We start from the raw sequence: 72,089 nt of genomic DNA on the forward strand, positions 1-72,089 counted from the left end.
ATAGAGATAAAAATAAACCAGTGTTCAAAATGTAATATCATGAATTGGTCTTGCCCTGGTGAAAAATTATTTAGATTACAAGGAACAGAACTCACCTGTATTAGCCGTTGCAAAAAAAAAAAAAAAAAAAGGCAGGGGTGAGGAGATTTAATAGAAGGATTATTTCACAATGACTTGTGCAGTTAGGTATCATAGCTAACAAAAACAAGCTCAAGCTCCGAAAGTGAAAAGGTGTGGCATGGCCTCTCTTTGCTTAATTCTTGGTATCTGTCCCATTTTTCTCACTCCTTCTCTGCAGATTGACTTTTTTATGTCTACTATAGACATGGCTACTTCAGTACTATTCATGTCATTTTTTTTCAATTCCACAACTTAAGAAAATGGATTAGAACCTAATTCCTAACTCTCTGAAGAAAGCATCCGATTGGCTGAATTTGTTCCAGGTGTCCTTAGGTGTCCTGAGGTCCAATGAGCAATGGCCACTGCTTAAGAGGTGACCAGGAGTTGGGCTTTCTAGCTCTGCCAGGGGCATAATTGTAGGCCCCCTGAAAAGAAACATACACAGAATAGGCAATGTGGGCAATATGAATGATTCATCAAGAGAAGATGCCAGAAAGATGTAGTACGGATAAAGGGCAAGAGAAGATAGTGATTACACTGTATGAAACACCTAAGAAAGAGCAATAATAAAAATAGCAGTAATAAATAACAGAAGAGCATTGCTATCTTAAACTTAATTAACCTCTACCATAATAATTTATTTTAAATGAAAGTAAAAGCAATTTCTTCCTGTGTTAATTGACTCAGGCATTTATTATATCAAGCTAGTAAAGATATAATTGTGTTTATTTATTTTTCAGTCTGAGTTAGAATGTGGGATATGGGGTGAATGGTGGTACAGGGGTGTATATGGAAAAATACATAAAAGAGCCCTTGCTTGCAAAAAGCTTAGTGTCAGTGGGGAAACAAATGTTTCCACAGTGAAACAAGTGTAGAGAAACACAATTGTATATTATCTCTATATTATCTGTATTAGTTGATGTGAGCAGTAAGATCTATATGAAAATTAAAAAGACAACGAGCCTTCCACTTGCAGTAATGGAAAGCCAGATAATTCAGAGCAGCACTCACTCAGATGACATTTTAAAAAAATGAACACAAATTTAAAAAATTACATGTTAGTGTCATAAAGATATGAAAATATTGAAAAATCCCCAGGCCAAGATTTTGGAGAAGGTGGGAAAACAGAGACATAAGCATTTGGAACTGCTTCTCAGGGGCATCTGTTGATTCCTAAAGAGGCTGCTCAGTCAGCAGACTTATTTAGCTTGGAGTACAGAAAAAAAGCAGTGTCCCCAACAACTGGGGAATCTGGTACAATCCTGTATTTGTACCAGATACAAATCTGGTACAAGATTTTTTGGGTTGGGACCCCAAATGGCTTAATCATAGAAGTAAGAAGAACCAGAGATAAACTCTCCCCTATATGGACTATGGCCCAATGTCAAGTGATCAAGTTGGATAAATTCTGAAATTGGATTAAGGTAATACTAGGCAAGAGTTTACAGTGCCCACAGGTGCACAACAGAAGCCAACAAAAATAATTTTGATTGGAACATAATATTAGCTAAGCCTCAAGTTATTTATTCAAGGAATTTTTCAAATAAAGTGACTGGAACGCAATCAGTGATAACCAGGCAATGATAATGCAACCAGTGATAACACAGAGAGAGGAAAAAATGCATATGAACCAGCAGAAACAAGAGAGGGAGGAAGAGAGATAGATAATACAGTGAAAAGAGCAAACATGCATTTATTTCCTTTCTCAGATGTGGCAGAAGCCACAATACTTAAAAAGATAATGGCTGTGAATTTTCCAAAACTGTTCAAAGACATCATCCACAGATTTAAGAAGCCCAAGCATGAAAAATACAGACAAATCCACACCTATACATATCATGGTAAAATTTCAGACAGCCAAATATAAAGAGCAATCTTAAAAGCAGACAGAGGGAAATAGATACTATATTCAAATGAGTAATAATCAGTATAAGAGATGACTTCTCATAAAACAATATACAGTGATATTTTCAATGGACTGAAAGAAAAAGAATTGATTTCTATGCTATTGAAAATATCATCCAAATTTAAACTAAAGTGATATCCTCAGGCTAAAAAAAAAATAGATAATTTACCACCAGCAAAACTACCAAGGAAATAATAAAGAATAGTCTCCACATAGAAGGACACAGTCCTAGATAAGTCTTACAAATTTAGGATAAATGCAAAATAAAGAAAACTGTAACTAGGTGGATAAAATAAATGAAAATTAGCCACATAAACCTGTTATGATAATATCTTATGGAGTTTATTACACACACACACACACACACAACCTGTTCTGGAATGATCTATACATCAGAACCTGGCTCACTGGTTATCCTTACAAGCAATCTATTAAAGAGAGATGGCAGAAGTGGTTTATTTTGAAGCTTATGAAAGTTGTTGAGAAAATGCTTCCTTCCCTACCCTCCCTTTATCCACCCTTCCACAAGAAACAGAAGGAAGTTGTCCAAAGCAGTCAAAACTGTGACTGGCATATCTCACTATTCCAAATACACATATAAACCTAACATCGAGGGAAATGGGGCTTGGACTGCCAGCTTTTGTTTCCCTGGGCAGCAGGCAGTAAGCTACAGTGAGAGAGCAGCCGACGGCGAAAGGTGTGCAGGACCCTCTGAAACTACCCTGAATCATGCAGTGACTACCTAGGTTGGTGAGGACACATATTTCACACAAATAAGGTGTCTTAAAGCACCAGAAAAAATATATATAGCATTGCCTTTAACAACTAAAAATTGAAGTATAAATGATTATCTGGAAACATTTACCATTTTAGAAGAAGAAATATAAATATATACACTTAAATTTAGAAATTGTTTACATATCACCAAAACAATATTGTTTGTTAAATCATGTTTCATGTGGCTCAAGCAAAACATAAATTCTCAATGTTGTAATACGCTTATCATAAAACAGATATATAGTCCATTTGCAAAGGAACAATGGTTGTAACTGAGTTTATATTACTTTTTCCTCTCAGAAACTTCACTTTTCAAAATAAAACACTACAATAATTATAGGGGCACCTGAGTGGCTGAGTCCATTGAGTGTCTGACTCTTGATCTTGGCTCAGGTCATAATTTCAGTGTTCGTGGGATCAAGCCCCATGTTGGCTTGGAATTCTCTCTCTCCTCTTTCTCTGCCCCAATCCCACTCATGATCTCTCTCTCTCTCTCACTCTCTCTCCAAATAAATAAGTACACATTTCAAAAAACACCACAATAATTACAGTGAAAATTTAAATTAAAAATAAAAACACATACTTAAACCTAAAACTTGCTAACATCTTTCTGACTCATTCCTCCCTTTTAAAAATTGGGTTAATGCAATCAGTTTCAAAGGGACATGATGCTGAATACTAAAGAGTTTATAGATGCTGAATACTAAGTCACAGGTGATGGGATAAGCTTAACTTTTCAGAAATACTTCAATATAATTTTGGCTGAATTTATGCTTCCAGATGAATTAATTCAAATGTTTTCACATAAACAGACTAATAATATCAAATTTTACTGTATTTTTAAATTTGTTAAACACCTGTGTACAGACCCCATGTAGATAAATGTTGTTGAACTCTAGATAATAAGTAGAGAAAGTAACTGTTATTTAAGAAATATTGTTATATAAAAACTGAGAGGATAAACAGGTTAACAGTACATAAGATGCACTATTTCAGCAAATGCTACATTTTTATAAAGAATATTAGGGTTTAAAATAATGATAATTGGGTATCAATTAAGCCCCCAGGGAAATATTTACTGAAATAGTTAATATTTTCTGAAGAATAACACAAAAATGTGGTATTTGCTGAAGAGAACCAATAAAGACAATTTCATTCTTTAACTACTGAATTTTATACTTCTCTTGGTCATCCAAAGACTTCATAATCACTAAGAAAACTGGATTATATACTTCAGAACAGACAAAGACTTTCTTCTGCAGAGATATCAATGACAGGGACAATATTAGAGATTGCATAAAAACTCTCATCAACTACATCGTGTCTCAGTTTAAAATTCCAGCAATGACATATTGTAACCATGACAGCAAAGAAGCCCTTTCTCCAGTTGCACAATAAAGAGATAGCATGATATCCATCAAAAAGATTAAGTAATGAAACAGGACACATTTCTGTCACTTCTACATCCACCTGCTGTGCAAGTACATAAAGAGAGAAAGAAGCTGTCAGTTTGAACAGCATTTTCCAATCTGGAAGCTTTTAGGAAAATTACAGGGCACTGAAGAATTATAGTTCACATTAGAACTGATTGGTGTCATAGTCAAAAGGGGGATAGATTTCTTGTCCTTTTGCAGTAGGAATTTGTCTTCCACGAGCAAAGATAATCACTTCCCACAGTCACAAAACTGAAGTTATAGCTAATCAAAGAAATCGCCGCTTGAAGTAACGCCTTCATGGGCTCCTGATTTAGTACTAAATTGATTCTGATTTTCATAAATGAAAAGCAGCTTTGACTGTGTTGTCAGCATCTGTGCAGGTAATAATGTTTCTGGACCAAGATTACTCTAAGGTTCTGTCCTGGAAAAATATCTGGTTCCTGCTAATCTTAGTATATGGTCTGATTCCAAATAAATTAAAATCTTTCATTACCCAGAGTAGCACCATTAGGATGATCATATTAAAAAAGATTGACTTCTCATCTTTCCTAGTCAAGGAAGAAATGTTTGACATTAGCAGCCATTTCACCTGGAATCACTAATCACAATTCTTAGCACTGCTTTCTTCTGAATTTTAGCTCAGAGCTAAAAGAGAACAACAAACACATAGCTGTGTTATTCAGCAAAGAAAGGAGAAGAGAAAGCTGGCAATTTAATGGTTTAACAATATCTAAATCAATTGTGTACTGAGCACAAGAGGTTTTAGCAGCAGAAATTCATTTAAGAAAGGCTTCAGGAAATCTGACTAAGCTAGAGGTAGCATATTTATGCCTCATAAATAAAAATACTGGTGTACTTGTCAAGCTACCCAGCCTGAATTTTATGAAAGTGCTAAATGCTAAGTACATAAACCTACAGAGATTCCTGGACCAGAAATCTGACTTCTCTACTACACCTGGTAAAAGAAGAGAAAGAAATCATAGAAAAGTCAATGACACAATTAAAACAGGTCAAAGCTGTATGAAATATACTTGGATGATTAGGTTAAATTCCATTTAATATTTGATATACAGTTATCATTTTAAAGATATCCTCACAAAGAGTAAAGTAAAATGTCTAAAGCTAGTCTATACAAATTGCTTGATGGAAAATGGTCAAATGGTAGCAACTGAAAAGTCTGCTTTCAGATGTGTTACCTAATTTTATCTTGGTTGCTTTGACATTAGTAAGGTAAAACTGTTATATGCAATTAGAAATATTGCAGAAAGACCAGGGTAGATCTATCTTAGTGGGAAACAGAATTTTATTGAGATGGAGCAATTCAACAGACCTTAATAAAGAGACTATTTACAGAGGTGTGGGCAGTCAATAAAAACAATAAAGGATGTTAAAGTACCTGGAGATAGCAGAGCAGGAAGCTATTACCATCCAAAACTTGGAAATAAAGGACTAGATAATGTTATTGGAGCCCAATAAGAGCTGGAGTCATAGAAGAGAGGTTGCCCAACAGACAAAGCTATGGTCTTGGGCGCCAAAGCCACTGCCAGAACCCTGAAACAAAGCAAGGAAGAAATGGTAAAGAAATACTTATATCTTGTCTTCCTTTTTCATCCCAATGTTCTGTTGATGGCTTTCACTGGCTAAACTGAACAAGTTTATCTAGCTAACAAGGGAATCTGGGCAATGCTGGCCCTATGCCTCAGCCACGCAGGGCAACAAGTAGAGAATTGAAAGATAGAAAATGAGAGTGAAGGAAGCAAATGTAGAATAACAAGCACACAGTATATGTCTACTGGTTGTTATGGTTCACAATAGTAGTTACAAACTAATGAGTAAATATTTTTGCTCAGTTATAGTAATTTTAATTATTCCCATCTCCAATCACTTGTGGCTATAGGTTAACTCTTTCTCCATTGTTGGATTAATTTATTTCCAATATTTTTTACCATTCTAAACAAGATTACAATACACATTCATTACTGAGAGGTAACAGTTATATGAAAGATGTTTTTAAAATAAAATTTATTGAGGTATATACACATACAATAAAAATAATGTCAAAATTTAAGGGCACGGGCTGCTGACATTTGACAACTGTATACGAACTTGTAAACACCATACCAATCAAACTATAGAACATTTACTTCCCCCAGGGATGCCAGGGTGGCTCAGTAGGTTAAGCATCAGACTTTGGCTCAGGTCATGATCTCCTGGTTCCTGGGTTTGAGCCCTGGGTTGGATTCTGTGCTGACAGCTCAGAGCTTGGAGCCTGCTTCAGATTCTGTGTCTCTCTCTATCTCTGCCCCTTCCCTGCTCACACACACACTCTCTGTCTCTTAAAAATAAATAAACATTAAAAAAAACATTTTTTCAAGAACATTTACTTCCCCCAAACAATGATCTTCATATCCTTTTGTAGTCAATCTCTTACAACTATTACTTACTCCTGAAAAGAGTTGATGTGATTTTTATCAAGACTAGACTTGCCTATTCTATAAGTTCATAAAATGGCATGTTTGCCCAAATGTCTGTGAAATCCATTCTTGTTAGAATTCTGTTACTTCTGAGTCTTTGTCAGAAATCAGTGTGTGTGTGTGTGTGTACGTGTGTGTGTGTGTGTGTGTGTGTGTGCGTGCATGCAGCTCTATTTTTGTACTCCTATTCTGTTTCATTGACTTATATGTCCATTACAAGACACATAATTCTATACTCTGATAATCATAGCTTCATGGTAAATCTTAAAATAGTTAATATAATTCCTCCAACTTTCTTTTAAAATTACACTGGCTATTCTCAATCATTTGCATTTCTATATAATTTTTAGAATTAACTTGCCAATTTCCAAAACAAAACAAAACAAAATTCTGCTGAAATTTTTACTGGGATTGCTTTGTGTTTCTAGATAAATTTGGGAAGAATATATATTTTAACATAAATCATTCTTTCAATCCATGAATATAGTAGATCTTCCCAATGATTTACATAATCTTTAGTTTCTTTTAGCAACACTTTGTAGTTTTCAATGTACAGGTCCTTTACATAATTTGTTAAATGTATGTCTAGGTATTCTATGGTTATTTTTATATTATAATAAATTTTAGTGTTTAAAATTTTTATTTTCCATTTTTTGTTGCAAGTATATAGAAATATAATGTTAGAAATATAGAAATGTTCTATACTGAAATTTTGTATATGGTATATTCTAAAATCCATTTATTATTATTGCAAATTCAGTTATTGTTCTAACAGTTTCTTAGTGCCCTCGGGATTTTCTATTTAGCCATTTATGCTGTCTGTAAATAAATAGTTTTATTTCTTCTCTTCCAATTTGTATGTCTTTTATTTATTTATCTTGCCTACTCCGGTGGCTAGAATAGCTAGTAAAATATTAAATGAAAATAGTGAGAGAGGGCAAAGAGGGCATCCTCTCAATGTTCCTGATCTTAGGGAGAAAGAATTCAGAGCGTCACCATTAAGTATGAAATTTTTTGCAGGATTTTCACAAATGCCTTTTATCAACATGAGGCAGTTTTCTTTTATTCCTATTACTAAGAATTTTTACTACACACTGGTTTTAAATTTTGTCAAATGCTTTTTTTGAATCTGCTAAGATCATGTTTTTCCTTTCTTTTCTTTTAATTTTTTTTTAACATTTATTCATTTTTGAGAGAGAGAGAGAGAGACAGAGCATGAGTGGGGATGGGGCAGAGAGAGAGGGAGACATAGAATCAGAAGTAGGCTCTAGGCCCTGAGCTGTCAGCACGGAGCCTGATGTGGGGCTCAAACCCACGAACTGTGAGATCATGACCTGGGCCGAAGTCAGACGCTTAACTGACTGAGCCACCCAGGCGGCCCTCTTTTCTTTTTTTTTAAGTAGGCTCCACACCTGGCATGGAGTCCAATGCAGGGCTTGAACTCATGTCCCTGATATCAAGGCTGAGCTGAGATCAAGAGTCGGGCACTTAACCAACTAAGCCACCCAGTTGCCCCTCCTTTACTTTCCTAATGTAGTGAGTTACACTGAGTTTTGAACAATGAAGCAATCTTGAATATCTGGGATAAACCTGACTTAATCGTGTGGTATTACCCTCATTTATATATTGTTGGATTTTATTTACTAATATTGTTGAGAATTTGTTCTATGAGAGTTATTGGTCTGTAACATCATTTTTTTGGTATTGTCTTTGTGAGTTTTGTTGTCAGTGTTATTCTGGCCTCATAAAAGTAATGGAGAAATGTTCCCTCCTCCTCAATTTTTTGTAAAAATTTATGTACTATTGATATTTATTTTTTCTTGAATGTGTGTTAACATTATCAGTAAAACCATATAAGCTTGTAATCTTCTTTGTGGGAAGTTTTTTAATTAAAATTTTAATTTCCTTAATGGATAAGAAGTTATTCATATTTTGTATTTCTTCTTGAGTTCATTTTGGTAAATTTTGTTTTTCAAGGAATTTATCTATTTTATCAAAGTTGTTGTATTAATTGTCAGAAATGTGATTATCATACTCCCCTTTTAAGACTTATATTATCTGTAGTGATAATCCCTCTTACATTTTTTATTTTGGTAATTTGTATTCTCTTTATTATTGACTACTTTTGTTAGGGGGTTTATCCATTTTATTAATCTATTCAAGTAACTAGTGTTTGGATTTGTAAACTTTATTCATTGCCCATTGTCTATTTTAAGGATATCTGCCATCAAGGAATTTTCTCTGTTTTCATTTATCTGAAAATGTTTTTATTTTATCCTTGATTTTAAAGCTTATTATTACTTAACATAGGATTTTAGGTGAATAATTTATTTTTCTTTCAACATTTTAAGGATGTCCTTCTTATCCTGTTTTCCTTTAAATAATGTCTTTTTTGTATATGCTTTTTTTCTTTATCTTCAGTTTTTAGCAATTTGGCTATCGTGTGCACAGGTATGGTTTTCTTTAAAATATAGCTATTATAATTACATATATATATATTCTGTTTGGTGTTTGGTTGAGTTCCTTGGATCTGTAAATCAGGGTTTTGAGGGATTTTTTTTCATAAAATTTACAAAGTTTTCAGGCATCATATTCTGAATTTTGATTTTTTTTTTCCTGGCTCAATCTTACTCTCTTCTGATTCTAAGATTCCAATTGCACATATGTTAGTAATTTGGTACTGTTCTACACATTTTTTGAGTCCCTGTTTACTTTTTTTCATTTTTAAATTATTTTTGCATCTTTGGATTTGATAGTTCCTATATATCTGGTAGGTAAAATGACACCTTTACTACTGAATATTTTTATCCAAAAATACTATATTTCCCCTATTTGTTCATATATTTCTTGTACCCTTACATATTGTTAGGTTTTTTTTTTCTTGCAAAGACCTGGCTTCTTATTTGTGGCTATCTTCATTGATTCATAGTAACTACACATTTCCAAAAATTCACAGTATATTAATAATGCTTTTAATCACAATTATTTCTCAGATTGGTTACCCTGTACTATTTCTTGGTAAGTGGAAATTGACTATAATGGAAATTTTATGGCAAATAGTTTTATGGTAACAAAATCAAAATGCCAAAAGACAAATGACAAACTGAGAAAAATATTTGTAATATCTATCACAGAAAAAAAATCGATATTCGTAAAAATAAAGAGCCCTTAAAAACTGAAAAAAAAAGACAAACAATGGAAATGAATAAATATTGCCCAAAAAAAGAGACACAAATAAATAGCTTTTAACCATATGGAAAAATACCCAAATTTATTCATAATAAGAAAAACACAACTTAAAACTGCACTGTTACATTTTTTCCCACTTATCAGTTTGATAAAAATTCAAATTTGATGAACATTATTGGCAGCAACACTGTGAAGGAAAGGTGCTCTTGAATTGCTGATTGGGGTGGTAAATTAATACAACTATTACAGAGTAGAATTTAACAACATGTAGCAAAATTATATGTGCATTTACCTTCTTAGCAATACCAACTACTTCTATGAATCTATCCTAACAATGCATGACAAAAAAAGATGTATACAAAAACAATACAATAATACATAAGGCTATCTATTCTTTGAAATAGTGTTTATAACAAAATAAGACCAAAAGTAACCCAACTATCAATCCAATGGAGCTGGCTAAATGAAGTACAGTACATGCATTGAGTAGAGTGCTATGGAGCTGTAAAAGGAATAGAGAGTATGTCTGTGCATGTCCTTGTAGTCATTTCCAGAAAGTATGGCTAAGTAAAAAAGCAAAACGGGGAAAAATACATAGTAGTGTATTACACTACTGTTTATGAAAGAAAGAGAGAAGAACACATGCATTTGCTTTTATATACATTTTAAATTGAAAAGGTAATGAAAAATCATTCTAAGAAGAGGGATGAAATATAGTAGAGAGGACAGGACAGAAGCTACATTTCTCTAGGTGTTCTTACTCCAACTAAGCATGGAATCACCCACCTAACACTTGGTATTTATGAAAGAAGGATGTATTTGAGACTCAATTTTTTTTTAACTCTTTCAAAGGATTTATTTGCTACAGAATTGCTTGAGCCCACCAATAAAATGAACTCGGGATTTCTTTGTTTAAAAGGATTTTGCTCACAGATTTATTTTTACAAGTGCTTCAACATTCAAAAAGTAAGTATTTTTGCCAGCATTTGGCATGTATCTAGAAGAGGTTAGAAAAAATTGGAATCTATAGAATTAGATGTCTAAAAATAGAAGGAAAAAAATGAACATTTTAAAATTCCTCATTTGGACAGGTCCTGAGTTTAAATCACATTCATCTGCAAAGAACTGTTTTAGGTCAGAAATGCTGTGTTTTGTAATTCCAGATCTTGATCTTGGATTTGACTGGTGAGGACTCCAGGCACTGCATGAATGACAGGAGTGACGTCATTCAGTTGGCCAATTCTGGCATATGTCCTACCTGGCTTGTAAAGTTTTATAAATATCTTTTAAACCTGATGCTGGTTGTATTAATCTGATTCTCAATACTTTTTCTGAATAAACAAAACTTTTCCCTGCATGATCACACATTTAAGTATTTGTTGCTTGCAGATAGATACAGAGAAACCAAGCATGGATGTGTATCAGACTATTCCACAGTGGAGCTGTGCATCTCTGGGTGGCTGTGTAAGCTGCAAGAAAAGTCCCTCCCTGGGCACTGGCTGTGCACCAGAGGTGGCCATCCGGGCAAGGTCAATCTGAAGAGGATGTGAACACCAGCAGCTGCTCGATGGGTTTAAACCACCACTCATCTGCCTCCAGCTCTTCTACCAAACCAGCTAATTTTTTCATCTGAGCAACTTGCTGATCATCTTTCACCTGTTTAAGCACAGATGTCACTTGGTAACTGAAAACAGATTTTGCAGAGGAATCTCTCAGAGCCATCTTCTAACATCTCTCCAGCTCCCTTGGGGTAGGTGAAAAGGGCTTTCCGTGGTGGGGCAAGGTCTGAGACACTGACACCAGATCCAGTGACAGAACTTCCAACGACCCCAGCAGCTGAGGAGGATGATGAAGAGGCAGCCATTTCCTCTCTAGCAGAATTCTCACTTCGCTCAAAGGATGCGGCACTTTCCCCTACAGCCCTGCCCCCCAGGGGCAGCCAGAGCTGCAGCGCAGGCAGCGTTTAAGAGGAGGACTGGAGACTCAATTCTTTCATTTTGTTATGTTTTGTTTTAATTTTTTTTAATATCAAATTTATTGTCAAATTGGTTTCCATACAAAACCCAGTGCTCATCCCAAAAGGTGCCCTCCTCAATACCCATCACCCACCCTCCTCTCCCTCCCACCCCCCATCTACCCTCAGTTTGTTCTCAGTTTTTAAGTGGAGACTCAATTCTTAAAGAAAGCACCATAGCATAGGAGAAAGGTTATGTGCTTTTGAGTCAGTGACATCAGGGTTAGGATGCTGACTTTTCCTCCACTGGCCAGTGGGACTTTGGGCAAGTTACTTAACTTCTCTGAGCTTCAGGTTTCTCATGTATAAAATGGAGATAAAATTAGTAACTACCACATAAGATCATGCAAAGGATTAAATCAAACAAAGTGACTTCACAAAGCAACATTTCTCATTGGGAATATTAGTGACCATAGTCACAATCAGTTTGGAGATGTGGCTAGAAATAGCTTACACTATGAAAATATGTGAATGATTTAATGAATAAAAATTTTTTAGAATACTTAAGATTTTCCCTATAAAGAATGTCACTATTATAGTCAATTGTTCTTTCTTGGGAAGGGAAAGCAGTGCAGTTACAGCGCATTGGAAATATGAGCCCACAGCCAGGAGTGGGTCAGGTATATGCATACTCATATGCATACTTGTGTTCATTCCAGAGAAAAATTAGGAGAACAGGTGTTTTACAGGCTAGAACTCAGCAGTAAATAATATATGAATGCTGGACCCTGGATAGCAATCACAATGGGTCTGTGATTACCTCAGTATTTTACCCTGATCATGACAGTCTCCAAAGAAAAAGGAAATGCAGTGAAGAAGGAGGGAGAAACAGGATTTAAGGGTTGTCATAAAAACAATTAAACCATATGAGCAACTGTCATGTAATTAGCAACTTGCCTTTCTGTGTGACCTAGGGGAATGTCTCTAGTTTTTCTCTGTCCTGTTCTTCATTCCCTCAAAAACATGAAAACAAGGGAGTTGGATTGGAGGTTTCATAACATCTCTCTCAGTTCTGCATCTCCTGAGCTGATGACATAACAACCCCAAACTTTAAAATTCCCATCTAGCACAGTCTTAGAATGACAGGGGAGCAGGTAATACTTAAAGATGAAGTCATTTCCTTAGCATGTGGAAGTGAGGCTGTGCGATTTGCCATCTGGAGGGAGGTCCTATGGGTTCAACTTTTACCTAAATCTTTCCTGTGAATAATTGCCATTTATGTTTCTGACATGTGTAATTACTTTTTCTTGGCCTTCAAATTTGAGATCACGGCGGGGGCGGTGGGGGGCAGTGCCTGAATGGCTCAGTCAGTTAAGGCTCCAACTCTTGACTTTGGCTCAGGTCATGATCTCATGGTTTGTGGGACTGAGCCCCATGTTGCCTTCTGCACTGACAGTATGGAAGCCTACTTGGGATTCTCTCTCCCTCTTTCTCTGCTCCTCCCCTGCTTGCTCTCTCTCTCTCTCAAAATAAATAAACATTTAAATATAAAGAAATATAAAGAAAGAAAGAAAGAAAGAAAGAAAGAAAGAAAGAAAGAAAGAAAGAAAGAAAGCTTGAGATCATTGGGTTTTTGTAGTGCTTTTATCTAAACAAGAGTCAACCAGTCATCTTTTCACAGACTTACACACAGATAAGTAGGAATATTTACTCTAAGCACCTTAATGGTCCTTCCAAAAAAGAAGTATTCAAAAGAAACACAATTTCTCAGTTGTGACACTACATGTCCCCAATTATCAATTTTGTTTTAGGATAAAAGGATGGAGGATATTAAAGAATTTTGGTGCTAGTTTTATTCAAAAATTTTATAATTATATCAGTCACTCAAATTCCACTCTACTTAATACTGGTTCAGATACATATATATAAATATGGTATTGGATCTTCTTACACAGTGAATGGCAAAGACATTTTCTCTCTAAAATCTAAAATAGTACTTTAAAGAAATATAGGCCAGGGTCGCTTGGGTGGCTCAGGAGGTTAAGCGCCCAACTTCGGCTCAGGTCATGATCTCATGGGTTGTGAGTTCAAGCCCTGTGGCAGGCTCTGTGCTGACAGCTCAGAGCCTGGAGGCTACTTCAGATTCTGTGTCTCCCTCTCTCTCTGCCCCTCCCCTGCTCGGACTGTTTTTCTCTCTCTCTTTCAAAAATAAAAATAATTTAAAAAAATTTAAAAAGAGAGAAATAAAGAAATATAGGCCAAAGAGCTCCAGTGAAATCAGCTCTGTGATATTCCATATAGCTAAGTCTCTTTTAAAGATTGGGTTTAAGGGGCGCCTGGGTGGCTTGGTCAGTTAAGCGTCCAACTTCGGCTCAGGTCATGATCTCACGGTCCGTGAGTTCGAGCCCCGCGTCGGGCTCTGTGCTGACAGCTCAGAGCCTGGAGCCTGTTTCAGATTCTGTGTCTCCCTATCTCTCTGCCCCTCCCCTGTTCATGCTCTCTCTCTGTCTCAAAAATAAATAAACGTTAAAAAATAAAAATAAAAAATAAAAATAAAGATTGGGTTCAAATGTCTCTACATGGATTTTCAAATGACTAGGATATCTAGGATATTCTGTCCACTATAGAGGAAGCAGCAATCTGGTTACATAGGAGTTGGCTAAAACATACTCCACATTTACCCAGGTGCAGGCAAGTGCCTCAGGGAACTAGGACACAGGCTGAAGGAGTTTATGATAGGTTCTCTCCACTGCTGGGGGGTCATTACCCATGCCAGTCACCTCAAACACAATGGCTCCTCACATCTCTGATATGTGTCTACTCATCCTAGAGATCTACTTTCCAAGTAAGTCCCTGGAAAGGCAATTGTGTTATAACTTCTTCTACATCATTCTCCTTGGAATACCTCCTGCAATTTTACAGAGCAAACCTAACCATGATCCACATTACCTCTTTTTTACGAGTTAACATTGCTAAGAAGGCACAGTTCAGGGATTAAGCATATTAAATGTAATTACAGGTTTCCTCTGATAAAGCAAATAGTTTATTTATGCAATCCATCAAGCACCTCTCTATTCTAGTTTAAGATATTATTTCATTAGTGCTTAAAATATGCAGGTTTTGTGGCAAATTATTCTGCTTTCACTGACAATATCTCTATAATCGATTCAATCGGTTGTCCACACTGGAAGGGCTTTGTTTTTTGTTTTGTTTTTCTACATATGCAACACATTTCTTGGGCTTGTAAAAGTGATACATATGTACAATAGAACATTTTAAAACTACAGAAAAGGGAAAGTAATAAAAAGTGCTTATAATCCCTTTGTCCAGAGATAATAAATTTTGACATTTTGGTATACTTCTTACTTTAATTGCCTATCATTTTACAAGGTTTCATCTACATTCTTTAGAGCAATCATGGTTTCCGAAAACTCTCTTCTCAGCTCTCAAATTTATATCAGGAGACTAATACATTTTCTTTGGCTGAAGTGGACTAAGGAGTTGAAGCATCACAAGTGAGAGGAAAGAGAAAATAGAGCTCAGAATCCTTGTTTCAGTTATGAACTTATTACAGCAAAGAATTAAATGGCCCCCTTCAAAGTCATTCCCAGAAGCCTCTCCTCTCATGACTTCATTAGTATCTGATTCTTATCTTAGAGAAGAGAAGATTTATGAGAGTTAACTACTAATACTATTGTCAAAGTCAGCACAACTCTTTTTTATCTTGCATTTGGATAAAATGCCACCTCTCATTTTATTTTGTGGTACCAGGCTATCCCCTCATTACTTTCCCTGACTCTGAGCCCTCTGGGTATCCTCTCTTTGCCACTCAAATCTCCTCCTACACTAGTGACTACTTACATCAGCCTTGGGCAGCCCAGGAGACATGAAATAATATGGATTGATACTTGTCAAAAGAATAACTGAATATAAAATATTCTCAAGAGGGAGACTAATCTGAACTATGGAAAAATCCACAGATTTTTAAAGTGTAACTCTAACACAGCTATATACACAATAAAATATCATGTCCGAGATCCTACCAAAATCATGTGAATAAACAGAACAATGTGTGTTTGGTATAATAATAGTTATAAGTGAATAAAAGGTGTATCAATGGAACCCATGCTTTCAAGAGGCATTAAAAAACAGTCTGTATAAGAAATATCATGGTAAATTTTACTGTATTAAGCAAACTTACCTGGTTTTAAACTTGATGAGTCACCCAGTGATTTGTTGGTGATGAGCTTCCCGTCGTTTTAAAAATTGGAGCACTGGATGAATTTTCAACTGCCAAAGGGCATAGGCATCAACAATTGCCAACTGGATCATGACAAACATTCAACAGTCTGCCAAAAAAATAAGAAATATGGACCAACATTTTGTATATATTTACAGCACTTTGTATTTTTGAGTAAGTATTTTTTAATAAAAGTTTGGCATAAAAATGTCTTGTTTTAAGAACTCAATTTCATAGTAATAGATGATAGTGATTATTTGATGTTTTTATCTTATAATATGAATAAATCAAAAGTTGTCAGTCATGTGTCAGTCTCTCATTTCTATTTCTTTTTTTTTCTTTCTTTTTTTTTTTTTCAGAAAATTAACTGCTCTATAAATCCCAAGGTCTGGGAACCATTAGACTGTCTGACTTCTATAATTTCTCTAAATTCTCACAGTATACCATTGCATATTTCTAGATATTAAAGGTAATAAGGATATATATATAACTTTAATTTTTCTGTAAAACCCAACACTATTAGTCTTAACATTCCTTAAAGTTGTTTGCTTAAATGACCAACAGGGGGTATATGAAAGGTGCTCAACATCACTAATCATCAGGGAAATGCAAATTAAAACCACAACAAGGTATGAGTCCTATCTATAAGGATGACTGTCATCAACATAAGAGATAAGTGCTGACAAGGATATGGAGGAAAGAAAACCTGTGTACTGTCAGTGGGAATGTAAACTGGTGCAGCCATTATGGAAAACAGTATGGAGTTTCCTTCCTCAAGAAATTAAAAAATAGAGCTACCATATGACCCATAAATCCCACTTAAGGGTTAAATACCTAAAAGAAATGCACTTATTATCTTGAAGAGATATCTGTACTCCCATGTCCATTCCAGCAACATTCTCAATAGCCAAGATACAAAAACAACCTAGTTGTACTTCACTAGATGAATGGATAAAGAAGATGCAATATTTGTGTGCATGTGCGCACATACACACACACAGAATATTTTTCAGCTGGGAAGAAGAAGGAAATCCTGACATTTGCAACAATGTGGATGAAACTGAAGGACATTATGCTAAGTGAAGTAAGTCAGACAGGGAAAGATACATATGATATGATCTCACTTATATGTGGAATCTAAAAGTTAAAAAAAGTCAAGCTCACAGAAACGGAGAATAGAATGGTAATTACCAGGGCCTGGGGTGTGGGGGAAATATGCTGGTCAAAGGGTACAATCTTTAGTTACGATATGACTAAGTTCTGGGGATCTAATGTACAGCTTGGTAACTATAGTTAATGACAATTGTGTTGTATAATTGAAATTTGCTAAGAGTAAATCTTAAGCATTCTCACCACACATACACAAAAGGTAACTATATGAGGTGATGGATACATTAATTAACCTTATTATGGTAATCATTTTACAAATTATATATATATATATATATATGTATGTGTGTGTATATATATATTCATATATATATATATATATATATATATATATATATATCAAATCATCACACTGTATACTTTAAATATACATGACAATTTTGTCAATTATTCCTCAATAAAGCTGGAAAAATAAAGCTGTTTGCTTTCATAGTTGGTCAAAATTTTTATCCTGCAATCTGCTTTATCCCAATAATTTGTTTAAGAGACTAACTGGATTAAAATTGGCTTTTTAACTGGTTTGTTAACTTTTTTTAAGTTCAGAAACCACGTCTCTGAAAAGTAACACACCCACTGATATAGCAGACTACAAAGCACATTAATTTAATCTCATGCTATGAGTTGAGCATTATTACATTTTAGAAGACAGACTTTGAAAAACTAAATAATTTCTGAGGTTCACTATGGCCTCCCCCAGATGATTCTCATGCTTCCATCACACATGTATAAGCTTCTATTAATTTAAACATTTTTTATCCATCCCATTGTGCTTAATTTTTACATAATGGATTCAAGTTATAATACAGAGGAATTATTTCAGTGTTCCATAAAACACTCATTAAAATTGTCTTTTGTTTCTATTGATATATTGTTTTCATTTGTTTTTGAGTACTCTTCGAATTAAAAATTGGGCCTTCCTTTGTGGCTCATTTATCCACAATATATGTTCAATGAAATGTATTTCAGGACAATTAAAGTTATTATAATGCAATGCATCTTCTGATTCATAAGCAATATAAACTGAAAGAACTTACTCCCTTTTTAATAGCTTTCAAATACCAAAATATTACAAGTAACTACAATTGGGGCTTGCATACATTTTATCCCATTAACTTTGGTGTATTTTCATAGTCTAATAATTGAAATTAAGCTCTTTTCAAGTTGGTGAAAGACAGTTTTTCTTTGCTCTATGAAATGATCCATTCTTCCTATTGCATAATCACCCCTTCCATGAAGACTGCCAGGCCTTCTCTCCCATTCTTCCCCACCCTTGATGCTTTTTCCCACTGCTCCAACATCCATTCCTGCTACTCTACATCCAAAACACATCCCGGATCTATCCTGTCCTTTCCATCCCCAGAGCTACCACACTGACTTAAGGAATGTCATCACTTGCTTGCCTTAATGTTCAGGCTTCCAAACTGGTCTCCTCCATTTCCAGGCAATTCTCCACACTGAACCTGGACTAATCTTATTGTGATATATGTATTGTGATTCTATCCTTCATCTGTTTAAACACGTACAGTGGTTTCCCACTGTGTTCTTCACTAAATGTAATGCCCTTCAATGGCCTCAAGTCTCCATGCTACAGCCCCTCCTACCACTTCCACCTCTTCTGTTCACCTCCTCTCTTTTCCCTCTATGCTCAAACCCACTAATCCCCTGAGCTTTTGGCTCCTCCACTCCACCAAGCTAATTCCTCAGCACCTTTGCCCACGCTGTTCCCTAGGTCTGGAAAGTTCTTCCTTTGGATCTTTTTATTGGACTGGCTTTTTCTCATCATTCAGAGCTCAACTTCCTCCAAAAGGCCTATTTTAGAAACATTCCCACCCTGTCTCTCTGTAAAACAATCGTGTTTAATTTTCTTACAGCCTTTCCTTTATCACTGTCCGCAATCATTTTGCTTCTTGATTTGTTTATGGACTTCCTAATGGTTTCTCCCCCTAAGAGAATGAAAGTTCCATGAAAGCAGAGCCTTATCTGTCTTACTCACCATTTTACCTTTCCCTAGTGCCTAAAATAGAACCTCATTATGACCTTCATGGGTCAGAGGCGCTTTTGCCTTCCTGGGCTTTTTTCTCCATAAAAAAATATTAAAAATTGAAAGTAAAAGACCTATACTCTAAAAATGATAAAACACTGACGAAAGAAATTGAAGACACACAAACAAATGGAAAGATATTCCATGCTCATGGACTGGAAGAACCAACAGGGTTAAAATAGTCCACACTATCCAAAGCAATCTGTAAATTCAATGCAATCCCTATTAACCTACCAACAACATATTTCATAAAATTAGAACAAATAATTCTAAAATTTGTATGGAACCATTAAAGACCCCAAATAGCCAAAGCAGTCTTTAAAAAGAACAAAGTTGAGGGGTGCCTGGTTAGCTTAATGGTTGAACATCCCAGTATTGATTTCAGTTCAGGTCATGATCTCACTGTTCGCCATATCAAGCCTGCATCAGGCTCTGTGTTCACAGCACGGAGGCTGATTTGGATTCTCTCTCTCCCTTTCTCTCTGTCCCTCTCTCTCTCACAATCCCAGATTTTAAGATATACTACAAAGCCGTAGTAATCAAAACTGTATTGTAATGACATAAAAATAGACACACAGATCAAGGGAACAGGAGATTCCACAAACTCACAGTTACATGGTCAATTAATCTATGACAAAGATGCAATAATATACAATGGGGAAAAGACAGTCTCTTTAACAAATGGTGATGGCAAAACTGGACAGCTACATGCAAAAGAATGAAAATGGACCACTTTCTTACACCATACACAAAAATAAACTCAAAAGGATCAAAGATTTAAATGTGAGAACTGTAAACATAAAATTCCAAGAAGAAAACATAGCTAGTCATTTGTTTCACATCAGATACACAAACATTTTTCTAGATAATGTCTTCCCAGGCAAGGAAAATAAAAACAAAATTAAACTATTGATTACACCAAAATAAAAAGCTTTTGCACAGCAAAGGAAACCATAAAGAAAACAAAGAGGCAACCTACTGATTGGGAGAAGATATTTGCAAATGATATAAGTGATAAGGAGTTACTATTCAAAATATATAAAGAACTTATACAATTCAGCACCAAATAAAACCCCCCAAAGAATTAAAAATAGGCAGACAACATAAATAGACATTTTTACAAGTAAGACAGACAAGTGGTCAACAGAAACATGAAAATATGCTTAACATCACTAATCATCAGAGAAATGCAAATTAAAACCATATGAAATATCACCTTATACCTGTCAGAATGGCTAGTATCAAAAAGACAAAACATAACAAGTGTTGGAGAGGATGTGGAGAGAAAGAAACCCTTGTATCCTGTTGGTAGAAATGCAAATTGGTGCAGCCACAGTGGAAAACAATATTGATGTTCCTCAAAAAGTAAAAGTGGAAATACCATATGGTATAGTAATTCCATTACTGAGTATTTACCTAAAGAAAATGAAAACAGTAATTCAAAAAATATATGTACCCCTATGTTTACTGCAGTATTAAATACCATAACCTTGCAAGATATAGAAGCAACCCAAATGTTCACTGATAAAAGAATGGATAAAGAAGATGTGGTATGTATGTGTGTGCGCGCACACACACACACACACACACACACACACACAGAAAATGGAATATTACTCTGCTCTAAAAAAAGAATGAAATCTTGCCATTTGCAACAACATGTATGATCCTAGAGGGCATAATGCTAAGTGAAATAAGTCAGTCAGAGAAAGACAAACACCATATGCTTTCACTCATATATGCAATTTAAGAAACAAAGCAAATGAACAAAGAAAAAAGAGACAAAGAAACAAAGAGTCTTAAAAACAGGAAACAAACTGATGGTTGCCAGAGGGGAGGTGTATGGGAGCATGGGTAAAAAAGATAAAGGGAATTAAGACTACACCTATCTTGATGAGCAATGAGAAATGTATAGAATTGTGGAATCATTATAGTATCACCTGAAACTAACATTACAATGTATGTTAATTATACTTGAATAAAAAAAATAAAATTTTGAAACAAAGAATTAAATTGGCATGAGACAGATTAACATGAGACAATCAGATTTAATGATGTACGTGTAAGGAATCCACATAGAGAGATTCCAAAGATAATCAGGCAAAAAAAGTTATGTATGTCATCCTAAGCTAAGCAGAAGAGGGTAGAGGTCTTCAAAGGGAAGGAAAGCAATTCACAAAAGATGAAAAAGTGTAAATGTTTGGTAAACAAATATCTGATGGGCCTTGCAAAAACAATGGGACATATAGAGGACTTCAATCCAATAGATCTTGCTAAGCTCCTCCCTGTCTACCATACCTAGTTCATATTACATAATCGTTACCTATGGTGATGACTCCCTTCCTGGAACAAGCCCTCTATCTAAATTCTTTTAGGCAATTAGTGGGAAAGAAAAAAAGAAAAATTTCTTGAGCCTTCTGCTTCTTAAAAATAATCAGCCTAAAATAATCCACATGCCAAAGAGATATATTTCGGGGGGCAAATAAAAATATTAAAAATTGTGTTTTATGATTATACTGGTATAAAGACAAATATATTAATATATTAAAACTTTTCTTGGACCTAAATTTTAGTGTTTTTATCCTTCTGATGGAAAAGAAATTAAAATTTCTTTGTGAGTCTTGGGCACTGTATCTCCTAATGGAAAATTCACCTGAGAACAGTACCCTGGGCATGATAGCTGCTCAGTTGTTAAGTGGATTAAATGGATGGCATGGAATTTAGGAGAGCTGGACCCTGCCTCACTCCCACATAACTGGTTAATAATCATAGTAAATCCTGTATTTGTAAATTGAGAGGGTAAAATCAGTTGGGTTTCCTTTTGTTTTCTCAACACCTTGTCTGAAATTCAATGACAGTTATGGTTTGTGCCATATCATTTCGCCTTTTATTACACACATCTACTATCTTTTATTGCCTTTGTGATTGTTTGAAGTGTTAGTCTTATCTCTGTGACTAGATTATAGAGTCCTTCAGGACTGGGATTTTATTGTATTCTTCCTTATAATGTTCCCAGAGTCTATAGCACAGGACATGTGATTAATATTTCCTGGTTATTTGTCTGATAGCAGTTTTAGGTTATTACACACATAAAAAAAACATAGAAAAAATTAAACTTTAGTCAATATATAGTTGAGCACTGGCTCAAGAGAGAAATGGCTTGAAAGGAGTTAATAGGTATTCTGAAGCAGGGCTTCTCAGACTTTTTTATGTCCTGTCCTGGACCATTTGCACAGCACGTGGCTAAATGAATGAGGCTGCTTGAAGTCAGAGGTGACTCAGACCCTACCATACCATGTAGGAGATTAGTATCTCACTGCAACCATACCATGGTATATGCAAGAACCTACCTTCTAGGTTCTTGGCTGAGACCCCTCTGTAATAAAAGATTAACAGGAGAGGGGCGCCTGGGTGGCTCAGTCGGTTAAGCGTCCGACTTCAGCTCAGGTCACGATCTTGCAGTCCGCAAGTTCGAGCCCCGCGTCGGGCTCTGGGCTGATGGCTCAGAGCCTGGAGCTTGCTTCCGATTCTGTGTCTCCCTCTCTCTCTGCTCCTCCCCCGTTCATGCTGTGTCTCTCTCTGTCTCAAAAATAAATAAACGTTAAAAAAAAAAAATTAAAAAAAAAAAAAAGATTAACAGGAGAAAAACAAACTAAAGTTTAATAACATGTATACCTCCTATATACACGGGAAAGACCCAGGAAAACTGAGTAACTCTAATATGGCCCAAGCTACCACCTTAAATATCTCTAGCCAAAGACAAAATATGTTGGGGGAAGGGAGGGGGGGCGGTGGTAGGGAGTCAGTTATATGAGATTATCAGGCAAAGCACAGTTAACAAGTGTAAATAGTTAAGCAGATTTAAGTCAGTTGCTTTCTCCATTGATAATCGTTTCTAGAAATTGAGTCATTCTTCTTTTCCTGGTACAGAGGAGACACCCTTACAAATGGAGATTTTCCTTGTAAGTGTAAATGTCTCTTACAAAAGGGTAACTTCTGTTATTTTTTTGCAAAAATAATCATCCTAAAATAAGCTTTGTGCCAAAGGGGCATATTTTGGAGTGGCAAATTCTGCTCACCTTCAGTGGCATAACTGCTGGAAAGCTTTCTCTGAGGTTTGCTGTAATTGCTGATGTAGAATTATTAACTAATCTCCAGCGATATGCTAGATATGTCTCCTATTGGCTGGTGAGAGCCAATTACTAAATTGAGAGGAATTCTGCCCGACCATTGTTAAAAATTAAATTATATAAAATTATACATAAATTATATTAAAATAAAGGTACGAAATTGTCAAAACATTACATTTTACATTTTACTATTATGTAATTCTTACATTTTATTGTTAACTATGTTTTTGAAATTATTTATGCCTACTATAATGTGTATGCTGGGAGCGTAATGGTGTGCTGCTTACTCAGGCTCTCCCAGCTCTGTGCTCAGTAATGGCAAATTGGTAGCTTGAAATTGGCCACGATGAAAGTATTTACCCCCATGGAAATCAGAAAAATGCTAAAAATCAGGGCTTTTTCTTTCTAAAGAACTGAATGTTAAAGATCTGCCACACCACTTTCCTTATCCTTCCTAAAGAGGCTCAAGGACAAGTAGCCCCAAAATGTGCCACTTTGGCATATGGACGATTTTGAGCAATCAAGATTCAGCAGACTCAGAAGTAACTTTCACCTCTTTTGTAAATTACCTGAAAAAATGTAGAGAAGGGCCTGGCCCAGAAAAAGAGCTATTACTAAGAGATTACATTTTTATCTGAATGACCTATCTGTATGGCAGGACAAATATCTAATTACCAAACATCTGCTCTTATCATCCTGTGAATCATCCTCCTCCCCTTTAAACCCCAGGCCCTTATCCCATTCCTTAGCTCAAGATGCCACATAAGTCTCAATTGTCTGGCTTGTCCTTGGGTCTCATATTCTTATGGACCGTCAATAAATATGTAATTACATTTGTTTTCTCTTATCTGTTTTATGTTAATTTGATTATCAGACCAAAGAACCTAGAAAGATAGAACCAAATTTTTTCTCCCAAATGCATACACACGTGCACACATGCGTGCACACACACACACACACAATTATACACACAGTAAGGTCTACATTGAGGACATTCTGAGGGGCTATGCAAATTGGTAGTCAACAAGAAATTTCAGTGAATGTAGTAGGATCTATGAAATTGGAGGGATGCACTGGGCAAGTCAGGAGAGGGAAAGAAAGCACTTTCAATTCAGCCTTCAATGTGGCTGTATTCCACTGCTGGTATATATCTTATTCCTACCCCCAACTCTCTACATCTCCAACCAAAACTGCTGTATTGCTATTAGGTCCTGGTAACTTTTTTTGGTGACGAATCTGGTGAACTAATTTATGCTTAGTGGTTCATAGTGCTTCAATGTATGATTTCTCCTAAATAATATACTTTCATGTCCATAAGACTCTTCCATGCCCTATCTCCTGTGAACCAGTGAGAAGCCTGTTTAACTTCATATAAACCATACTGTATTTTGTCTAGTGATTTCAAAATGTCTAGAAGTTTTGAGATCTTGTCATTAGGTTAATAGTAGAAAGGAGTGATTGCTTCCTTACAGTGAAATAGGACAGTGAGGAGGGGCTAGGAAGTAGTGGACCCACACATGAGGATGGGTCTTGCTACTAGGAGTAGTTTATCAGGGGGGCTACTTTAATACTTACCCTCCTTAGCTGTTATCTTTGCCACTATCTTACAGGTAAGAAAGCCAAGCCTCCTATAAATCAAATGACTTGCTGAAGATCGCAAGATGTCAATCCTAAATTACTACTGCATTGTAACAATTCACTTCATAACTTAGTGGCATAAAACACTCATATTATTAGGTTAACAGAATATGTGGACTTGATATTTGAGAAAAGTTCAGCTGGGCCACTCTGTCTTGGGCTCTCTCATGAGGCCGCAGTCAGATATCAGCTATAGTGAAACTAAAAGCTGGTCTCCCTCTCTCTCTTGAGATGTACTGATAACAAGATATCTATCTAGAGCTGTTTTCCAGCTGGAACCATGGAAGGTACAGAAGAGAAGAAAAAGAAGGTTCCTGTTGTGCCAGAAACCCTTAAGAAAAAGTGAAGGAATTTCAAAATGTTGAAGATCTAGCATTTGAGAAAGATATTTGCCAAAGATGTTTCAAAAGGCAAGGTGGCAGCTTCTCTGTGAAAAAGCCAAGCATCACCACAGGGAATATAGGCAAATGTATAGAACTGAGATTCAAATGGCTAAGATGGCAAGAAAAGCTGGCAACTTCTGCAGAACCCAAAGTGGCATTTGTCATCAGCATCAGAGGTATCAACGGTGTAAGCCCAAAGATTACAGGTGTTGCAGCTTCTTCGCCTTTGCCAGATCTTCCATGGCACCTTTGTTAAGCTCAACAAGGCTTCAATTAACATGCTAAAGATTGTGAAACCATATATAGCAAGGGGATACCCAACCTTGCAGTTGGTGAATGAAATGATTTGCAAACATGGTTATGACAAAATCAACGAGAAGTGAATTACTCTGACAGATAAAACACTGGTTGTTCAATCTCCTGGTAAATATGGCATCATCTACATGGAGGATCTGAATCACGAGATCTATATTGATGGAAAACATCTCAAAGAAGCAAACAACTTCTTATGGCCCTTCAGATTATCTTCTCCACAAGTGGGGATGAAGAAAAAGTCCACCTGTTTTGTAGCAGGTGGAGATGCCGACAACAGAGAAGACCAGATCAAAAGCTTTATTAGAAGGATGATCTAAGGTATCTACTATGATTATTTCTATAATCTAGTCAGTTTAATAAATGACTACTTTCAAATTGAAACAAAAAAAAAGATATCTATCTACCTACCGAGAGAGAGAGAGAGAGAGAGAGAGAGAGGGAGTTAGAGCTTTTCCATGTAAACTAGTTTGGGCTTCCTCATAGCATGGCAGCCTCAGGATACTTGGATTGCTTACACAATGATTTAGATTTTGGCACAAGTGTTCTTGCAAGCAAGGGGAGTCACATCACCTTTTCTGACCTAACTTCTGAGTCACACAGTGTCACTTCTGTCACATTCTTGGTTATAAGGTAGTCACAAATCCACACATTTTCAGCTAGAGGAGAATTTGACTATACCTCTTTATGTGAGAATGGCAAGATTCCAGAAATACATGTAGGATGACAGATACTGTTGTGTTCATCCTTGAAAATACTGACATTGGTGGTTATGTGACCAATCCAGAATTCAAAGCCTGAGCTGTATCATGTCAAACTGCTCGCTTTCTTGCACCATATACCATTCTCAAGGCTCCATATGTGCGTTAATGTAATAATTGTCCAAGGAAGCAAGCCTCTCAGAAGTGAGTAAATGAGGGAAAAGAGGCACACAGAAGGACCCACACCACCTTGCCCGCCCGCCACCTGCTCCTACAGCCCCGCAGTAGGGGGCTCCCAGTCATGGCCACCACCCCACAGGGAGCAGCACATCCTGCCTGCACTGCAGGTTCCGGAAGGATGACCACACCACGCCAGCATGCTGTGGGTGCTCTGCACGCAGGCACTCTATAGCCGGAGTGAGAGATCAATTTCCTCTGCTGACAACAAAACGTGTATTCTGAAAGGGTGTTTTGGAGGAGTTGCCGTGGTTTTACCAAGAGACCTACAAATGCTAGGGAATTGTCTTCCAAGGGATCGAATATCTGGGATGCCGGTGCACCCTGAGATTTCTTGGACAGCCTGGTATTCTCCAACAGAGAAGGGGATTTAGGCCCAGTTTATGAGTATCAGTAGAAAGGCATTTGGGGGCAGAATACAAAGATAAGGATTCAGATTATTCAGGTCAAGGAGTAGACCAAAAGGTCTGCAAAAGGTGAATGACACAACCAAAACCATCATCTTTCCTGTGTGGATGGAATTCAAAAGATCCTTGTCTTATGGCCCTACTTCCATGCCATGCCCTTTGCCAGTCCTAAACGGTGAACGGTGAGCTGTCCTGACAGGTCAGGACAGGAGACCTGTCCTGGTCAGGTCAGACCTGACCTCTCCTGTCCAGGTCAGGAGACCTGGACCTGGGTATGCCCTTGCACACCGCCAGCTCCACCCTGCCCATCTACATACATGATAGTACTGCCCCGAAGCCAGGTGACTTCGTATATACTTTGGGAGATGCACATATTTACCTGAAAATGCAGCTACAGCAAGAACCACTGCCTTTACCCAAGCTCAAAATCCCTCCAAAAGTTGAGACAATTGATGACTTCAAGGCTGAGGACTTTCAGATTGAAGGGTACAATCCTCACTGGACTATTAAAATGGAAATGCCTGTTTGAAGTGCTTTTAAAGGAGGGATTTGAAGGATACTCAGTCTTTAGTGGTTGGACTGAAAGCCCAGTGAAAGTTCGGTTGCCCTAAAGGAAGAAGGAACGAGGTCAAAAATCTATTGGTAAACACCAACTTTTATTCATTATTTTGTAAGGATGTTGTCACTGCAAACGTAGCCTTACTGGTTCTCTTAGTAACAAAAGGCCTTGAGTTTGGTGAACTCACAAAGGATGTGTGAAAATGCTGAGGCTGGGAATAGAGTGAAAATTTAGAGCTGCTCAGGAGAGTGAAAATTTAGAGCTGCTTAGAAACATGTTCATGCATTTCAATCCCACATTTTTATGAAGAAGTTCAGTAAATTTCAAGAATTACATATAAGCTATTCCCCTAAATGCGAGCAAGCTGAGTAACAACACCAACAGTCATAATAATGTACAGTTGTGGTTGTAAACCTTTAATGGTATATTTGCTTTATACATTGCTATAATAAAGGAGTGTTCTGCAAAAAAAAAAAAAAAAAGTAAATGATGCACACGGGTTAGTTATTAGTATTAAATTTTAATTACTCTTCCCTGAAGAACTGGTAAAAACTTGGCCTAATATGGAAAAGATAATAGTTTCTTTTTGTTTGTTTCTTTTATGGATTTCCCTTCTATGGTTCTTCAGCGAGTCTTGCCTAACCCTATTCTGTGCTGGAATATTGTTACATGTACTATATGAAACTACTCCTCATATTGATGATTTCACTGTTCGCAGAAAATTCTTAGTTTGTTCACCATTAGTACTGCAAAGAAAGTGTGTCTTCCCTGGAAAACACTTTACAAACTGCCTACTACTAGCATTTATTAATGGAGAATTGAATCTTTCCCTATTTGCTTGTCTACACATTTTGGTTCCCTATGTCTGTGTTCTGTGACTTTGACACTTTTGTTCTTCCTTTTTGCAAAGGGTAGGCTTTATAGTATGTGCTTTATTGGGTAAAGTAACTTCCTGATGGGAACCCCAAATGAACAAGAACCCTATTCAGCAGAAATTCAGATGTCAGGTCATTTCCTGTTAATACCACAAGTACCCCACCAACAAACACACATTATGCACTGTAGCTAAATGGCAACTTAATAACTTATTGCCCAAAGAAATGTGAGACGCAGAAGGCTGGTACCTTGTCTTAGAACATTTAGAATACCAGGTCAGGTGCTGGAAGAGAAACCTGGATATAGGAGCAAGGCACAAGAAGGAAAGAGTATACTACTGGCCAGTTACCAGAATAGAGACACTGCTAGGTAAGAGGAGAGGCTACAGTTCACAAAATAACATGGGAGCTCAAAGGTCATCCCAGTCTCATTTATGGTGAGTAGGACCAAATACCTGTACCACTAGAACAGCAAAGAAGGAGAAAAAGTATTAAGACATTGAGACTAAGGGGTGCCTGGGTGGCTCAGCCAATTGATTGTCCAATTTGGGCTCAGGTCGTGATCTCGCAGTTCATGAGTTCCAGCACCACATTGGGCTCTGTGCTGATAGCTCAGAGCCTGGAGCCAGTTTCAGATTCTGTGCCTCCCTCTCTCTCTCTCTGCCCCTCCCCTGCTTGTGCACTGTCTCTCTCTCTTTCAAAAATAAACAAACATTAAACAAAATTTTCAAAAAAAGATGTTGAGACTAAATACTCAGAAGAGAACAAACCTGGGTTTTGAATCTCCATTCCACCCCTATATGCCTAGAATGATTAATTTCTATGGGCCATGTTTATCACCATGTTTATAGGTAAAAATAACTATTTTTTTATCATTGCTTTCAGAGCTACTGTGTCTGGCAATATTTGGAACATAATCAGCATTTCTTCTTCCCTCTCCACTCTTCCCTTAGGATGGATCTAAGAAGTGGATTGCAGCTGAGCCTGTGATGCAGGATTAATGAGCTCTGCTATGAGACACTGGGAAGGCAGAGCGCGGGCCGACATATTCCACTATAACCAAGGGGAGACAGGGAATCACCGCCAATAACAGCTGCTGAAAGTGGAAGTTGGACAGTACACATACATTTTTTAACAGAGATGATGCCAAAATTATGTCAAGACATGTGCAAGGATGATCATTGTGGCCTTGATTGTAACACAGTGCTTACAAACTGGAAACATTTTGTGTGTGTATTAACAAGGACCTGGTTAAAAAATCATGATCTAGCCATGTGATGGAACAATACGTATCCTTTAAAAAGAACAAAGTAAAACTGTATATGCTAATGGAAGTACCTCCAAGATATGTTGTTAAATGAACAAGCAAGCTCCCAACAGAATGTGGTTTGAGTGTTTGTGTGCATGATATGTTTATGTAAGAATATATGATGATATATGCATGGAAAATTACTAGAAGCATACACAAAAACTGTCAATGGGGGAGGATATTGTGGAATGGAGTAGGAATGAAGGATGTGCAAAGAGGAAGGCTTTTTACTTAAATTTCTTCAATCTATTGCTTGATTTTTAAAAAATTTATAAGCATGTATGTCTTTTGCAATAAAAATAAAATAAATTGAGGATCCTGGGAAGATGGCAGTGTAGGAGGACGCTGGGCTCACCATGCGTCCTGCTGATCACTTAGATTCCACCTACACCTGCCTAAATAACCCAGAAAACCGCCAGAAGACTAGCAGAACGGAGTCTCTGGAGCCAAGCGCAGACAAGAGGTCCATGGAAGAGGGTAGGAAGGGCGGAGAGGCGGTGCATGCTACACGGACTGGCGGGAGGGAGCCGGGGCGGAGGGGCGGCCCGCTGGCCAAACAGAGCCCCCGAGTCTGGCTTGCAAAAGCGGAGGGGCCGGCCGGAGTGTGTTCCGACAGTGAGAGGGACTTGACATCTGGAAGGTTATAAGCTAACAGCTCTGCTCGGAGAACGGGAGGGCTGGAGGACAACGGGAGGGAGAGTTGTTGAGCCCCGAACGACAGAGCGCAGCTTGGCGGGGAACAAAGGCGCTCGCCAGCGCCATCTCCCTTGCCCATCCCCCAGCCAAAATCCCAAAGGGAACCGGTTCCTGCCAGGGAACTTGCTTGCACCACGCAAACACCCAACGCTGTGCTTCTGTGGATCCATCCCTCCGGCGGGTCTGACTCCCTCCCGGTGCCGCAGGGCCCCTCCTGAAGCGGATCACCGAAGAATAAGTGAGCGGAGCCTGCCCCTCCCGCCCCCTGCACCATGCCTATCCACCCCAGCTAATACACCAGATCCCCAGCACCACAAGCCTGGCAGTGTGCAAGTAGCCCAGACGGGCCACGCCACCCCACAGTGAATCCCACCCCTAGGAGAGGGGAAGAGAAGGCACACACCAGTCTGACTGTGGCCCTGGCGGTGGACTGGGGACAGACATCAGGTCTACTGCGCCCTGCCCACCAACGCAAGTTATTCAAGACAGAACAGAGGAAGTGCCCCGCAGTCCTGCACCACTCCAGGGACTATCCAAAATGACCAAACGGAAGAATTCCCCTCAGAAGAATCTCCAGGAAATAACAACAGCTAACGAACTGATCAAAAAGGATTTAAACAATATAACAGAAAGTGAATTTAGAATAATAGTCATAAAATTAATCGCTGGGCTTGAAAACAGTATAAAGGACAGCAGAGAATCTCTTGCTACAGAGATCAAGGGACTAAGGAACAGCCAGGAGGAGCTAAAAAATGCAATCAATGAGCTGCAAAATAAAATGGAGACAACTACGGCTTGGATTGAAGAGGCAAAGGAGAGAAGAGGTGAACTAGAAGATAAAGTTATGGAAAAAGAGGAAGCTGAGAAAAAGAGAGATAAAAAAATCCAGGAGTATGAGGGGAAAATTAGAGAACTAAGTGATGCACTAAAGAGAAATAATCTATGCATAATTGGTATTCCAGAGGAGGAAGAGAAAGGGAAAGGTGCTGACGGTGTACTTGAAGAAATAATAGCTGAGAACTTCCTGGATCTGGGGAAGGAAAAAGGCATTGAAATCCAAGAAGCAAAGAGAACTCCCTTCAGACGTAACTTGAATCGATCTTCTTCACGATATATCATAGTGAAACTGGCAAAATACAAGGATAAAGAGGAAATTCTGAAAGCAGCTAGGGATAAACGTGCTCTAACATATAAAGGGAGACCTATAAGAGTTGTGACCGATCTCTCTACTGAAACTTGGCAGGTCAGAAAGGAATGGCAGGAGATCTTCAATGTGATGAACGGAAAAAATATGCAGCCGAGAATCCTTTATCCAGCATGTCTGTCATTTAGAATAGAAGGAGAGATAAAGGTCTTCCCAAACAAACAAAAACTGAAGGAATTCGTCACCACTAAACCAGCCCTACATGAGATCCTAAGGGGGATTCTGTGAGACAAAGTACCAGAGATATCGCTACAAGCATGAAACCTACGGACATCACAATGACTCTAAACCCATATCTTTCTATAATAACACTGAATGTAAATGGACTAAATGCGCCAACCAAAAGAAATAGGGTATCAGAATGGATAAAAAAACAAGACCCATCTATTTGCTGTCTACAAGAGACTCATTTTAGACCTGAGGACACCTTCAGATTGAAAGTGAGGGGATGGAAAACTATCTATCATGTTACTGGAAATCAAAAGAAAGCTAGAGTAGCCATACTTATATCAGATAAACTAGACTTTAAGTTAAAGGCTGTAACAAGAGATGAAGAAGGGCATTCTATAATAATCACAGGGTCTATCCATCAGGAAGAGCTAACAATTATAAATATCTATGCGCCGAATACGGGAGCCCCCAAATATATAAAACAATTACTCACAAACATAAGCAACCTTATTGATAAGAATGTGGTCATTGCAGGGACTTTAACACTCCACTTACAGAAATGGATAGATCATCTAGACACACGGTCAATAAAGAAACAAGGGCCCTGAATGATACATTGGATCAGATGGACTTGACAGATATATTTAGAACTCTGCATCCCAAAGCCACAGAATATACTTTCTTCTCGAGTGCACATGGAACATTCTCCAAGATAGATAACATACTGGGTCACAAAACAGCCCTTCATAAGTATACAAGAATTGAAATCATACCATGCATACTTTCAGACCACAATGCTATGAAACTTGAAATCAACCACAGGAAAAAGTCTGGAAAACCTCCAAAAGCATGGAGGTTAAAGAACACCCTACTAAAGAATGAGTGGGTCAACCAGACAATTAGAGAAGAAATTAAAAAATATACGGAAACAAACAAAAATGAAAATACAACAATCCAAATGCTTTGGGATGCAGCGAAGGCAGTCCTGAGAGGAAAATACATTGCAATCCAGGCCTATCTCAAGAAACAAGAAAAATCCCAAATACAAAATCTAACAGCACACCTAAAGGAAATAGAAACAGAACAGCAAAGACAGCCTAAATCTAGCAGCAGAAGAGAAATAATAAAGATCAGAACAGACATAAACAATATAGAATCTAAAAAAACTGTAGAGCAGATCAACGAAACCAAGAGTTGGTTTTTTGAAAAAATAAACAAAATTGATAAACCTCTAGACAGGCTTCTCAAAAAGAAAAGGGAGATGACCCAAATAGATAAAGTCATGAATGAAAATGGAATTATTACAACCAATCCCTCAGAGATACAAGCAATTATCAGGGAATACTATGAAAAATTATATGCCAACAAACTGGACAACCTGGAAGAAATGGACAAATTCCTGAACACCCACATGCTTCTAAAACTTAATCAGGAGGAAATACAAAGCTTGAACAGACCCATAACCAGCGAAGAAATTGAATCAGTTATCAAAAAAACTCCCAACAAATAAGAGTCCAGGACCAGATGGCTTCCCAGGGGAATTCTACCAGACGTTTAAAGCAGAGATAATACCTATCCTTCTCAAGCTATTCCAAAAAATAGAAAGGGAAGGAAAACTTCCAGACTCATTATATGAAGCAAGTATTACTTTGATTCCTACACCAGACAGAGACCCAGCAAAAAAAGAGAACTACAGGCCAATATCCCTGATGAATATGGATGCAAAAATTCTCATTAAGATACTAGCAAATAGAATTCAACAGCATATAAAAAGAATTATTCACCGTGATCAAGTGGGATTCATTCCTGGGATGCAGAGCTGGTTCAACATTTGCAAATCAATCAATGTGATACATCACATTAATAAAAGAAAAGATAAGAACCATATGATCCTGTCAATTGATGCAGAAAAGGCCTTTGACAAAATTCAGCAACCTTTCTTAATAAAAACCCTCGAGAAAGTTGGGATAGAAGGAACATACTTAAAGATCATAAAAGCCATTTATGAAAAGCCCACAGCTAACATCATCCTCAATGGAGAAAAACTGAGAGCTTTTTCCCTGAGATCAGGAATATGACAGGGATGTCCACTCTCACCGCTGTTGTTTAACATAGAGTTGGAAGTTCTAGCGTCAGCAATCAGACAACAAAAGGAAATCAAAGGCATCAAAATTGGCAAAAATGAAGTTAAGCTTTCACTTTTTGCAGATGGCATGATATTATACATGGAAAATCCGATAGACTCCACCAGAAGTCTGCTAGAACTGATACATGAATTCAGCAAAGTTGCAGAATACAAAATCAATGTACAGAAATCAGTTGCATTCTTATACACTAATAATGAAGCAACAGAAAGACAGATAAAGAAACTGATCCCATTCACAATTGCACCAAGAAGCATAAAATACCTAGGAAAAAATCTAACCAAAGATGTAAAAGATCTGTATGCTGAAAACTATAGAAAGCTTATGAAGGAAATTGAAGAAGATATAAAGAAATGGAAAAACATTCCGTGCTCATGGATTGGAAGAATAAATATTGTCAAAATGTGAATACTACCCAAAGCTATCTACACATTCAATGCAATCCCAATCAAAACTGCACCAGCATTCTTCTTGAAACTAGAAGAAGCAATCCTAAAATTCATATGGAACCACAAAAGGCCCTGAATAGCCAAAGTAATTTTGAAGAAGAAGCCCAAAGCAGGAGGCATCACAATCCCAGACTTTAGCCTCTACTACAAAGCTGTAATCATCAAGACAGCATGGTATTGGCACAAAAACAGACATATAGACCAATGGAATAGAATAGAAACCCTAGAACTAGACCCACATACGTATGGCCAACTAATCTTTGACACAGCAGGAAAGAACATCCAATGGAAAAAAGACAGTCTCTTTAACAAATGGTGCTGGGAGAACTGGACAGCAACATGCAGAAGGTTGAAACTAGGCCACTTTCTCACACCATTCACAAAAATAAACTCAAAATGGATAAAGGACCTGAATGTGAGACAGGAAACCATCAAAACCCTAGAATAGAAAGCAGGAAAAGACCTCTCTGACCTCAGCCGTAGCAATTTCTTACTTGACACATCCCCAAAGGCAAGGGAATTAAAAGCAAAAATGAACTACTGGGACTTTATGAAGATAAAAAGCTTCTGCACAGCAAAGGAAACAACCAACAAAACTAAAAGGCAACCAACGGAATGGGAAAAGATATTTGCAAATGACATATCAGACAAAGGGCTAGTATCCAAAATCTATAAAGAGCTCACCAAACTCCACACCCGAAAAACAAATAACCCAGTGAAGAAATGGGCAGAAAACATGAATAGACACTTCTCTAAAGAAGACATCTGGATGGCCAACAGGCACATGAAAAGATGCTCAACGTCGCTCCTCATCAGGGAAATACAAATCAAAACCACACTCAGATATCACCTCACGCCAGTCAGAGTGGCCAAAATGAACAAATCAGGAGACTATAGATGCTGGAGAGGATGTGGAGAAACGGGAACCCTCTTGCACTGTTGGTGGGAATGCAAATTGGTGCAGCCACTCTGGAAAACAGTGTGGAGGATCCTCAAAAAATTAAAAATAGACCTACCCTATGACCCAGCAATAGCACTGCTAGGAATTTACTCAAGGGATACAGGAGTACTGATGCATAGGTGCACTTGTACCCCAATGTTTATAGCAGCACTCTCAACAATAGCCAAATTATGGAAAGAGCCGAAATGTCCATCAACTGATGAATGGATAAAGAAATTGTGGTTTATATACACAATGGAGTACTATGTGGCAATGAGAAAGAATGAAATATGGCCCTTTGTAGCAACGTGGATGGAACTGGAGAGTGTGATGCTAAGTGAAATAAGCCATATAGAGAAAGACAGATACCATATGTTTTCACTCTTATGTGGATCCTGAGAAACTTAACAGAAACCCATGGGGGAGGGGAAGGGAAAAAAAAGAGGTTAAAGTGGAAGAGAGCCAGAGCATAGGAGACTCTTAAAATCTGAGAACAAACTGAGGGTTGATGGTGGGTGGGAGGGAGGGGAGGGTGGGTGATGGGTATTGAGGAGGGCACCTTTTGGGATGAGCACTGGGTGTTGTATGGAAACCAATCTGACAATAAACTTCATATATTAAAAAAAAAAAAAGAAAAGAAAGAAATTAAAATGTTCCTTAAAATCTACTTAGCAGTCGGTGGGGCGCCTGGGTGGCGCAGTCGGTTAAGCGTCCGACTTCAGCCAGGTCACGATCTCGCGGTCTGTGAGTTCGAGCCCCGCGTCAGGCTCTGGCCTGATGGCTCGGAGCCTGGAGCCTGTTTCCAATTCTGTGTGTCTCCCTCTCTCTCTGCCCCTCCCCCGTTCATGCTCTGTCTCTCTCTGTCCCAAAAATAAATAAAAAACGTTGAAAAAAAAATTAAAAAAAAAAAATCTACTTAGCAGTCGGGGGGAGGAGGAGGGAGAGACAAAAAAAAAAATTCCCCAAGATAGCAAGAGATGGTTAAGAAATTAAAATTCCCCTAGGGCTTTTTATGTTCAAAATTCGAAGCAGAGGGTCCCTAAGACATGATTAACATTCATGCTGAACACAAGCAGGAAATAGGATAATGAAAATCATGTACATGACCTGAAGGAACCCACAGGTAGGATATTTAGAGAAAATGTCTGGATATTTGTTCATACTCATTTTAGCAGTTCAATCCTGGCTGCCCATTATAATCACCTGGGGAGTTTTAAAATCTACCAAAACCCACTGGCAAAGATGCTGACTTAATTGGTCTGGGGAGGGGCCAAAGCATGGGTATGTTTTAAAAAAAAAAAAACCAGGCAATTCTTGTGTAGTCAGGATAAAAAAACCATCTAAGAATGCTTTTTACCCTCAGGGTAATCAAAATGCAATTATTGACCATCTACTATACACCAGGTTCTGTGCTAGGCATGAACTATACAAATATGAAGTGATTTAAAAAACATTTAGGAATGGGCTAAGGAACTGAAGAGACATTTTCCAAAGAAGATATACAGATGGCCAATAGACACATGAAAAGACTCTCAATATCACTAGTCATCAGAGAAATGCAAATCAAGCCACAATGAGCTATCCCCTCCCATCTGTTAGAACGGCTAGTTTCAAAAAGATAAAGAGATACTGATGACCAAGTGTTCGCAAAGATATGGAGAAAAGAGATCCCTTGTGCACTGTTGGTGGGAATGTAAACTGGTGCAGAAAACATTTTGGATGTTCCTCAAAAAAATAAAAATAAAGCTACCATATGATCCAGCAGTTCCACTTTTGGGTATATTTCCAAAGGAAATGAAATTACTATCTCATATCTGCACTCTCTTGTTTATTTCTAGCATTATTCACAACAGCCAATATATGGAAACAAACTGTCTATCAATGTTTGAATAAAGTGTGGTATACATATACAATGGAATATTATTTAGTCATGATAAAGAAATCCTGCTATTTGCAACAACATAGATAGGCCTTGATGGCATTATGCTAAGCGAAATAAGTCAGAGAAAGGCAAATGCTGTATGATCTCACTTATATACGGAATCTAAAAAAGCTTAATTCATGGAAGCAGAGAGTGGTTACCAGGAACTGGGGGGTGGGGAAAATGGAGAGATGTTGGTCAAAGAATATAAACTTCCACTTATAAGATGAATAAGTTCTGGGGATCTAACGTACAGCATGATGATTATAGTTAACAATATTGTATTACATTACTTGAAAGTTGCTAAGAGAGTAAGTCTTAAGTGTTCTCACACACACACACACACACACACACACAATGGTAATTATGTGACAAAACTGAAGGAGTCAGCTAATGCTATGGCGGTAATCATTCTGCCATATATGTGTATTAAATCAACATGTACACCTCAAATTTACATAATGTTATGTTAATTACATCTCAATAAAATTGGATAAATATCAATCAATCAATCAATCTAAGGACCACCCCTCTAAAAGTAGTTAGGGCAAGTGACAGGATATTTGGATTTGGTACTTTATTTAATCTTTCTGTAACTGTGCAATTTGTGGATGACAGTGGAAAATACTTTAAAAGTAAGGAGTGGCATACAAAATAATAAGTTCTATTTTAATATTAGATAACTGAATAAAATAGGTTCAGTGGTATTTGTACCAATCACATACAAACTACCTTATATGTGATAAGAAGTATCCCAAGAGCTTGCCTCATACCTGAGCCATCTTACTCCAAGTGTGGTCCATGGGCCAGCAACATGATCATTATCATTGGGAGCCTGCTTGAAATGCAGAATCTCCAGCTTCAAGCAAACCTATGAAATCACAATCACCATCAAACAAAATCTCCAGGTGATTAGTAGGCACATTTAAGTTGAGAAGCTTTGTGTTAATTCTTAGAAGAATTTAAAATATTTTAGCCCTCCTTGACCAAATCCTATGTTACTGACATTAACTACAGATTTGGTTATCCTAAAATTGAATGACTTGCTTTACAAAGAATCACAAGAGGTATACATCCCAACGACTTCTCTAACAACAAAGACGTTAAGAGAACTTTTTAGCAGCTACTATATGCTGGGCACAATAGATATTTTATAAATATTATTTTCACAAAAACTCTAAAGAGGTAGCTAGGTATTTTTTTCCTCATTTATTGATGAGTCAATTGAGATTCAGGGAAATTAACGTCTCAACACTGATAAATGACAAAACTAAAATTTAAATTCAGTTCTGATTAGGTGCGCCTGGGTGGCTCAGTCAGTTGAGCGTCTCACTTCAGCTCAGGTCATGATCTTGCAGTTCAGGAGTTCAAGTCCCACATGGGGCTCTGTGCTGACAGCTGAGAGCCTGTTTTGGATTCTGTATCTCCCTCTCTCTCTGCCCCTCCCCTGCTCACGCTCGGTCTCTCTCTCAACAATAAACATTAAAAACTAAAAATAAATATAAATAAATAAATAAATTCAGTTCTGATTAAAACCTCAGTTGTTTCACTATACTCCATTGGCTTTTCAATGTTGATCATAACTGTGATGCCATAGTATGTACTACACTTTCAAAAAGTTATTAAAAATTATTTTTAAATTATTTCAAAAATCATTAAAATAATCTCTAATTAATTTAAAGTTAGAGATATTACAGGACTATAGAATAAAAAGGGGGAAAAGATAGATCCTAATCTATAAGTTGGCCAATCATGTGTTACATTTTATTTCATACACACACACACACACACACACACACACACACACAGTTTTACTTTGCACAGTAATGTGATCTATTAGTGTATTCAGAAACCTTGTAGTGAAAATTTTCACACCCTGAAATGCAGCCAAGGGGAACATTTTTTTCAAATTGCAATTAAACTAATAAAAGTAGGTTTATATAAAAAGAAAGATGGAGCTCTTCAATACAGAAAATGTGCAAATGTATATACAGACCAGCTTCTAAGTGGATCTTATCTTTCTTGAAAAAATGCCAAAGTAGAAAATCAGTCTGAGATGAAAAAAGTCTTGTCATCATCTATCATAAAAATATGACATTCAATCCATTTCCTTTCTTTGAAGACTGATTAAACTTCAGATGGAATTCAGTTAATAAATGCACATTAGCACCATATATCCCCAAGGCATATCTCTCACAGTAACAAAGCTTCTCCCCCCTGATCTGTGTTAGGTCCGACCTTGGACTTTGGACTTGAACAATTTTTGTGGCAAACAGTTGTTGTGCTAGCCAGGTAAAGTCAGTCTTTTCTTACTGCTGCTAAAAAAAAAAAGCAATAGAAGACTATTCACTGACCACAGAAATTACACACGTTCAGCATGGCTGGACCTATGTGGATATACATATATCCAGTCATGATGAAAATATTCCAACAGGGAACTATACCAAGGTGATATGAAGAATTTAATTTAATATGAGGTCTCTAAATACTATCTTTGACTATGCTTCTGTGGTTCATGGTGCACGTTGAAGAGTTGATTGAATTTGGCATTTGTATTCAATCAGTCGCCACATCTTTTTAGTTCTGTGAGTGGCTGAGAGGGCAAATTAATTAAAAACTGAAGACTAAGAAAAGGTGTAAAAATAATAAATAGATCTATCTCACAAGGGATGTTTAAGAAAAGGCCAGATGTGTGACAATTCCCATTAGCTAGTAAAAACATGACTCATCCTAAGTGTGTAAGCTGTCAAAACTTCATCCAATCTTAACACTCCCATGCAAATAAACAGCATCGTAACTTAAATATCAAGATCTCTGAAAAACACTTGATTTTCCGTTTTAAAAAAAGGACGGTGAAATTAATGAAAAACTGACGTGGGTATGCAGAGGGAATGCACTTAAAAACAAATCTCCCAACTGAGAAAATTTCTCCATGAAGTATAGAAAGAAAATAGTTTTTATTATTGAATAAACAGTAAGCCAGAAAGTGATACCCATCACAAGCAACCCTCTAAGAGATTGCAAGAACAGAAAGTAATCTCACCCTTTTATATAGCCAGGCAGATACAACTCAACATACATATGTTCGGAAGATAATCGATCGTTTTCAAGCAAGAGGGCTTGGCAGAGCCATTCATCACACATGTTTCATCCTAACTTAATCCACTAATTGGGATAACCATCTGTGTTAAGTTTATTGGCTTTATCCAGGAGAACAACAAGCTCATATATTCATGACAGAAGGTAGTCGTTTTGCAGCTTGGAGTAAGAGGGCCACCAAAGTGAGGCTCCTACAGTCTCCCCTAAAACTGGGAGATAGGGATGCTACCTCCCTTGGTGTTTACATTTCAAAGAGATGACTCCACAGTCTTGGACCTTGCTCTGTCATAAGGCCAACAAAAGGCTTATTTAGTCTTCAAAAATATTTATATACATTTCAAAAAGAAGTATGTGTAAAGACAAGTTTTCTAAGGCATTTCTTTTAAGCTTTTAATTCCAGTTAGTTAACATACAGTCTTGTATTAGTTTCAAGTGTACAAGTTCAACACTTCCATACCTCACCCAGTGCCCATCACAACTACCCTTCTTAATCCCCATCACACATTAACCCAATCCTCCACCCTCCTCCCCTCTGGTAAATATCAGTTTGTTCTCTATAATTAGGAGTCTGTTTCTTGGTTTGCCTCTCTTTTTCCCTTTGCTCATTTGTTTCATTTCTTAAATTCCACATATGAGTAAAATCAAATGGTATTTGTCTTTCTCTGACTGACTTATTTCGCTTAGCATTACACTCTCTGGCTCCAACCATGTGATTGCAAATGGCAATATTTCACTCTTTTTTATGGCTGAGTAATAGTCCATTGTATATACATGCCACTTCTTTATCCATTCATCAGTATGGATACTTGGACACTTGGGCTGTTTCCATAATTTGACTATTGTAAATAGTGCTGCTATAAACATAGGGGTGCGTGTATCCCTTTGAAATAGCGTTTTTGTATCCTTTGGTAAACACCCAGTAGTGCAATTGCTACATCATAAGATAATTCTATCTTTAACTTAATGAGGAACCTTCATACTGTTATCCAAAGCGGCTGCACCAGTTCGCATTCCCACCAACAGTGTAAGAGGTTTCCTTTTCCTCCACATCTTCACCAACACCTGTTGTTTCCTATATTGTTGTTTTTAGCCATTCTGATAGGTGTGAAGTGGATCTCATCATGGTTTTGATTTGCAGTTTCCTGATGGTAAGTGATGATGAGCATGTGTCTGTTGGCCATCTGGACGTCTTCTGTGAAGAAATGTCTGTTCATGTCTTCTGCCCATTTTTATCAGATTATTTGTTTTTTGGGTGTTGGATTTTAAAGTTCTTTACATATTTTGGATACTAGCCCTTTATCAGATATGCCATTTGTGAATATCTTCTCCCATTCCATAGGCTGCCTTTCAGTTTTGTTGATTGTTTCCTTTGCTGTGCAGAAGCATTTTATTTTGATTAAGTCCCAAAAGTTTATTTTTGCTTATGGTTCCTTATTTCAGGAGACATATCTAGAAAAAAGTTGCTGTGGCTGATGTCAGAGAAGTTACTGCCTGTGTTCTCTTCTAAGATGTTTATGGTTTCAGGTCTCACATGTAGGTGTTTAGTCCGTTTTGAATTTATTTTTGTGTTTTATGTAAGAAAGTGGTCCAGTTTCTTTCTTTTGCATGTTGTTGTCCAGTTTTCCCAGCACTATTTGTTGAAGAGACTGTCCTTGTCCCATTGGATATTCTTTGCCACTTTGTTGAAGATTAATTGACCATAGAGTTGTAGGTTTATTTCTGGGTTTTCTCTTCTGTTCCATTGATCTATGTGTCCATTTTTGTTCCAGCACCATACAGTTTTGATTACTACAGCTTTGTAATATAACTTGAATTCTGGTATTGTGATGCCTCCAGCTTTGCTTTTCTTTTTCAGGATTGCTTTGGCTATTCATGGTCTATTGTGGTTCCATATACATGTTAGGACTGTTTGTTCAAATTCTGTGAAAAATGCTCTTGGTATTTTGACAAGGATTACATTAAATGTGTAGATTGTTTTGGGTAGTGTAGACATTTTAGCAATATTTGTTCTCCCAATCCATGAACATGGAATGTATTTCCATTTCTATGTGTCATCTTGAATCTCTTTCATGTGTTTTTTATAGTTTTCAGAGTATAGGTCTTTCACTCCTTTCATTAGGTTTATTCCTAGGTATCTTATTATTTTGGGTACAGTTGTAAATGGGATTATTTTCTTAATTTCTGTTTCTGCTGCTTCATTGAAAGTGGTGTATAGCAATGCAACCGATTTGTGCACATGGATGTATCCTGTGATTTTACTATATTCATTTATCAGCTGTAGTAGCTTTTTGGTGGAGTCTTTCAGGTTTTCTATATGGAGTATCATGTCATCTACAAAAAGTGAAAGTTTTACTTCTTCCTCACCAATTTGGACGCCTTTTATTTCTTTGTGTTGTCTAATTGCTGTGACCAGGAAGGACTTCGGTTACTATGTTGAATAAAAGTGGTCATGGTGGACAACCTTGTCTAGTTCCCGATCTTAGGGGAAAAGCTCTCAGGTTTTCCCCATTAAGGATGATGCTAGCTGTGAGTTTTTAATACCTGGACTTTATCATGTTGAAGTATGTTCCCTGTAAACCTACTTTGTTGACAGTTTCTATCATGAATGGTGGTGTACTTTGGCCAATGCCTTTTCTGCATCTATTGAAATGATTATATGCTTCTTATCCTTTCTCTTATTGATTGATTTGTGAATACTGAACCACCCTTGCAACCCAGGAATAAATCTCACTTAATCGTGTGAATGATTTCTTAAATATATTGTTGAATTCAGTTTGCTAGCCTTTTATCGAAGATTTTTGCATCTATGTTCATCAGGAATACTGGATATAGTTCTCTTTTCTCAGTGGTGCCTTTATCTGGTTTTTGGTATCAGGATAGTGCTGGCTTCATGGAATGAATTTGGGAGTTCTTTCCTTTTCTATTTTTTTTTTTTTTTGAATGTTTTGAGAAGAATAGGTATTAACTTTTCTTTAATGTTTGGTAGAATTCACCTACAAAGCCATCTGGCCCTGGACTTTCGTTTGTTAGGAGTTCTTTGATTACTGATGCATTTTTTTGCTGGTTACCAATCTGTCCAAGTTTTCTATTCTTTCCTGTTTCAGTTTTGGTAGTTTATATGTTTCTAGGAATCTATCCATTTCTTCTAGGTTGTCCAATTTGTTGGCATATAGTTTTTCATAATACTCTCTTATAATTGTTTGTATTTCTGTGGGCTGTTGGTTGTTATTTCTCCTCTTATTTGTCACTTTATGTATCTGAGTCCTTTCTCTCTCTCCCTCTCTCTCTTTCTCTCTTTTTACAAGTTTTCTAAAGCATTTTTAAAGTAAATGCTCTGAGAAAAAGGAGAGAGAAGTTTCATCCCTTGGTTTCAAATGGGAGAATTAAGCCTCTTTCTTTTAATTTGTATTTGTCATTATAGGTAGCATAACATACACAGATAGTTTCCTTTTCCCACCTGCCCAAAGGAATAGTAAGAACACCTGATGAGAAGATGAACAGCTTCTGTCAGGTCATAGCAAATCTCTGGCTTTGCAAGTTGGATCCCACCACTTAAATGTTCTGGGCCTTAATTTTCTAACTCAGAAAGTGAGGCTATTAAGGCTTACCTCACAGGATTGCTACCGAGATTAAATTAAAGGTAAAAAATTAAATGCATATGAAGCGCTTCATAAACCATGAGACCCTGTTCTAGTGAGCAGTTGTCGTTTATGTATGCTTCCACTAAGCCTAGGTTGGTCTCCTAGCAAGGCCCTCCAGTTATTTCCTGCTGTGCAAAATCCCACTAGCAAAGACTGATTCTGTATCCCCTGAAAATGCAGATGCTCTCAGACAATTAACACATTAGCATCATATCCAAGTCAATGAGAATATGTTTACCTTCTGTAAGCTCCAGAGAGCAGTCTATGTTGGAGAGCAGTGTAGAGTTCAAACCCTACACTGGACCCTAAAGAATGGAAGGGGGAGTCATATCAAAAACATCACAAGGACTATAGCCCTTCCCGAGGGTATGTAGAAAAATGACGTGGAGTTAAGAACTTTCATCATTCTGGCACATTACTTCCTCTTTTTAGGAGAAGACACAGGACATACATTTCAAAACATTCCCTTGTTCAAATTCTCTCTATCCAAATTAAGTTTGTTATTTCCCTTGTTTCTAAATTCTAAAATTAGAGTTCATGAAGAAGGGGCACAATTATAATATCATGTAAAAAAGGAGAACCAAAAGATTATCCAATGCTCAGGAAAGGATGTTGTTGCTGTTTTATTAGGCACAAGAAGAACATACATCATTTTCATAGATGTGTGGTTTAATAAGAGTCTGTTTCTCAGAAAAGCTAAGAAATTACCCTGTGCACCACAGTGTGACTTTCCTTTTAAAATCCTGAATACACCCCATAAAAGTAAAGCATAAGCCTAAAGCCAAATAGCTTAAGGCAGAAGGTAAATTTAGAGCCAGGCGATTCTGGCATAGGGCTCTACTCCAAAACACACTCGGAGGTTTGCCAACACATGGAAAACTTGCTGTCATAAGGAAACAGAGGCAACTACTCAATGACATCGGAATCCAATGTCTGTGGGTTTTACTGCAAGGAGGATATGGGAGTCAGGTTTTGCAAATAGGACTTTTTGGGTCCTTCTGCCTAACATAAGGCACACTACACATACATGTGTGCTCACACATACTAATTCCTAAGGTGGAAAAGAGAAAATTGTAAATGGTCCTGGATGGTAAACAATAAAGACAAAGAGATGCATGTGTTTGAACTTTAAAACAACAAACCAATAATAATAGCTGACAGTTACAGATGCCTAAGGGTTCAGGCACTATTCCAGGGGCTTTGCACATATTAATTCATTCAATCCTTACAGCAATCCTATGAGTGGAGTACTATTACAACTTCATTTTAAAGAGAAAGAAACAGTGTGGAGGTTCCTTAAAAAACTAAAAATAGAATTACCCTTCAACCCAGCAATAGCACTATTAGGAATTTATCCAAAGGATACAGGAGTGCTGATTCATAGGAGCACATGTATCCCAATGTTTATAGCAGCACTTTCAATAATAGCCAAATTATGGAAAGAGCCCAAATGTCCATCAACTGATGAATGGATAAAGAAGATGTGGCTTATATATACAATGGAATACTACTTGGCAATGAGAAAAATGAAACCCTGCCATTTGCAACAACGCGGATGGAACTGGAGGGTACCTAAGTGAAATAAGTCAGTCAGAGAAAGACATATCATATGTTTTCACTCATATGTAGAACTTGAGAAACCTAACAGAAGATCACAGGGGAAGAGAAGGGGAAAAAATAGTTTCAAACAGAGAGGGGGGCAAACCATAAGAGACTCTTAAACACAGAGAACAAACTGAGGGGAGGAGAGGGAAAAATGGGTGATGGGCATTGAGGAGGGCACTTGCTGGGATGAGCATTAGGTGTTATATATAAGTGACGAATCACAGAAATCTACCCCGACGCCAAGAGCACACTGTATACACTGTGCGCTAGCTAACTTGACAATAACTTATAAATAAATACATACATACCTACATGCATACACAAATGGAAACAAAACTCAGAAAGGTCAAATACTTTCCTGAGTTTGCATGGCCAATCAGGGTAGAGTTGAGATTCCAACCCAAGCAGTCTGGCTACAGAGTCCAGGGTTCTTACCACACCAATGCATTTTTTTTCAGAGATCTTACAAGCAGACCCTTTTGGGCAATCTAGTACTTACGTTCTAATTCACATCCTCATTTTTTGCTCTAGGTGGTTCAGAGAGTAAGTCTTTTCTGTTCCAAACACTGAAAGATCCACGTTTCCCAGTTCACAGTGCAGGACTGATATCCACACACAGCCTGTCCATACAATTCGAATATACATAGAATCAGTAAGTTGCTTTATCTGCATAGTGGAATACAAGACAATTTCATTTTTTGTTACCAAACTAAAGTTATTCATTTACTCTATGATGGTTTTTGTGATTTTATCTTAATGTGCTTTTGATACTTCCAAAATATCACATTTATTTAAATAAATTAACAAGATTAACAAATTAGGCTCAAGGAAATTATTTATTTTTTACCAAATTAGCTCATTCCTAAATGATGCTAAGAACAAGTAACAACTAAAACTACGGTGATTTCATCATTAATGTTGTGCTTATTTAAGTTATTTTATATTAAATAATATCATTGAGTAAAACATGTCTATTACAATTTATTCCCCTCTGACTCTCAATCCCCTAATCTACTCCTGGACCAGTACAACACTGTTTTAAATTTAAAGGAGAAAGACCACTTATTCTTTTGAATAGAGATTTATAAATCTCCATTTTATAATACTCAACACTCACTCATGATTAAAAATAATAAGTAAGTCAGGAATATAAGGAGTCATTTAGCCAGATAAGAAGTATTTACTATTTAAGTCAGGAGCTAAACAAGGATGTCTGCTATTATAGGTACTCATCAATGTTGTTCTGGAAGGCAAGGCAATGGATCAGCCAAGAAAAACTAATATGAAAAATAATCTCTGGAAAGAAAAAGATAAAAATCACCACTTTAAAATAATGATTGTATTTTATAGTAATATTTTTAAATAATAATGATAATGGTTTTCTTCCTATACAGTCTAAGATGAGCAATTTTCTTATTTTCCATCACTTTGTTGATGGCGTTGTTTCTAATTTCTTGGGGATTTCCTCAATTTTACCTTGCATCACTGTTTTAATTTCCTGGAGCTTTTCTTCTTCTCTAATGTTCCCCTTTTCCTCTTATCCTGCTTCTCTTAAAAAAATAAATGCAATCTCTTCTCATCTCTGGAAATACTAGTTTGTTTCCTAATGTTTTCTTACTCCTTGCATTTTGCTATTTGCTATGAATTTCCCTCTTCCTTGTGCTTCTCACTTTGCTTTGGGTCTGTGTTTTTCATCCTAGAGGCTTTCATTAAATCCCTGGTGATCTTGGTGGATCTATTTATATTTAAGGGTCACCGTGGGAAGCTTCTGGGTGGGGGTAGAGTTTTCTGACTTCTGGGCTTTAGTTCAGGCTGGCCAAGCAAGAAATTCACCATTTCTCTGGGTCACCCACAAATCACTAAAGATCTTTCTCTTGGATTCATTTCTTTTCTCACATCTTCTATTTAAGTATTAATGTGACTTCTAGAGATATTAATGCCAAGCGGGAGAGAGGAATGAAGGCATTCCTCATTCCATATGCAGGCCTTCACTTAAATATCCATTTTCTGGATGTGGCCGCCACCCCGTCCTCAGGTGTGCCCAGTTGCCCTGAGACCATATCCTGCCTGGCTCAATTTCTCCAGAGTAGAAGAGGAATCCGGCTGCAAGAGGTGGTAAGTCTTATATACTTTCATCTTCCAAAATTCTCTTGACATCTCTTATTTGTTATTTTATCCTTTCCATTTTGATCCTATCTGGGTTTAAGAAGGCAGTAGAGACAAATGCCTTTGTCAATCTGCCATGTGTAATGAGTAACCCATGCTTGAATATTAATTAGTCCAAGCTTTATCCTTATAGCAATTCCTCAGTATGAATGCGTTATTAGTTTAGGAATACAAGAAGCTCAAATCCACAATATTTGAGCTGAAAAAGTGACCAAGAATAAAAGATGCAGCACCTAAAAATGTTAAATTCTGAGAAGCCACTGCAGGGGTTGCAAAAATTCTGGCAAGTTCTCAACTTGAGCAGTAACATGCCTGTTCAAAAGTCCTGGGACACAGACCAGAAATGGGAATTTCAAGGCCAGGTGTTCTTGAATCTCTGCTCCTGAACAGCAAGGGGACACTTTTAAGAAATCTCTTTAATGTATCCTTATTTCATTGAATTATGGGTACTGGCCCTAAAGATTAGAAACTAGGCAGAATCATCCTGCAGAGAAAGACAAAAAGTCCAAAGCTTTTCTTTAAATCCATTATAATATCAGATCTGTTAGATGACACACAAGGCCCTATGTGTAGTTTATGTGATTTGGACAAAAGTAAGTATCTTAAAACTTCAAGGATTTTCAAATAGAGGCTCAGAGATTACCCTAATTCCAGGCAATCACAACTGGATGAGAGGGGTTGATTTAATTACAGGAGAACGCAGAGGAGAAAGTAGTTGGGGTTATTAGGTGGCACAAAACTTACACAACGATCACCGAGAATCAAAAACATTCCTTGTGGTCATTGTCACCTTCTCTGAATGTGTTCTTGAAATTGATACATGGTCTTTAGCTTTCACAGTACAAGAAATGGCTGGGGCCCAGACAACTAGTCCTAGATCTCCAGAAATAAAGTGAAGAGGATTCAGATCATATATCGTTGCACTAAATCCATATTTGTTTGTAGTACATCTAAAATCAAGTTTCCTGGTTGATGAAATTCAGACTGCGCAAAGAAGACTAACTGCTACCCAGAGAGGCCTGGAAACTGCTGTACATAATTCAATATGATATTTAAGAGCAAAACAAAACAAAAATCACCACAGCATTCTTTAAATATCAAAATACTCTAGAGTAAATAAGGAAGAATTCAAATTATAAACCTTGAAGCAAACATGCTTTTACAGTAATCATCTATTTCACAACAGTGAATAAGACATTCCAGGAGCTCATTCTGTGGGGAGTTTGGAAAGAAAAAGAAAACAGTCCTCTAGTCAATGAGATAAGACAGAATAAAACACATCAGCAGCAACAAAACAACAAACAAACAAGCAAAAAACCCCACAATTGACAGAAACATAAAGCTTAAACAAGTAAGTACTCATCAACATTACATGTTAATCCTATGTGTAGAAGTATTCAGAAAAGATGATGAGGGCTTCTCGAATGATGAAATGGGTGCATGTTAGCCCCCATTGTTGAGATCTGAAAAAGAGAGCATTCCTCTCTTATATCCCCCATATCCCCTATTAGGTGATCAACCTAGACATAATTCCTTAAGATTAATTCAGTCTCAGTCATGGCATTTTTTCCTCCTGAATCACTGTTTTTTCTTTTAAGTTTATTTATTTAGTTTGAGAGTGGGGGAGGGGGAGAGGGAATCTCAAGCAGGCTCTGCAGGTCAGCGCAGAGCCTGACACAGGGCTCGATCCCCCGAACCATGAAATCAAGACCTGAGCCGAAATCAAGTCAGACCCTTAACCAAGCCACCAAGGAGCCCCCGGAATCACTTTTTTCCTTTTCCCTGTTTCTGACAGTAAGCTGAGGCTTACCCAGTATTCAGACTGCTACATGATTACATCATAGGCTACCAAAGCAAAGGAAGCAAGTTCAGTTACTATGGACATTGCTGTCTTGGACTTGTGGGCAATAGCAGCAGCCACACAGACCAATTTTAAACGGATTATTGGCAGGATATATAGAGATTATCCTGTCGAAAATCAACAGAGGATATATTTTATGTTATTTACCCATGGAGAAAGGCCATCTTTTTATCTCCTTGAGCTCATTCATTTCAACTGAATATAACCTGGAAAAACCTAATGCGGTGCTTAATAAATAAGATGGGAAGTAGGACTTTTTTTTAATGAATATTTATCTGAGAGAGAGCAAGCACAATCAGGGGGCGGGCAGAGAGAGAGGGACATACAGAATCTGAAGCAGGCTCCAGGCTGCCAGCTCAGAACCAGATGTGGGGCTCGAACCCACGAATCATGAGATCATGACCTGAGCTGAAGTCGGATGCTTAACCGACAGCCACGCAGCATCCTGGGAAGTAGGATTTTCACTGGAAAACAAAACAAGACAGAAGATAGAAAGTAGGATATATTTGTTCTCTGAAATTCTGCTTCAGAAACGTTATAGCCAACGCCTACTATTCTTTTAGAACCACTTGCTGATATTGCTATCATTCTTTTGATTTGTTTTCATAGAGTAGTAGACATAAAACTGACTTTCATAACAGCTCTTCTTGTTAACAAATGAAACATCTCTCTTCTTGTCTTTCTTGCAAACTAAGGTGCGGATTATGTAATAATGATGGCTTAAATGAGGTTCTCCCTTAAGCAGACCCTGAGCCAAGAATCTGGATACAAGTGATTTATTAAGGATGTGCTATTCAAAGAGATAATGAGAAGTAGGAGGAGGACTGGGAAGGGGGCCAAGTCAAGGAAAGGGTATGTTTTAGGGAGGAAGTCCTAGGCCTGGCCTGACCCTGTGGGGAGATTGAGAGCAGAAATTATACCTTAAAGGTTCTCCATCTGGAAGCAGAGAAGCTGAGCTTTTGTACTCCATCCCCCAGTTGTTGGTTGCTGGTCCACAGAAAGGATGGGGAGGACTCTTCCAGGCTCCTTCACCTCTCCATTCTGGCTCTCTTGGCAATCCTGTGAAGGTACAGGAGTGGATTATTAGCAGGGTCAAATCGGAGGATTGATCCAAATGCCTCTAGGCAGAGCACCTTGTATCTGCTAAGAAGGGTATTCATGCTGTGTTCTTTTAACCTGGAACAGAAAGTTTCTCTTCTTCTTACATCACTATGATCTATATCCTATTCATAATCTCCTTTTGAGGATCCCTACTTTTTGAGATCTGCTGCTTGACAGTCTCTAACCCCTAAGTCTTTCTCTCATATTGCGTCATCTCTGATACTATAACATAAAGCATTTGTATTATCAGCCTGTGCCAAAGGACCCCAGCAAAGGCATTCCCCAATCTAAGGGTGTCAGGCTAGTTGGGTAACCTAAGGATGAAAGCCCTTTAAGTGCTTTAATTGAGGTAGGACTGAGAGGGAAGAAGGAGACTGAGTTCTTGGAGAGTCCATTCCATGGTCTTCAAACTGGCCTTGGGCCAGATGTACCAAACGTGTTATACTGTTGCGTTTGGAGAGAATCCGGATAGCTTTGAGAAGTTCTCACAGACACTTCTTTGCCTGACTCCCAGAGCACTAGCTTAGGGCCTGTGTGGGCTCAGGCCTGGGAGGGAAAATAGGACAGAAGGAAAAGTGAGTCTTCCTCCCTAATTACCAAGAATCATAATTCCATCGTGAATGGAAAAGATCCAGGGATGTTGGACTCTGGGGCACAGTTTGATATTTAATGTCCATATTCCACACTTTGTTTTTTAAAATGAGTCAAATTATAAGAACTGAATTATACATTTTTTTTCACTTCTACTAAGCAGAAAAATCTTCCCGCTCTGCCTGTATTTCCCTTACAAAAATTCTTTTTAAAAAGGTAATAATTATTGCCCTATTATGTGTTTATAAAACCTAGGAAAAACTTACAAATGAAGATAACACTTAGGAATAATGAATTATTTATTAGATCTTTGCTTGAACTCTGAAGTTGGATCAAAGAGAAACTTCTGACACTTATTCTATTAATTATGAATGGCAAACCTTCACGCTTTCTGCTAAGAGTATTATATGTCACAATTCAGCACAATTCCCCTTGATTCTTTTCCTCTACATAGCAGAGGGCAATCCACCCTCCTCTGAGTTTGGCTCATGCACCTCATAACACTGCCTGTCTGCTTCCACCTGCCCAAATTCTTCCCAGCCTTCAAGGCCAGTTGAAAAGCATTTCCTTGAAGAACACTTCCTGGGTTTTTCCCACTGAAATTAATCTTTCCCTCCAATGATTCTTTGGGCATCTCTATGATCTCACCTTTGTACTCCGATCTGTGTAGTTAGCTGTTTTCCTATCTCCCCAAATAGATTTTAGGTTCCTATTCATCTTGGCATTTCTCCTGCACCTAGAGAAAGACTTTACATAGAGATGTTGTTAAGTGGAATTTGCTTATTTGAAAGGCTATCTCTACAATGTGCTGGGCAAATGTGGATAGAAAGATGAAAATGACAGTTCTTGAACTTCTAGTCAAGGTTTAAAGACAACCACATTAATAACAATGCACCAAGTTTTGCTATACTATAAAAAGAGTTGAGTACAAAGTGCCCTGGGTACCACAACTGCCTGTGAGCAGGGTACTAGGTGTCCACCTCTCCATTAAAAAGGAAGATGAGGTTGATACACATCACAGGGTAGCCATGGTGGGTCAGGACTTGAACAGTGCACTCCTTCTACTCACTGTGGGAGTTTCACCTCAGGCAAGGGTTAGAGGGCTTCCCCTTGGAAGAGAGCACACAACACGGCCAAAGACTCAGGTAGTTTGACCAGCCCATGTTTCGGAAAACAGGACCCAGTTTCCGGGTGCAGTCACGTTTAACCTTGAATGCGGACAGAGCATCCAGTTATGAAAGATCTGATGAAACAAATTCAAGGACACGAAATCCCACTAATGTTGACTGCTATCAGTTCCTTTTCATGTAGTTGTCTTCTTTTAAAAGGGCAAATACTCTTGTTATTTTAACCTATTAAGCTAATTCTCACTCAGGTATTCTGTTTTTGTCTCTATGGAGGAACCATGATCTTGGTGAGAATACTAGGTAGAAGTTTGAGTGTTTCAAGATTCGTGTGAGCAATTAAGAAAAGTGATGTGAGGGGCGCCTGGGTGGCTCAGTCGGTTAAGCAGCCGACTTCGGCTCAGGTCATGATCTCGCGGTCTGTGGGTTCGAGCCCCGCATCGGGCTCTGTGCTGACAGCTCAGAGCCTAGAGCCTGTTTCGGATTCTGTGTCTCCCTCTCTCTGACCCTCCCCCATTCATGCTCTGTCTCTCTCTGTCTCAAAAAAATAAATAAATAAACGTTAAAAAAAAAAAAAAGAAAAGTGATGTGAGCCTCGAGAGAATAGCAAAATAAAGTCCCTAAAGATATTAAGGGAAGAAAACATTGGTGGGTTTTGTTTTTGTTTTTGTTTTTGTTTTTGTTTTGTTTTGTTTTTTTGAAAACAGACAGCTAGGAGGTAACTTTTGGACTACATGGTGAAGAAAGACAAAATTATATTAGAAGTAGAAAAATAGCACAAAAAATCTAAGATCCTCCCTCTTAACATTAGGTTGGAGAAAGGTGAGTGGTGGGAGAGAAATAACTATGTAGGAAAAGACAGGTTTGTTTAGCATCTTCAGTAGTTTTCCATGAATTCACCTTCGGTAAATAAAATCCTGTTATTTCTCTTTAGACTGCTACAGAGCTCATAGAACCAAAGGACCGTATAGTTTTCCCCATAAGCCCTTCCATGGTGTTTCATTCTACAAACCTTAAGAGGGCTCCTCCTCCAGTTTAAATGGCCGACAGTGAATCTGTACCTCTCGAGTGACAGCTTAAGAGAAGAGAGAGCTGTTCCACACCACAGCCTCACACCAGCACTGATATATCTCAACCTCCTTAAGAGACTGAAGAATTAGTCACTGTGGATCTTCATTACAACACAGCTAATGACTAAATAAAATCAAGAGGGAAAAGGATAATTTGGTTAAATATGCACTAGGGATGGAAAAACAGACAAGGACATTAATCCTACTTACAACGTTTGGCTTCAAATCAAGTCACATCCTGACTAGTTATCAGCTACTATTAAACATAACTGTCAAAGGTTTCACTTGAAAACTCTTCAGCTTGGTAAGATTCTTTTTTATTATTATTATTTTAATGTTTTTATTTATTTTTGAGACAGAGAGAGACACAGCATGAGCAGGGGAGGGGCAGAGAGAGAGGGAGACACAGAATCTGAAAGCAGGCTCCAGGCTCCGAGCTGTCAGCACAGAGCCCGATGCAGGGCTCGAACCCATGGACTGGGAGATCATGACCTGAGCTGAAGTCAGACGCTTAACTGACTGAGCCACACATTCTGTGGCACATTCTGTATGCACAACTCTCAGCCACAGAAAATTAAATGTTTTATAACCCTGAAGTGCACTGAAGACATTCTAGGCAGTGAAGGAACAGTGTATCGGGAATTTCTTTAATAAATAAGAGTCTTGTAAAAATTTGAGAACACCAAACCAAATCAACCCATGCTTTTCAAATCCTTCTGTAAAAGACATACAGACATCAGCTGTCTTAGTGCTAGGCTGGGCCCAGGAGGAGCTGGCAGCCAACTGGGAAAAGGCAAAATAGGAGCATTGGCGTGTGTCCTAAAGCACTGCATTTCAATCCTCTCTTCTCTCCTCAAACCTCTGATTTCATTTCCATCTTCCTTACTCTCAGCAGACGACCTTGCCTCTGACTTCCCAGAGATAAGAGAAGCTACCTTCCTACAAAAGAAGAAAAATTTCTCTAAATCTACTTGCATCTCCATCTATCCTCCCCCCTTTTCTCTTTCCTATTGGCAAAAATGTCCTTCTCCTCTCAAAGGCCAGTCCCTCTCTGTGTTCTCTGGACCCTCCCTTCTCAGCTACCTATCTAGTGGCTCCCCTATCTCTACTCATTTTCAAGGTGAAGACATCCACTCCCATGACTTCAGTACATCTGTGTCTATGCATGACCCTTTTCTGGAGTCCTACATTACTTATTTGATGGCTCCATTCAGATAACCCATTCTCAACAGGAGCTAAACATGTCAACTCTATGTGAACACTACCGCTTTATTGGTGTTTCCAACCTCAGTAAAATACACAGCCCTCCATTCTGTTGCTCAAGTCAGTTACCTGGAGAACTTTGTCACATTTCCTTGGCTCTTGCCTCCATGTCTAATAAATTATCAAGTTGAAAATTATGCCTCAGATTTACACTCTCTGATTCCATTATCATCACCATAGAACCATCCAAAACCACTGCTCACCTGGACTATTTCAGTGCTTCCTAATTCATCTCCTACATTCATTGCTGCTACTCTTCCCCTTCCTTCATATAGTAGCAATCCATCCTTCGTATAGTAGCTTATCTGTCTTTTAGAAAAAGAAAGACAGATTCATCCTACCACTCCTCACCTCAAACCCACTCAGTGGTGTTTCACTGCACATGAGTTGGCATAATGCATATGGTTCTGGTGAGCTGTCCCCATGCACCATTCCAGCCTCTTCTCGATTCCCTCCCAATTCTCTCAGTGGCTTTGTCTCCGGTCCTTGAACAGTCTGGCTTCTCGCATCAAGCACTCGAGGGAAGATCTCACCCTCACTGTTAACCTAACTCCTATTCATCTTTAAGATCAAAGTTTAAAGGTCTCTTCATCAGACAAAAATACTCCCCAGTTTTCATTTCTCTACACTACCTTCCCCACCTTCTAAGTTACATTCTACTCTTGGAATACTTTCAACTTTTTATTCCTTGTGGTCACCAGAATTACACTGTTTTTTTCATTCATGGTTATTCTCCAGTGCTCACTAGCACATTTTTTTTGGCAAAAAATAGATGCTCAGTAAATATTTGAATGATGAATGACTGTATGAATGGATGAAAAGCATTATGTTCCTAAGTACCATTTTTATAATCAACAAGTAGGAATTCACTCAAAAAACCTCAAGTAGTGATTTGAAATTGGAGCTAAAGAGAGAGAGACAGAGAGAGAGACAGTGTGTGTGTGTGTGTGTGTGTGTGTGTGTGTGTGTGTGATTCTTCTTGAGAATCTTTCCTTTTATCAAGAACCATGCCAAGTTCCATCAGAAATTAGTGGTATGGATGGCAAAGGAAAGTCTTCATTTCCTGCTTAGGAGAGGGAGCTTAGAGCATCCTATCACAAATGCACTGGGAATTTCCCTCACTCAGTAACTAAATGCCTGTATTGTATGCCAGTCCATATGAGATAGCAAATAACGCCCTGCATGGTTCTGGGAAGCTGCTTTTTCCTCCTGTGATTAGCCTTTTGATATGTCAAAAAATAAGGGCAGTCTTTATCGTATATTTTCCTGCCTTAAACAATAGAAAGAGCTTTGGCAGATTTCTCTAACTCATCATAGCAATTTATCTCAATGTGTGGGCCCCAGACCACCTGCCTCAAAATAACAAGTGAGGCACATAAAAAAGAAAGTCCTCACATCCTGTCAAAGATCTACAGCTGCCTGTGGGAATCTTAACAAATTCTCAGGTGATCCTTGTGCCCTTGGAAATTTGAGAGCAAGTGACCCAGAGGCTGTCAGTTCCTGCAGAAGGGGATATAACAATTTTTGAGCAGCTTCTCAATTCAATTTCTTTTGACCCATCAAAACAAAATCGTTTAAGAACCACAGAGCTACAAAAGGCAGCATAATCTAGGTTATATTTTGAGTTTTTTAGAAAGAAAAATGTAGCGTTTTCCACCTGTCAGGATTAGATGTAATCCCATTAATTACAGCGCTGGGATGAAAGACAGGAGGAGGCTGGAACATGAAGCTGGACACACACCTGGAGGAGGAGACCCAGTGGCAGGGCACAAAGGAAGTACAGTTCAGCAGGTAGGATATAGAAGCTCTGAGAAAGGGAGAATACATAAAGCAACAAGAAGTGATAGAGAAGAACTTCCGGTCCCAACAGGTAGTAAAGCTTAGTGATAGGAAATGGCAGGCAGGAACTATTTGCAGATGCAGATAGACAAACAGGCAGGGAGTCAATGCAGAAGGACACGGTGTCACATTATATTAAAGAGAATCTACTACCAGCCCTTTATGTCAAGCAGCCCTCAAGAAGGCCTGACAATCATAATATAAGCTTTGCTAAACAACCTAACCTACATGATCTGTACAGAGGGGCATGCTAATCAACTTACACAAAACAAGTGAGTTCATCAATGGAGTTAATTATCACAAGGTAGCTTATTTACAGCTTAAGTAAACAAGTTTATTTATAATAAACATAGCTACAGATGGTACAAGTATATTCAGTATCTCATAATAAATATATTTCCAAGATTTGTATTTATAACAAGCTTCATGGTTAAAGGTTACATTCTTGAGGGATTAAACATTAATGAATCAACATTAAAAAGAAGAAATAATCATGATAACAAGAAACAGACCAGGCACAGACTTAAACCTGCTTAAGACCTTACCCATCCCTCTCCTAAGATGCTCCTTGTTGATGTACTTTAGGGGTCACTGGAACATATTCATCATACCTGTCTGTTCCCTATTTCGCTAAAAGTAGTAATAACCATATCCATTTCCTCCAAAGACCTCCCCTCAAATACTGTGACCTACAGTTGTTTTTTGTTTTTAACCAAGCTTGAACCTCAGTTTACACTCAAAATCCATATTTCAAAGTCGGTAAATAGCACGTACTCAGCTTTCAAGGGGACTAACAACAGTAAGGCAGAGCTCCCGGTTTGAGAATTACATAGGCTAAGGAGGCAAGAGGCTGAGCACACAGGGGCACGATATGAAACGCAGTTGCTACAACAAGGATATGAAAACCACAACCCAAGAAAAAAGCTGCAGCTCCACTCACCAGAGCTAGAACCAAAGGTAACAGGGTGCTATAAAAAGAATTTAAGGTTGAACCCTGACTGTTAAGCTAAACCTTAACAGAACCCCTTCTGCCTGATGTCAAGATGAGTCATAGAAACTGAGGCAAGGATTGATCTTAACAGAATTAGGCAGATCCTAGCACCATTCATCCTCCTTTCAACATTTTAACCAAATGTAGGAAATATAAAACTTTAATAAATCAAGGATATATGCCAAACACACACACACTCACACACACACACACACACACACACACACACACACAGGCACATAACTCAGGTCATTATGACCAGTTGAGATAGATGCTCACCATGCCCTGTCCATTTAAGCCAGTACACATCATCCATCAACCTTATACATAAAGCCCATAAAGGCAAGCCTAGGACACTGAATGCAATATTGCCTAGGTCCCTCACTTTCCATCCAAAATTCTGCTTTGTACATGGTACCTTTTAAGTCATATATCTACTTTTCAACACTGAACCTGACCTCTGGACTTAGTGTTTGACTGACTTATCGATTCCCTAACTTTAACCTGTCATTTTCCCATCGCCTTGTGATGCAGTTTTGGAGTGGTGGTGAGGGTCCAGAGCCAATGGCCAAGGAAGAATTCTTGAGACATCTTTGGTGCAAAAAGGTGGTTTTATTAAAGCAGGGACAGAAAGAGCTGCACTGGGGTTGTGAGGAGTGGCTGATTATACACCCAGAAGTTGGGGGAGCTAAAGGCAAAAGGGAGGTTTCCAAAAGGACTTGTATATGCTAAAGAGGACTTCTAAGATACTGGAGGCCTAGCTATTGTCAAACTAAGGTTGTTTTTTCCTCTAGCAAAGCATTAACAATAAGACAATAGGGAGTTCCTGGAGGAATGTTATATTCTGTATTTGCCTCAAGTATTTGTCAATGGGCTGCAAGTTATAAAGAAATTTAATTTCACCTGCCATTTCCTTCTTGCCTTTGTGCCCCACATCACTATGGAGGGGAGGGTGATGTTAGGGCTCCAGGAAACTGAGTCTATAGGTTTCTGGAGGTTAAGCTATTGATAAGGTTGCCTTTTTATTGTAATTCACTAAGACATTTGTAAACTGCTGGAGACTCCTGTCCTGCATGACTGTGACCTCTACTCAATTTAACCATTTGTTTTTCCCTTTCCTTTGTTCTCAGGTAGCCAGGAGGGTGTGAGGAATGTCTCACATATCCCACCTTGGGGGAGGGGGGAGAGCTGGGGGGTTGCTAGCTTGTACTTTACCCTTAGCTTGCCTTTGGTTCCCTCAGCACTCACACTTCCTTCGGGTAAGACGTTTGCCCTTTGAAGTGTAACCATTCGGTTAGGCCAGCTCTAGCCTTCCACAAAGGACATGCAGAAGGAAGAGGAGGAGATACACAGAAAGGAATAGACACAGGATAATGGACTCAAGTGGAACCCAAGGCCAAGCAGGAGCAAACAGCCAGTGAGACAATAACTTCATATACCGAGAGTCTAGGCAAAGCTAGGAGTCTGTAACAGGGCTCGCATTCAACATCAATGGAATATGTAGACATCAAATGTCTTGGTAAAATGGTAGACCGGGAATCACTCTGTCAGTTGGAAGAACAGGTATGAGAAAAAGAAGTAAAAAAATATATATGAAATGGATGCTTTCCATAGCAGACCTTTGCTCTTCTGGCTGACCGGCACCATCCCATGGAATTTGCTTTGGGGAATTCATCACTCTCTCATTCTTAGTCTTGTGATTTTGGGGGAACTGGCCTAACCCCAATTTCCATGGATGAACCCAGATTGATTTAAACTAATTAACACATCTCATCTTCCTAATTACACTGATTAACTTATGGAAGTGTGTTTAACAAAATCAAAGTCAATAAGAGTTGAATATCTAATGCTGGGGCTTCTGGAAAACAGGAACAGTCTATTAGAAACCCTTCTTTGTACTTTGGACAACCTGGATCATGAAGCATGAGAATACATGGTCCAGAGCTGCTGAGGCCTTCTGACCCCCTCACTCCCTTAAAGTGAGATCCTGAAAGAGCAAGTGGGGGCAATCATCTGCAGTTAGTAGGTGAATGCAAGTCCACAGAAAGCAGAGCAGAGAGACTAGACAAATAGACTCATCATGATCTCATCTGGATCTGATTCAAAAGTGCCCAAAGTCAATAGTACAAACGAAGTTTCTAGGTATGAGCTTTTCAGTGAATTTCCCATTTTGCTTAAGCCAATTGGTGTTGGGTTTTTCTGTCTTTTGTAAATGAAGCATTTTCAACTGGTACAACCAGAATCTCCTTATTTACTATTGAAAACTTCCTTTGTGAGAGGCACTGCACTAAAGGCTGTGGGTTCTGTGACCAATGAAACAGGCATGCCTGCAGTCCTCCTGGATTGATCTATAGTGAAGGAGACAGCACACAAACAAACACCCTAGGAAAATGGTAAAGATAAACTATAAACTGTTCTTGGAAAGTAAAGAACTGAGTGATATTGCTAAGAATAATTGGTGGATGAGAAATTATTTGGGAAGAGAGGAAGTGTTTCTTCAGCCTAATACTTCACTTGGGTTGGCCAGGTGAAATGTGGAGAAAGCATACCAGGCAAAAGGTCTTTTCCCTCCTCCTACCTCTTCTAACTTCTTTAGTTATAGCAAAAAAAAAAAAAAAAACTTGTCATGGAGCTATGAATCCAATCTAATTGATGAAAATTATATCACACTAGCAAGCTGTAGTATTTCCCAGTCTTAATATTACCTCTACCAGCAATGCCACCATTAGAATGAGTCAGGCAACATACACTAGTAAATTGGTTTCTTCATATTGATTACTACCACGTTAGTAAAAGATCCTACAGTTTTGAAATTGTATCTCAGACTCTTAAATTTATTGTTCAACTGATGATTTCCTGATCTGCATATGGCTTTTCTAGTTATAATATCACTAGCATAAGGAGAGGGCAACAACCCAGGAAAGCAGAAGTGGTAATCAAAACCAACTCTCTGCACCAATGGATTGAGCACCAGATGTAGTCCTGGCTCATTTCACTGCGGTAGTTGCCAAAAAGTTAATACTCTATAGTCTCCTCTTCTTCATTTCAGCTATTTTTTCCAGTGTGTCCTATGAGTTCAGTGAACATAGCCTGCATTTCCCTTTTCCAACATGGTCTACGCTTCTGGTCTATATTTCTCAACAGATGGCCTATGTGAAAGCCTCTGGGTGAGACACAGTTGGCTTCCTAGGACACGGAAAGGTCAGCGTGTCCAGTGGCTGATGAGGCTGGAGAGACTGGCAGATGCCATATACTATCCAGGCTTAGAGGCACTCTTAGGAATCCACATCTTATTCTAGTGACCATAGGAAGCCAGTGAAGCATGTTAAACAGGAACGAGACAAACAGTGAGTTTTAAAACTCACTGGCAGAGTTTTCCTGCTAACTCAAAAACCAGTCAGGACATTTGTTCCCGTGAGTTCCTTTGAGAGATGACAAATAGGTTGTACAAACTGAAGTGAGCAGTACAAGAGCCAGAAACCGTAAGTTATTTCTTATAGCTCTAAAATGCTGAGAAGTGGAGAGTATATTTTACAGGAAAAAAGTCATTGTCTTGGAGTTTTGGGGGGAGCATTTCCACAAAAGACTCAAATTTCAGTTACAGTTTTACAACTGTAGGCATCTTTCTTTTCCATCCCTGCTGACTATCATGTGACAAAGGAAAGGAAGTTGAGAATAAGATCAAGTGTACAAATCTGAACTTGCCACACATGTCTTGAAGAAAATATCAGGCAGATGTCATTTTCCATGGATAGGATACTTCTGGACTTTAGGAAGCCAAATTTAATCCAAGCATTATTTTCTAAATGTCACTTCTCATTGTCCAGTCCATTTTATTGCTACAGGCACAAATCATTTTTAATAATGAATAATATGCAGGGTAAAGGACAATTATAGTCCAGAGGTCTTACAAATCAAAGGAATTACACAGATAAAATCCCTGAAGCAAGTCCATGAATCCATAAGTTATGAAATTCAATTTGCTTAAAATGTCACCAATTCATCATCTCCAGTTTCTGAGCTAAGTAAGGTCAGCTCTAGAGAGCATAATTCTGATCCCAGGCACCACTTCACCCAGCATGTAATTCTGAGACCTTTTCCCTCCAAATCTAGGTTTCACTGTTCTTTAAAGTTCCCTAGGTGCTGTGTAAATGCATTAGTAACAAGCCCACAATTCCCCCCAAACAAAGCCTTGTTTGAAGTGCAACAGACTTTGCTGCTTCAAAGTCTTAAACCAATTTTATTTAATTTCTGGGGCATAAAACAGAAGGAAGCATACTCTGATTGAGGTGCTTTTTTACTGACTAGCAGCCCTTTTCAAGGAGCCTAATGTATCCAACCACAGCCCTTTAGTGCCACATATTTCCATTATCGTACTTTCAAAATAACACTGTGATGGCCCACAGAGCCATTAAAATGCCCCCTTTTGAAGCAGGTTACTGAAATCCATTACTGTAATGTGTTTTTCCCCTACCACCCTCCCGGTATAGATTGCTATCCCTTGGGCCAGGATTTAAGATTATTTCATGCACACACAATGCATTAAAAATTCTGACTTAATTAATGAATTAACCTTCCTTTTTAAAAGAAAAGCATTAATGCTATATATTTTTTAAAAAGACATAAAATAGTGTTATGCCTTACAATAATATAACCAATTACTATACATTAGGTTTTAGAGGTAAGCATTTTCCAATTTCCTAGGACAGGGTATCCAAAAATCCGACTAGGACCACAGCCAATTTTTTTCTGATTTTCTTCGCTGGTCTGTAGCCTTAAAGGATGCCAACAAGAATCAGTCACCAAGAATCATTTCACTTCAGGGAAACTATATCCCTACTTTATGTCCTGATAGTTATTTCCCCATTTTGGAAACATGCACCTCATTAATTACTTGATGTAAATTTACAAAGCACATCCTAGGACCTGTCATGTGCCAAATGTTTCTTTTCATCCACTGACATACTGCCTCCTGACTAAGATAGCAGATTGCCTCTAGACACACTGGGGTCCCTTCCAGTCACCACATTTTGGGATGAATCCTTTAAAAATCCCATGAAATTCGGATTTCTAATTGTTTTCCTCAAAATATACGATAACAATTATAAATCACAAACCTAAATCAACTTCAACTTCTAAGGTTGCCCAAAAATGATCATAAGTGTCAAAAATGTTTGGATTTTGTTTTTAACTTTTTTAAAAAATGTTTTTAGTCTTTATTTTTGAGAGAGAGAGAGAGAGCGCGCACAGAGAAGGAACAGAAAGAGAGGGAGACACAGAATCCGAAGCAGGCTCCAGGCTCAGAGCTGTCAGCACAGAACCCGACTGGGATTTGAACTCACGAACCGTGAGATCATGATCTGAGCCGAAGTCGGACACTTAACTGACTGAACCACCCAGGTGACCCTACTTTGGCTTTTTAATTCAATGTGTGACTCAGGATACCAAGTCCCTGGTAGAAGCAAGAAGAGGATAGAATTATGGAGAGACACATGGAGGTTTCAAAGATAATGATGATGTACTATTTCTTAAACTGGGTACTGGGTACATGGATATTCACTGTATGACTAATCTTTATTTATAAGGAATATTTTGTATCTACTCAATATTTTATAAACTAGTTTTGAACCCAAAGCAAAGCACATGGAAATAGTTCCTCCTCCAATTCCCCCACTTGAATTGTTACAACCTAATTTAAGCAAATCAAAGACATCTGTGAAATTTGGCAAATTTACTGATACTTGCAGGAAAAGCCTATAGGAATAACATTGCCTCTGAAAAGACTCTTATCCAAAGTTGCTAGAAGATACTATTCTAATAATACCATGATATCTGCTATCAACATTAGGAGGAAAAAACTATTATGTTTCATCTCAAAAATATAACTTCAAAAACAATCAGACCCCATCTACCCCACACAGCAAACATCTGCTTATTGCACACCTTTACAGCAGTGACCTTGTACTTGTACTCTCGCAAACAGAGACAAATACACAGTCTCTGCCTTTAAAGAGTTTATAGTCTAACAGGAAAGGAGGAAAGACATATAAACAACTGATCTCATGCAAGATAACATTAAGGAAGTGCTGAACAGGGGTATAAACAGCATGCTATGGACTTGCCTAAGGCTTCTCTTGGCAAACAGCCTTTACCATGATTAATTCACACTGGTCTAGGGTCAGCCCTTCACTCTTGCAAGCTTTAGAATTTGATTTCATCAATGCCAGGGAGTTGATAAGATTCAGACGATGACTCACACTCACCAACTCCCAAAAGACTAAAGAATATAAATCAAAATGCCAATTTATAAATTTGCAGTAAGAATTGTAACTGCTAAGATGAGCAGATGTTCTTGTCGCCAAACAGTACACATCTCTCCGCCTGGACAAGCTAAATGGCAAGCCCCATACGTGAGAAACGTGCTTGAGATACAAGAAGTCAGAAAAGGTCAGCTGGTAATATAAGTATGTTCTTAAAAAGTGTCTGATAACTTGATGTGTCCAGCCTGTACACACAATAGAGACATGCTTCAGAATGACTGCACATTCCTGTAGCCCTAACAGGACACCTTCTCCTCTAGACAGGACCAGAATATGCATGATCAAAGTCTGCCTTCCTGCTCCTCCTTTTTGTATGCTTCCAGGGCTGACCACGTGCTCTCGGGTTGCGTTCTAAGCTTGTGTCCTTTCTTCGGTCATGTTAAAAACGTTAACCAGGTTAGAGTCAAATATTCTAGTGGGGTAATATTCAGCATCTTTGCATAGCTGTACCCTTTGCCAAAATTTATTTTATGAGGTAATTCTCATAGTGCTGGGACTTCAGAAGAAGGGAATGTACTTGACAGGGAAATAAGAGGAGCAGATATCTGGTAATTAAATGCTTGCCCTACCATCCAGATCGGTCATTCAGATAAAATGCATCTCTGCTAATAAACACTTAATCTGGGAAAGACCCCCAATTTAGATTCTTCTGTATAGTTAAGGAAAGGGAATAAGTATCTCTTGAGCCCATGGGGTCTCAAGTGCCTTCAGCTCAGAATAATCTCATGCCAAAGTGGCCCATCTTGGGGCAGCTTGCCCTTGGCTCCTACAAAGGAGAGAAGAGTTTGAAAGATAACTCACCAGATTGTTCCTCTACCTGGATCATCATCAGCTAGTAGATAGTCCATGCCCACCAGTGAGGTGCTGTCAACATCCATTGTCCATGGAAAGGATGGCCACTCCTTAGATATCATCTTTTCATGCCTTTGCTGAAGAAATTGAGGTAACTGTTCTGAAGGCTTACAGGACACATGATGGAGGGTGGGCAGGCAGGGGAGAAAGGAAATGAAGGATAAAGAACTTACTTTTCCCCCTCATCCATTGATGCTGTAGGGCAGGAAAAACACTTTCCCCTCTATTTTTCTAAGTTCTTGGCTGAGACCCCCATGTAATGAAATATAGATTAAATGGAGAAAAATAAATGAAGTTTAATAACTTGTATACCTCCTGTATACAAGGGGAAAACCCAGGAAAACTGAGTAAGTCCAAAATGGCTCAAGCCATCACCTGAAATAACATCTCAAATTAAAGACAAAAGAAAGATGTGGGGGGGGGGGGGACAGTTATGGAAAAGCACAATAAACAAGGATATAGTTGTGCAGATTTAAGTCACTGCCTTCTCCACTGATAAGAGCTTTTAGAGATTTAGAGCCAGCCTTCTCTTCCTGATACAGAAAGGGAAACATCCTTACAAATGGAGATTTCCCTTATAAGTGTAAATGTTCCTAACTTCTACTTCATTTTCAGGGCTTTTCCTGTTTCTGCTGTCTTAAAAAATAACCAGCACACGATAATCCTTACACGAAAGGGGCATATTTTGGGGTGATAATTCTACTCCCCTTCAATGCTTTGTCTCTTATTCCTCAAAACCCTCTTCCCTAATACTTTCCCTTTGTTGCATCCCGGCCCCACTTCATGTCCTTTGGAATTCCCCCTTTCTACTGAATTATCTCTGTTTCAGAGTTATCTTGAGGCTTGATAATTTCACACTCTTTGGAGCCCTCTATGTCAGTTTTTTTCTCTTCTGCTTGATCACCACCGCTCTTTCTCAAGGTTTACTGGCTCTCCATGGGAGATGGAAAGGAAAGAACTCTGGCTATATGGATGTGATAATGGTGTGGTGAGTGTTCTAGTCTAGACTAGGGCTAGTTATATGCTAATGGAGCATTAAAGGAAACAAAATTTACCATCAGGAGACTGAATCATTTCCCCTTTATCTCCAGATGGTGCACATGAGAAATATATCTTGTTCCTATTAACATATCTGGCTCTAGTTCTTGCAAAGTAAAACCCTTCTCTTATTGTGCTAAGAGTATTCACTGCTTTCCTGCCCTGAATTATATAACACATCTGTCCACATTTCCTTTTAATCTATGTTGCTAGGTTTCTCCCCTTACATTGGTCTGGAAAGCTTGAAGATTCTCAGCTCACTCTGTCACAGTTCAAAAAACAAAACAAAACAAACAAAGAAACAGAAAATAAAAACCTTCTTTTTGCTTGAGATAATTTTAGTATAGGTCTGTTTCCTATAATTAAAAAAGGCCTGACTAGAATGATCTGTATCAAAATTCACTTGTTTTCCTCCCTTCTAGGAAACATCCACTGCAGCCAAATTATTGACTTTCAAAGCCACATAATAACAGAAGAATAAAATAAGATCATTTGAAATTTTCATAGGTACAGAGCCATGGCCAAATAAAGGACAGCAATAGTTGGTTTATCCAACATTATTGTGGAATGAGTTTTCCAGGTAGCTGTCACTTACCTTTAACCAATAAAACCTTGCTTTTTAAACCAAAAATCTTTATCAAGCTCTAATCTAATAATGCTTCAAGGGGCTGGAAAACTGAACAAGTCGGATGTTTTTGCAGCCTTGAGTCTGACGTTGAAAGTGTTCCTTTCTCCTACTTACTGTCAAGCTAATAACTCATCTTGTGCCCATCAGAATTCTTGTCTTTAAAAATACATCCTTTTCCCACCCTACAGATATCTTGTAGCTTCTAATTTGTGCTATGTGAAAGTGCCCTACAACCAAATTGGTTAGAATCCTGCATGAAGTAACAGAACCAGTCACTGAAATTGAGTGACTCACCTGTGAACAAATAGCAGGCACTTAAGGAGTGTGAACTTTTTGTGATATAAGAACTTTGTGGCTCAAACTTTTGCCTGTAAGGATTTTTTTGCTTTTTGTCTTTTCTAGATAGTGAAAATTGTTACGTAGAGATCTTAAATAAATAAGATGATGCTATTATTATTCAGCAAAATGACCTTTGTCATTTTACCCTATCATAAGATGCTGAGCCTGTCACCTAATTTGAACTGCTGGAAATACTTCTGAGATGGTTGGGGGATATATATATATTAATGAGCATGAGTCATTCACATTTCTGAATGATCTATCCCTAACAAGCAAAAAGGAAGCTGAGAAACACAATGCCACAAAGTAGTTTGTTCTAGTTTACTACTTTAATTTACATAATGAACTAGGCATTTTCTTGCTATAATAAAGAGAACAGACTGGGGATAACAACCTTAGATGACCAAAGATACTTTATTGGAAATATCTGTTTTAATGATGCAGGTCACTTGCCATATATAAAAGAGGATTGGGACCTGGGGCTAGATGTGTATCACCATCATAGTTCCTGGAGGAAAGAACATTAAAATAAGCCCCTTCCAACAGCTGACCTGTTATTTACATCTTTTTCATGAGAGGAATTGGCTCACTCTGGTTTTTGTTACCTGTTGTTTTGGTCCAGACAAATCAAGGTTTTACTGTGACATAAAACAAGCCTGTATATTCACTCCCTAGGTACCATGGAAGGCAAAGTAAATCCTGTGGCTAGATACAAACCAAAGCCAAACTCTACTTTTTTGAGTGTCTGTCTGGCTCAGTCAGTAAAGCATGTGACTCTTGACCTCAGGGTTGTGAGTTTGAGCCCCATGTTGGGTATAGAGAATACTTAAAACAAACAAAGTCTACTTTTATGGACTAATTTAAGAAAGAACAAGGATATAAGAAAGAAAGGGAAGCTAATTGCACCACCAATAGACTTTCTAATGTATACACAGTGGGTTGACAGAATCTAGTAACATCAATGTCCCCACATTTTGTCAGCTAAATAAACAAGATAACTTAAAGAATAAAAAGCTTCTTTTCTAATGACAAAAGTAAAATGTGATTATTAAAACATCCATAGAAACTTGGAGAAAGATGGTGGCGCAGGAGGACGCTGGGCTCACCTCGTCCTGCTGATTGCTTAGATTCCACAACATCTGCCTAAATAACCCAGAAAACCACCAGATGACTAGCAGAACGGACTCCTCGGAGCCAAGGAGCCAAGCGTAGACAAGAGGCCCACAGAAGAGGGTAGGGAGGGCAGAGAAGCAGTGCCTGCTACACGGACTGGCGGGAGGGAGCCAGGGTGGTGGAGGGGCAGCCAGCCCACCCGGCAAGGCAGAGCCCCCGAATCTGGCTTGCAAAAGCAGAGGGGCCAGACCGAGTGTGTTCTGACAGCCAGCAGGACTTAACATCTGGAATGTTATAAGTCAACAGCTCTACTCAGAGAGTGGGAGGGCAAGAGGACACCAGGAGGGAGACCTGGAAGACAGAGCTCAGCTCAGCGGGGAACAAAGGCGATGGGAAGTGCCATCTCCCTCTCCCATCCCCCAGCCAAAATGCCAAAGGGAACAAGTTCCCGTCACCGAACTTGCTTGCACTGCACAAACACCCAACGCTGTGCTTCTGTGGATCCATCCCTCTGACAGGTCTGCCTCCCTCCTGGTGCTGCAGGGCCCCTCCCGCAGGGGACCACCGATGGCAAAGTGAGCTAAGCCTGCCCCTCTTGCCCCTGTGCACATCTCAGATACACCCCGGCTAACACCAGATCCCATCAAAGCAGCACTACAGCCTGGCAGTGTGCAAGTAGCCCAGACAGGGGTCACACCATTCCACAGTGAGTCCTGCCCCTGGCAGAGGGGAAGATAAGGCACACACCAGTCTGACTGTGGCCCCAGCGGTGGGCTGGGGACAGACATCGGGTCTGACTGTGGCCCTGCCCACCAACACAAGTTACTCCGGACAGCACAGGGGAAGTGCCCTGTAGTTCCGCGCCACCCCAGGGACTATCCAAAGTGACGAAACAGAAGAATTCTCCTCAGAAGAAACTCCAGGAAGTAGCGACAACTAACAAATTGATCAAAAATGATTTAAGCAATAGAACAAGAATTTAGAGTAATAGTCATAAAATCAATCGCTGGGCTTGAAAAAAAGTATAGAGGACAGCAGACAATCTATTGCTACAGTGATCAAGGGACTAAGAAATAGTCACTAGGAGCTAAAAAATGCTATAAACGTGCAAAATAAAATGGAGGCAACCACAGCTCAGATTAAAGAGGCAGAGGAGAATAGGTGAATGAGAAGATAAAATTATGGAAAAAGAGGAAGCTGAGAAAAAGAGAGATAAAAAAATCCAGGAGTATGAGGGGAGAATTAGAGAACTAAGTGATGCAATGAAACGGAACAATATCCGTATAATAGGAATTCCAGAAGAGGAAGAGAGAGAGAAAGGGGCTGAAGGTATACTTGAACAAATCATAGCTGAGAACTTCCCTGAACTGGGGAAGGAAAAAGGCATTGAAATCCAAGAGGCACAGAGAACTCCCTTCAGACGTAACCTGAATCATTCTTCTGCACGACATATCATAGTGAAATTGGCAGAATACAAGGATAAAGAGAAATTCTGAAAGCAGCTAGGGATAAACACACTCTAACATATAAAGGGAGACCCATAAGACTAATGGCAGACCTATATACTGAAAGGCAGGCCAGAGAGGAATAGCAGGAAATCTTCAATGTGATGAACAGTAAAAATATGCAGCCGAGAATCCTTTATCCAGCAAGTCTGTCATTTAAAATAAAAGGAGAGATAAAGGTCCTCCCAAACAAACAAAAACTGAAGGATTTCATCACCACTGAACCAGCCCTACAAGAGATCCTAAGGGGGATCCTGTGAGTGAAATGTTGTAAGGACCACAAAGTACCAGAGACATCACTACAAGCATGAAACCTACAGACATCACAATGACTCTAAACCCATATCTTTCAATAGTAACACTGAATGTAAATGGACTAAATGCACCAACCAAAAGAAACAGGGTATCAGAATGGATAAAAAAACAAGACCCATCTATTTGCTGTCTACAAGAGACCCATTTTAGACCTGAGGACACCTTCAGATTGAAAGTGAGGGGATGGAGAACTATCTATCATGTTACTGGAAATCAAAAGAAAGCTAGAGTAGCCATACTTATATCAGACAAACTAGACATTAAATTAAAGGCTGTAACAAGAGATGAAGAAGGGCATTCTATAATAATCACAGGGTCTATCCATCAGGAAGAGCTAACAATTATAAATATCTATGCACCAAATACGGGAGCCCCAAATATATAAACAATTAATCATAAACAAGCAACCTTATTGATAAGAATGTGGTGATTGCAGGGGAGTTTAATACTCCACTTACAACAATGGATAGATCATCTAGACACAGGATCAATAAAGAAACAAGGGCCCTGAATGATACATTGGATCAGATGGACTTGACAGATATATTTAGAACTCTGCATCCCAAAGCCACAGAATATACTTTCTTCTCGAGTGCACATGGAACATTCTCCAAGATAGATCACATACTGGGTCACAAAACAGCCCTTCATAAGTATACAAGAATTGAAATCATACCATGCATACTTTCAGACCACAATGCTATGAAACTTGAAATCAACCACAGGAAAAAGTCTGGAAAACCTCCAAAAGCATGGAGGTTAAAGAACACCCTACTAAAGAATGAGTGGGTCAACAGGCAATTAGAGAAGAAATTAAAAAATATGTGGAGACAAACGAAAATGAAAATACAACAACCCAAACGCTTTGGGATGCAGCGAAGGCAGTCCTGAGAGGAAAATACATTGCAATCCAGGCCTATCTCAAGAAACAAGAAAAATCCCAAATACAAAATCTAACAGCACACCTAAAGGAAATAGAAACAGAACAGCAAAGACAGCCTAAATCTAGCAGCAGAAGAGAAATAATAAATATCAGAGCAGACATAAACAATATAGAATCTAAAAAAACTGTAGAGCAGAACAACGAAACCAAGAGTTGGTTTTTTGAAAAAATAAACAAAATTGATAAACCTCTAGACAGGCTTCTCAAAAAGAAAAGGGAGATGACCCAAATAGATAAAGTCATGAATGAAAATGGAATTATTACAACCAATCCCTCAGAGATACAAGCAATTATCAGGGAATACTATGAAAAATTATATGCCAACAAATTGGACAACCTGGAAGAAATGGACAAATTCCTAAACACCCACACGCTTCCAAAACTTAATCAGGAGGAAATACAAAGCTTGAACAGACCCATAACCAGCGAAGAAATTGAATCAGTTATCAAAAATCTCCCAACAAATAAGAGTCCAGGACCAGATGGCTTCCCAGGGGAATTCTACCAGACGTTTAAAGCAGAGATAATACCTATCCTTCTCAAGCTATTCCAAAAAATAGAAAGGGAAGGAAAACTTCCAGACTCATTCTATGAAGCCAGCATTACTTTGATTCCTACACCAGACAGAGACCCAGCAAAAAAAGAGAACTACAGGCCAATATCCCTGATGAATATGGATGCAAAAATTCTCAATAAGATACTAGCAAATAGAATTCAACAGCATAAAAAGAATTATACACCATTATTAAGTGGGATTCATTCCTGAGCTGCAGGGCTGGTTCAACATTCACAAATCAATCAATGTGGTATATCACATTAATAAAAGAAAAGATAAGAACCATATGATCCTGTCACTCGATGCAGAAAAAGTATTTGACAAAATTCAGCATCCTTTCTTTTTTACATTTATTTATTTTTGAGACAGAGAGAGACAGAGCATGAACAGGGGAGGGTCAGAGAGAGGGAGACACAGAACCTGAAACAGGCTCCAGGCTCTGAGCTGTCAGCACAGAGCCCGATGCGGGGCTCGAACTCACAGCCCTCACGGACTGCGAGATCATGACCTGAGCTTGACCTGAGCTGAAGTCAGCCGCTTAACCGACTGAGCCACTCAGGCGCCCCCAGCATCCTTTCTTAATAAAAACCCTCAAGTCACTTGTATTCTTATACACTAATAATGAAGCAACAGAAAGACAAATAAACTGATCCCATTCACAACTGCACCAAGAAGCATAAAATACCTAGGATAAATCTAACCAAAGATGTAAAAGATCTATATGCTGAAAACTATAGAAAGCTTAT

At 38.3% G+C, this 72,089-nt stretch overlaps 3 pseudogenes; 2 read left to right on the forward strand and 1 right to left on the reverse strand.

Moving 5' to 3' along the window:
• Positions 1–11,432: 11,432 nt before the first annotated feature.
• On the reverse strand, positions 11,433–11,766 carry LOC102963610 (annotated as a pseudogene).
• A 13,589-nt stretch (positions 11,767–25,355) lies between these two features.
• Positions 25,356–26,090, forward strand: LOC102963339 (annotated as a pseudogene).
• Positions 26,091–26,257: 167 nt separating this feature from the next.
• Positions 26,258–27,644, forward strand: LOC102963065 (annotated as a pseudogene).
• Positions 27,645–72,089: the final 44,445 nt, after the last annotated feature.

This window comes from Panthera tigris, chromosome A2, assembly GCF_018350195.1.
Source record: "Panthera tigris isolate Pti1 chromosome A2, P.tigris_Pti1_mat1.1, whole genome shotgun sequence".
Taxonomy (NCBI): Eukaryota; Metazoa; Chordata; class Mammalia; order Carnivora; family Felidae; genus Panthera; species Panthera tigris.